We start from the raw sequence: 72,089 nt of genomic DNA, 5'->3' as shown, positions 1-72,089 counted from the left end.
TTTATGAAAAGGATACTATATATGCAATGACATCACTATTAAAATGGTCAAGTAAAGGTCAAAATTACAACAAACTTTTTTTAAAAATAAATAAATAAATAAAATTTCCTACTTTTATGGCATGTCATGAGACTATATTTCTTAGAGGTATTATTTCAAATATGGTATACATGCATACATATATGCATGTACATGTATTCATACATACATACACATATCTCATATATCATAAATTTTTTTCTTTACCATATATCATCTTTAGTTTCAATAATAAATGAAGATGCATATCTACCACATATATCATAGATCTTTCAAGAAATTCCATTGTCCAACTTTTGACACTAGCTTGTTGAAGAGGAAGATCAATGAATGAAGAAATGGATGAAAATGATTAACCTATAAGATAAGTAAAATATAAGGTGTACAAACATGTAAATAATCTATCAATGTTGAAAAGTACAACCTTCATTTGTAACATCAATATAATTCTTACCATCATCATCTTCCATGATAAGATCTAGTGCAAAGTATTCCATAAAGAACTGAGTGTTATGTTTCATTGCCTACCCATAAAGTGTGTGTAGAAAAGCAAGATCAATTCTGTCTACATGACACATATAGTGATATGTTTATCCACCTATGTCAAGATCCCTTTCATACAATTAATATAAAACATAAATGCATGCGAAGTTTCCATAAATGAAGAATTAAGGCAATAAGAAAAACCCTATCGGTTATCTACAATTAAACATGTTGAACAAAACTCCAAACAAACCTTTTCCCAAATATAGACTTTGACCACCAATTACACACTAGTAGATTCTTCCATCTTTATTTCTTGAATATAGTAATCCATAATTTTCCAGCTCAATAATAGTCTTTAGAGCTTCTTTGCTTATGTATTAAATAACATCTTGGTCACCTACATTCACAAGTGGTTATATATGATTGCAAAGATCATTTGAGTTAGAACATTGTTGTAAGAAGTGTTTCCAATCATTGTTTTGTCACTGATGTCAAACCTGTTATATGTTGGTAAGACAATTGCTTATATTTTTCAAGCACTATCACTTAGTTGATTGACGAAGAGGATTTGATCAACAAGATGTAACAAAAGTACCTAGAGGAAAGGTTGAGTTATGATTATGTATTGCAGTGCAAGAATCAGTTAAGACAGTGATAACATAATGTATTGATCATCTACTTGGGGTTCCAAAAATGTTTGGCTAACAATTAGAAAGTTTAGATGAAAAAGGTTGAACAAAGTTCATTTGCTAAGTTTGACCAAGTTGATAGAAGGTGCTGAGTAAAGTTAGTGCAAGCTGAGAAAAAAGTTGGTTGGAGCTGAGTGAAAGTATTTTCTAGTGGATGTCGAGCAAACTAACAGGTGTCAAGCAAGTTAGTAGATGCCGAGTGATTTTCAGTATGTGTTGAGCACCAGTAAAATGGAGTTGATCTTGAGTGATTTTATAGTAGATGTTGAGTAACACAGTATGCACCAAGCACCAGTAAATTGATAATGCCAAGCTACTGCATTATGAAAAATATCGAAGATTCACCAAATAAAAGCCGACAAGTTAGTTTTCTTGGAACTTGTGAATCAGGAGGAAGATAAGATTGATGAGTTGGAGGCATAGAATCTCATGTAAATTGTTTTGGAGGTGAATTCAAATGGATTTGAGGAGAAGTTTCTAGAAAAGGCAAGATATGGGGTAGATACATTGTATCCTACCTAATCCATTGAAAAACATAAATTTTAAGATGGATAATGAGCGGGAAAAAGAGTTCTAAATCCCTATATCTAGGGATGCCTCGTTATGAAGAAAAGTTAAAGAGAAAAAGGAGAGAGAGGTCAAAAAGTTGTTGGATACAAAAAATTTGACAAAGTGAAGAAAGAAGGGTTTTACTTCATCAAGTGATCTAAGTGAAGAATTCTACAATGGCAAACTAAGCAAGAAGGCTTAATGGAGATGAATGCTTGAAGGGTGAACAAGCTGTCAAAAATGCAAAGATTGGAAGCCAAGTAGAGTTGAGGACTGAATAGTGATCTGTAATGTACAAGTAAGGTTGTAAGTTGTATTAGATCAAACTCTACTGTTACTCTCTAACAATTGTATCAGATTAGAGTAAATCCTTTGGAGAAAGGTTGACTTAACAGTCATTGGAAATCCTTTAATAGGGTGGCATTCCAAGTGAATGACCTAAAGTCCTCTAACAAGGCTCACTTTTAACAAGGTGATTGAAATTCCTTAACCAAGTCACATTTAACAGTGTGTGTTGTAATCTTTAATAGGGTTGGCCTTAACAGGGCATCACTTCAGAAGAGTGAGAAAGGAGCAACATGTTATTGGTGGTTTTTCCCAAATTGGGTTTCCACATTAAATCATTGTGTCATGTGTACTAATGAATGTGTTGTGTTTTATGCTTTGCATTTCTGCATGATATTTTAACAATAGCATATCAGTTTTGGTTAACTCACAATGATTGCATGCATGGTTAAGAATGCTAAATGAGTTCACTGAATTGTAAAAAAAAAAATTTGGACATCTGGACCTTGACTAACTGATTCACCACCCCCCCCCCACTTCTTAGTTATTCTAAAAGAATTCCAACAATTGGTATCAGAGCATAGTTGCTTAAGAGGATTAGTTTCAAGGTACTAAAAGCATAAAGATCAAGATGTCAAAGAGAGAGGTACCCAAGCTAAATAGAGATAACTTTCCTACAATGGAAAATTTTAATGAAGCTTCACCTTGGAGGACTAGGAGACTATGCACAAACTTGCATTACAACATAACGTGTTAATCCAGCAGGAGCCCTAACTATTGAAGATTTGAAGAAAAAGAAAGAGCACAATCAGGCAATGTTGGAGATTGCCTCTACCTTGAGCTATGTTGAGTTTGATGATATCAAAGACCTTAAAAGTGTAAAGCAGATGTGAGATTCCTTGAACATCATCTATGGAAGACACACAAAAGGTTTAAAGAGCCAAGTCAGAGAGCCTCAGAGGTAAGTTTGATGACATGAGAATGGAAGAAGGTGAAAACATTGCTCAATATGTTGCTAGAACAAAAGAAGTTTCTAGTGCTATAAAAGGTGCAACTGGTAAAATAGATGATGAAACTGTGATGAGTAAAGTCTTGAGAACATTGTTACCTATATATCCCATTAGAGTGTTTGCAATTCAAGAGTTAAGATGTATGCCAAGAAATGATCTAACCCTTGAAGGTATAGTAGGTAGACTCACTGCATTTGAGTTGTCTAATTTTGAAAACTATAGATTAGAGAGTATTGAATTAGCTTTCAAAGGCAAATTGTTACCGAAGGACTTTGAGGAAGTAAAGCCCAAGAAGAAGAAAAGAAAGATAAGGTATGCATCTAGTGATAATAGTACAGATGAGCAAGACATTGAACAATCGGAAGCATTGCTGGCAAAAAGATTCCATAAAGGAAAAGGTAAATTCAAAGGTAAGATGCCTATCATTTGTTTTAATTGCAATAAAGTTGGTCATATTGCAACAAGATGTACACAAAAGAAGAACTTAGAGAAGGGAACAAGTACAAAAATAGAAGAGAAGATGATGGAAGAGACTACAGAGATAAAGGCAAGAAGTCATGCTACATTGCTGATGAAAACAATTCTGATGAAAATGATGATGAAGTGGTATATGTTTCAATGAAGGATGAATCAGGTGAGGATGAGGCTATTGAACTAATGACTTGTGGGAACAAGAATGACAAATGGATCATTGATAGTGGATGCTCACATCACATGACTAGAGATAAAAGTAAGTACATTACCTTAACTTGTTATGATGGAAATACTATAAGATTTGGTAATGATGCATCAAGTTCAATAAAAGGAAAGGGTCTATTAAACTTATAGACAAGATCTCATGTGACAATGCTTATTATGTTGAAGGATTGAATTATAATTCGTTAAGTGTGTCACAATTGAACATCTTGGGGTGCAAAGTTGAGTTTGAAAAAAAATTAGCCTATTATATGATACAAATAGAAATCTAATTGGAAAAGGTAACCAAACTAGGAGTAATCTATTCTATTTGGATATAGAAGATGCTACTTGTCTTATTGCAAAATTTGATGATATATGGCTTTGGTACAAGAGATTATGTCATGTCAACTTTGATAATCTGATTAGTATAAGTAACATGAAAAGAGTTAGAGGTTTGCTTAAGTTGAAGAAACCAAAAAACATAATGTGCAAACAATGTTAGCTAGGCAAGATGACAAAGTCAAGCCTTAAAAGTAAAGCTTATACCTCTAAGAAAATACTTGAAATTGTTCATACTGACTTGTGTAGACCTATTGAAGTGCAAAGCTACAAAGGAGATAGGTATATAATGTTGCTTGTGATGATTACTCTAGAATGATGATTGTCATGTTTTTAAAATAGAAATCATATGCTTTTCAAATGTTTAAATGGTACTTGGCAAGAGTTGAGAAAGAAATAGGTAAGAGCTTGAAATGCTTGAGATCAGACAGAGGAGGTGAATTCACTTCACATGAATTTGAAGTGTTCTGCAATGACAAAGGAATTAAAAGATAGACATCAACACCAAGGACTCCCCCACAAAATGAAACTGTTGAAAGAAGAAATATATCTATAATGGACTGTGCCAGAACACTAATGATGGAGAATTTTTTTGCCCTGAAATACTAGAGAGAAGCAGTAAGTACTACAGTATACACTCTAAACTATGTGCAAGTAAAGAAAGGTACTCACTTAACACCTTTTGAACTATGGTATGGTCATCCACCTAATGTGAAATATTTTAAGGTATTTGGAAGTAAATGCTATATTCTCAAAGATGTTAAAAGTGGAAAGTTTGATGCAAAGAGTGAAGAAGGTATATTCCTTGGTTTCTCCACAAGAAGTAAATCTTACAAGTGTTTAATTACTAACATTAACATTATTGTGGAAAGTGCAAATGTGAATTTTGATGAGTTTACGGAAGCACATGAAGCTGAATCTACAAAAGAACCAGAAGATTTCAAGACATTTGCATACTACTATGAAGGAATGCCTACTAAAGAAGATGTCATAGATCATGCAGCAAATCAATACCAAGTTTCAACAACTACCAAGTCACACCCTGTGAATGCCGAGTTGCATTCAGATACCGAGTTGTAGAATGACAAGAATGCACAATCTGACTCTAAGATTAGCACACATGAAAGAGATGTTAAAATACCTGGCAAAGATGCACATAGCGATACTGAAGCTGAGAGACAAAGTGCACTCACAAGAATTGAGCCTATACTATCCAAATATATCAAAAGACACCATCTTGTAGATCAAATCATTGGAGACAAAGATGCAAGGCCAATGAAAAGAAATAGATTGGGAGGTGAATCATGTTTGCTGAGCATGAAGGAACCTAGGATAGTAAAAGATGCATTGGAAGATGATGATTGGAACAAGGCTATGTAAGAAGAAATTCAACAGATAGAAAAGAACAAGACTTGGAGCCTAGTTCCTAGACTAGAGGAAAAGAATGTGATTGGCACAAAATGGGTATTCAGGAACAAGCTATACAAGAATGGTGAAGTAACAAGAAATAAAGTAAGACTAGTTTGCAAAGGGTATGCACAAGAAGAAGGAATTGACTATGGTGAAACTTTTGCCCCTGTTGTAAGAATGGAATGAGCAAGAATTTTGCTTGCTTATGCTTCTTACAAAGGTTTCAAAGTTTACCAGATGGATGTCAAGTCTAAATTTTTTAATGGAATATTAGAAGAAGAAGTCTACATAGAACAACTAGAAGGATTTGTGGATAAGAACAATAAGAACATGGTATGTAAACTACACAAAGCCCTGTACGGATTGAAACACACACCAAGAGCATGGTATGAGAGACTTCATACTTATCTTGTTAAGATTGGATTTGAAAGAACAAATGATAATAGCAATTTGTACATGAATAAAGATGAAGAAAAAGGTATATTGTTATCTAAAATTTTTGTTGATGACATTATATTTGTTGGACAAGATGCTTTGTGTAAAGATTTTGCAAATCAAATGAAGCAAGAGTTTGAGATGTTAATGTTTGGTGAGATCAAATTATTTGTGGGACTACAAGTATATCAAATGAAGTATGGTGTATATATTACTCAGTCAAAATATGTCAAGGAAATCTTGAAGAAATTTGGACTTGAGGACTCAAAACCAGTAAGTAAACCTATGGTAACAACACTCAAGCTATCAAAGAATGATGAATTAGCTAAGGTCAATCAAACATTGTACAGATCCATGATTGGAAAATTGCAATATGTAGTACACATCAGACCTGATATTACATTAGATGTGGGAATAGTTGCTAGATTCTTTGCTAAACCCAAGAGAAAATCATCTGATGGTAGTGAAAAGGATAATGAGATACCTGAAGGGAACATAAGAGTATGGCTTATACTATAAGAAGAATGAAAAGTTTGAACTAAAAGCCTACACTGATGCTGATTGGGCTAGAAATATTGATGATAGGAAGAGCACCAGTGGAGGAGCATTTTTCTTAGGAAGAAGACTTGTTACATGGACAAGCAAGAAGCAGAGCTGTACTTCATAATCTATTGTTAAAGCAGAGTATGTTGCTGTTGCTATCAATTGCACAAACATTGTATGGATCAAACAACTACTAAAAGGAATGAAGGAAGAAGTCATTGAACCAGTGACACTTTATTGTGATAATACAAGTGTTATAAATATATCAAAGAATCATGTTATGCATACAAAGACAAAGCATATTGCAATAAAGTATAATTATGTAAGGGAGTTGGTTCAAGACAAAGAGGTGAAGATGGAATATATCAACACAAAAGAGAAAATTACTAATATCTTCACCAAAGCATTACCTAAGGATGCTTATGAGTATCTAAGAGGTAAATTAGGGGTGATACCCCTATCAAAGGCTATGTAAAAGACAGAAGGAGTACCTTGCATTGAACAAGCTAACATGCATTTCATACAAATTGATGTAGTGGATCTTACTTTAGCAAGTTGCCTAAAGTAATCATAGAGCTAGAAATCATAGTTCTATTCATGCTAGCCCTCAAAGTGTGCCTTTCATATGCATAATTATGAATTGAAAAGAGCTTCGCATGACTTCTAATTACTCGCCTTCCAATGTGCGATTTGGCATATCCTTCCATTGTTAAAATGAGATTATATTTGTACCCTAGATTTAGTCCTGCTGAAGTAACTCATTCATCATTGCCAGGATTTCATCACCATTCTTCCATGTCACCATCGAGTTTTTGGTAACAGCATTGTTGGTGAACCAATCAGCAACTGAGTTGGATTCTCGATAAGCATGGCTGAAAAAAGTGTTTTTGAACTTACCCAAGTTAGATTTGAGGTCCTTGATGATGTTAGCAATCGTTTAGGAGGGCGTGGCATGTCCATTGATGCAATTGATAATATTTAGTGAGTCACCCTCAAGCCATAGGCACGATGCTAGAAGCCAGGGCCATCTTAACAATCTGTCTGGCCACACTGGCTTCAACAAAGTGATTAGTTTGGTGACCAAGAGGGAAAGAAACAACCATAATTCCTCCACCCAAAATATATCTAATGATGCCTCCACTACCGGATGGGCTAGGGTTCCCCTTTGCCACCCCATCAAGGTTGGCTTTGTGCCAATCCTCAGGGGGGAAGGACCATCTAGCTTCCTATCTTCTCTTGTCCCTATCTTTTTTCCTAACTTTACTATTCTCACCTTCCTTGATATTTCCTCCCTTTGTTATGGAAAAGTTCTCCATAATGAGTCCTTCAATTTTCTCTACAGTTATGAACTCTAGAGCCTCTCTGTCTCTGAATATTCTATTGTTGAGCTCTTTCTAGATTCCCCAGCAAAAGTGTGGGAGAGTCTAGGAGTTGAATAACTGAGTACTAAAACCAGAGTGGTTGCTTTTCCATTGGCAAAAGAAGTCTTAGATATTAATCGAGGGACACCAACTAAAACCAGATCCCTGGTTAGAAGGTTCCACACCTTGGATGAATAGGGACAATGGATGAATAAGTGATTGACCATTTCTAGGTTATGCTTGTAGAGGTTGCACCTATTGGGGATTATTTGTCATCTCTTGGCTAAATTATCCAAGGTAAGAATTTTGTCTTTCAAAAGGAGCCAGAAAAAGATATTAATTTTGGGAGTGAGACTAGAAATATAAGCTTTGGCCCAAATTGGGTTCTCCATCCTGTCCCATATAGAGAAATAGCCAGAGGCAACAGAGTATAGCCCATTCAAGTTATCTCCCCAAATGATAGTGTCCATGTTGTTGTTGATGGGGGTGGCATTCAGTGAAATCATCAGAGGGATAAGGTCCAAGGATAGCTTAGATAGGTCATGCCATCCTTGACCAGTTCTATAATCACTAACTTGCATGCCAAATCTTCCTCTACATTGTTCTACCCATCTTCCATAATTGGGGTGATTGATAAGAGGTCCCTGACTAGTCTAGTTATCCTACCAAAATAAGATATTATCCCCTTTGCCAACCTTCCATTTGGGCTTTGACTTGGCCAGGGGTCTAGTCTTCAAGATCCCATTCCAAATATAGGACCCCTGGGGAATCTTAGTCTCAATTAGCAAGAAGTTGAGAGACTATCTTCTCAGATATTTCTCAATCAGGATATCCCTCCAAATGCCTATGCTTTGAAAGATATGCCATAACTGTTTGGCTAAAAGGGCATTATTAAGATGTTTAATATTTCTGATACCTAGACCTCCATGGCATTTTGGGAGGCAAATGAGGTCCCAAGAAACAAGATGGTATCTCTTGTGGTCATCAACCCCTGTCCAGAGGAAGTCCCTCTGAATCTTATCCGTTCTATCTGCATGTTTGGCAGGGATACCAAAGAGGCTTAATGCATAAGTAGGGAGGTTCTAGAATATGGATTTCACCAAGGTACACTTGCCAGCCTGGCTAAGGGTGGCTCCTTTCCACCCAACAAGTTTCTTGTTGAATCTATCTATGATGCTATTCCAAAAGGAATCTGGGGATCTGGAACCCAAGGGCAAGCCAAGATAGATGGTGGGTAGGGATCCAATGCCGCTTCCCAAGATACGATCAATTTTCCTCTATCTCTCCAAAGGGGTGTTAATGAAGAAAACCAAACTCTTCTCCCAATTAATAGCCTGGCATGAACCCTTAGTATAGGTGTTTAGGAGGCCCTTGAAAACTCTAGCCTCGCAGATTGAAGCTTCTCCCCCCAAGATAGTGTCATCCACAAATTGCTGGTGAGTGAAGGTAGAGGGACCCAAAGAGGGCTTGAGACCTTGCTGACTCCTATCTTGAAATTTCCTTTGGATGAGTCTTCCCAGGCATTCAACTAGAATGATAAAGAGAATAGGGGAAGTGGGGTCACCCTGCCTCAGTTTGCTCAAGGGGAAGAAGAAATTAGAGGGGGAGCCATTAACCAAAATAGATAAAGAAGGTGAGGAGACAAGTTGAGAGATAATCTTACAAACCTAAGCATCAAAATTGAACACCTGAAGGACCACCATAAGAAAATTCCAATCCACCCTATCATAGGCTTTAGACATATCTAGTTTGAGCAGAAAATCTTCCTTCTTATCGGCCTCCAAAGAATGGATGACCTCATGAACCATGACAATAGAGTCAAGAATCTGCCTCCTATGGACAAAACTAGTCTATTGAGGGGAGATGATCAGGGGGATAATGCAAAGGAGTCTTGTGGTAAGAACCTTAGAGATGATTTTGTAAAAAGAAATGCAAAGACTAGTTGGCCTGAACTTGTCCATCATATCGGCCCTCGATATCTTATGAATGAGAACTAGGAAAGTGGCATTGAGTTCTTTCAAAATATTTTTGGCCCCAAAGAATTCTTGTAGAGCCTTAGTAACATCCCTTTTGACCACCTCCTAGTAGACCTGAAAAAAGAAGGTTGGGAAATTGTCCAAGCCTAGAGCTTTGTCCCTTGGAAGAGAGTTGAGAGCCTGGAAGATTTCCTCCAGGAAGAGGATAGCTTTCAACATAGAATTGTGATGCGATTGCAACAAGGAGGGGATTTTTGACAAAATGTCAGGTTGATCTGACACTGATAGAGAAGGATCCTTGGAAAGGAGGGATGAGAAGAATTGAACAGCTTCGTCTGCAATCTCATCATCCTTGCATAGATGAGCCTGGCCTTTCTTAATGTTTGAGATCCTGTTGCTTGCATGATGTTTGAGCATGGTCAAATGGAAGAAATGAGAGTTTTTGTCACCTTCTTTCAACCAATTTACTCTAGATATTTGTTTCCAGTAATGTTCTTCCTTAGTAATGATGTTGTGGAGGTTAGAGAGGATGGCCCTTTCTTCCAGCCTATTCTAGTCATTATATCCATTTTGCTAAATTTCTTCCTGGATGATACAGAGCTGATCAATCTTTTCATCTTTATCTTGGAAAATGTGGCCAAAGTTTAACTTGTTCCAAATTTTAATGTTTCTTTTCACATTCTTCAGTTTCTGGGCAACCCTATACATTGCAGTGCCTTCAACCTGAATATTCCACCAGGAATAAATCTTAGATTCCAAAGTCAGGTGGGTAATCCACATTTTCTCAAAGCAAAATGGGAAAGTCTTTTTGACAGCTAGAGGGCTATCAGAGAGAGAAATTGGAGAATGGTCGGAGCCCACTCTGGGGAGGAGGGAAAGTCTACAGGAGTGAGTCTGTAGCCACCTAGGAGAGATGAGGGCTCTGTCAAGACAAATCTAGATACATTCCCCACCAACTTTTCTAATAGACCAAGTGAATCTTCCCCCCAAGACATCCACATCCATGAAAGCCAGATTGTGGATGAAGTTGGAGAGGTCAAGCTTGCTATCCTGATCCGAAGCAAGACCTCCACATTTTTCATCGTTTGTGAGAGGAGAATTAAAATCTCCCATGATGATCCCTTTGTTAATATTGTTGTTGGTAATGACCCCTGAGATCTTATCCTAGAAAGATTTCCTTTCCCTTTTTGAATTTGGGGCATATAGGTTTAAGATGAACCAAGAGTCATCATTATGGATGTGGGAAACCTTGCATAGGAGAGCATTATCAACATTTAAGAAGGGGGACATCTTGAATGCCTTGTTGTTATAAAGAATCAACACCCCTCCCGAGGCTTCGTCCAAATCAGTGGCATCACTATTCATGGATTTATTGAAAGATAACTTGTTTACCAAATCCCTTTTCATCTTAGTCTCCTGGATCAGCAAAAAATTGGGTCTTTGATCTCTGATCAAATTTCTAACTAGTTCATGTTTATGAGCCCCATTGAGGCCCCTAATGTTCTAAGAAATGACCTTTATTTCTTACTTCCTAAGAATTCCTTGATGGTTCTCTGGCTCCCATCTGCCAGGTTTCTTTTGGTTTCTTCTTGCAATAGTTGGTTGGATTTCTTCCTTCTTGGTTGCTTGGGAGTTATCCCAACATCAGCCTTAACCTTGCTTCTGGTTGTCATTGTGGAAAAAGGGGGCTGGTCACGATGTTGGTTCTTCTTATAATTTTTTTCGTCATACACCAACCATTTAGACTATCTAGAGAATAGCTATCAATCCACCCTTCCCAATGAGAGACATGGTTAGGGGATGAGTTGTTGATGAGTTGAAGGAGCTTTGCCTCCAAACCCTTGGGAGCTGGCATAGCTTCCTCCTGACCAGAACCTATTCTAGGAGGATGATTCTGGGAGACCTTAGGCCTTGAGGAAATATTTTGAGGAGAGTCATGCCTTCCATTAGAATAGGGGGTCTCAGTCCTCTGACCAATATTCTCTTTAGAATAGGGGGGCTCCTACCTCTAGTCATTCTGTTCTAGCCCTACTAGCTTAGAAACTTCCTCTGCAATGGGGGCTTCCGCAAGGGGAGCAACATTAGAGGACTCGTTGTGGGCTTGATCACCCAAAATGGCATCATTCTGCCTAGGGGCATTCTGTTTAACTTCCTTGCTATCCCACAACTTTGAAGACTTGGAGTGTTTACACCTCCAGATTAGTTTCTTCTTCCCCTTGGCTATTGGGTGAGACAGAGGAGGTTTCTTCTTAGATTTTTCTAAGGTGTCAGGATCCTTGGTCTTCTGCTTATCCGCCCTCGGGCACTAGTTGGCCTTGTGACCTACCTTCAGGCAAAGAAAGTAGGCAAAAGGAATAGTTTCATAAATTAGTTTCTGAATATGCACTCCAAGTTTAGAATGAAAGGCCACAATCTCAGGCATGTTTGTGCCTTCCCTAACACCTATGCAGATGCAAGCATAGTTAAGGTAGCACTTGGAGGCAGTGATCAGGTCTGTAGTTAGGAGTTCACCCAAAGTCCTCACAAGCCCCACAAAAACATCTTCATTCCAAAATTCTAAAGGCAACTCAGGTAATCTAACCCAGACAGGGGCTTAAACAAAAAAAGAGTCATTTAAGTTCAATTTGGAAGACCACTTCTAGAGCACCAAGGTAGAGCGACCAATAGCCCACTGTCCCTCATAAAGAATAATGGACAAATCTTCCATGCATGAAAAATCAAATGACGTAAAATCTATGGCCATTGTCGTGACTGAGACTTGGCCTTTCAGAGCCCGTTTCTTCTTGATGAAGGTCTTGACATCATCTATGTTTGGTCTCAGCCCCAAAAATTTACCAACCAGAGTAGAAGCCATGGATTGAATGCTATGATCCATGATTTCATCTAGGATGGCAATGCCACAAGAACCTTTCTTAGTTTCAGGAAGAGTCTTAATAGGCAAGAAAGAGGACCTACCTGAGGGTTTGACCCCAAATAGAGAAGACCATTTTGTAGATCCTTGCTAATCTACTTTGGGAACTAAAGGAATCTTGACCACCTCCTTGGGGGGGACATTTGGGTCCCCATCCACGATCTTTGACTGGTCCCTAGTACCAGAAGATGCCTGACCATCCCTCGCCTACGACCCGTGTTCTAGACCAAGGATCTAATCTCGACATTCCAAAAGTATCTTGCCCTTTCCTAAATTCAAAATTTGAAAACCACCGCTCCTTTGCTCCCTCTGCTCGTGCTCGACATTTTTTTTGAAAAAACATGTGTTGAGTTAGAACATTGTTGTAAGAAGTGTTTTCAATCATTATTTTGTCACTGATGTCAAACCTCCTATATGTTGGTAAGACAATTGCTTATATGTTTCAAGCACTATCACTTAGTTGATCGATGAAGAGGATTTGATTAGCAAGATGTAACAAAATTACCTAAAGGAAATGTTGAGTTATGATTATGTATTGAAGTGCAAGAATCAGCTAAGACAATGATAACATAATGTATTGATGATCTACTTAGGGTTATAAAAATGTTTGGCTAACAATTATAAAGTTCAGTTGAAAAAGGTTGAACACAATTCATTTGCTAAGCTTGACCAAGCTGATAGAAGGTGTTGAGTAAAGTTAGTGCAAGCCGAGCAAAAAGTCAGTTGGAGCCGAGTGAAAGTATTTTCTAGTGGATGTCAAGAAAACTAACAGGTGCCGAGCAAGTTGGTAAATATCGAGTGATTTTCAATATGTGCCGAGCACTAGTAAAATGCAGTTGATGCTGAGTGATTTTATAGTAAATTTTGAGTAACACAGTATGTGTCGAGCATCAGTAAATTGATAATGTCAAGCTGTTACATTATGAAAAAGATCAAAGATTCACCAAATAAAAGTTGACAAGTTTGTTTTCTTGGAACTTGTGAATTAGGACGAAGATAAGATTGATGAGTTGGAAGCACATAATCTTATGTAAACCATTTTGGAGGTGAATTCAAATGGATTCTAGCAGAAGTTTCTAGAAAAGACAAGATATGGGGTAGATACATTGTATCCTACCTAATCCATCGAAAACCCTAATTTTTAAGATGGACAATGAGTGGGAAAAAAAGTTCTAATTCCCTATATCTAGGGATGCCTAGTTATGAAGAAAAGTTGGAGAGAAAAAGAAGAGAAAGGTAAAAAAGTTTTTGGATGCAAAAAATATGACAAAGTGAAGAAAGAAGGGTTTTGCTTCATCAATTTATCTAAGTGAAGAAGTCTGCAATGACAAACTAAGCAAGAAGGCTTAATGGAGATTAATGCTTGAAGGGTGAACAAGCTGTCAGAATTGTAAAGATTGGAAGCCAAGCAGAGTTGAGGATTGAATAGTGATCTATAATCTCCAAGGGTGTAAGTTGTATCAGATCAAACTCTACTATTACTCTCTAACAATTGTATTAGATTAGGGTAAATCCTTTGGAGAAAATTTGACTTAACAGTCATTGGAAAATCCTTTAACTAGGTGTTATTACAAGAGAATGACCAAAAGTCCTCTAATAAGGCTCACTTTTAATAGGGTGATTGAAATCCCTTAACCAGGTCACATTTAACAATGTGTGTTGTAATCTTTAACAGGGTTGGCCTTTAAGAGGGCATCACTTCAAAAGAGTGAGAAAGGAGTAGCATGTTACTAGTGGTTTTTCCCAAATTGGGTTTCCACATTAAATCATTGTGTCATGTATATTGATGAATTTGTTGTGTTTTATGCTTTGCATTTCTGCATGATAGTTTAATAGTAACATATCAGTTTTGGTTAACTCACAATGATTGCATGCGTGGTTAAGAATGCTAAATGGGTTCATTGAATTGTAAAAAGTTTTATTTGGACATCTGGACCTTGAATAATTGATCCACCCCCCCTAGTTATTCTAAAGGAATTCCAACAAGTGCAACATATTTCACTTTTAATCCCATGCATGGTTTTAACTATAAATTCTTGTAAGAAGATATTTTAGACCAAAGGAACACAAATTTGATGTCAAATAAAAAAAAGGTTTAATGTCATTCACAATAGATTGTATGAATACTATATAGATATGTGAATAGTTAACTATATCAAGGATGAATACCTTTTATTTTTACTTTCCTTTATTTCTTCACGACTATGTTCTCTAACCTCATCTTCAACCTCATCAAGAATAATAGAATATGAGCATGCCTTTATCTTCAACGTTAATTCTCTCAGAAGTTTCTTTTCAGTTTTCCCCAAAATTGATTCTTGAAAAAGTTAGTTATTAATATTTCACTCTACTTTATTCCAAGAGTCTTCCCGTACCTAATAGTGTTTCATTATTACTATGATATGAGGTTTACTTAAATAGTTTGCCCACACCCACAACATTATACTTTTGATTAATGACATTGCACAAAAATGTCAAGTAATTTTTATGAGATCACTACCAGCTGACTCTACACCTATCATCTAATTTTTGTCTCCCATATTACTTCAACCCATGCTTTTCATGTTTTTTCTTTTTTAACTTGGAGACTAAAATCGAGGCCATTTTATTCGTGAGAATCTCTAGTGTTTTCTATTATAATTTATCAAGTTGATGACCATATTTGATTTTCAAACAATTCACAATGTGTCTCTTTCCATCATGGTTGAGCTCGTGCTTGGGTTGAATTTATATAGACTTCATTGCATTAGACCATGGAACTTAACCATCTTTCATGTTGATACTTTCACATTCACTGTGATTTGATCATCATCTGAAATAGAAAAATATGTTTATGATGTCTTAACTACCTCATATCAAAATGGAAACCCATACGTTTGACCAGTCAAGCTTTTTGGGTAATTGGGTATACAATTATTACCACTGCCAAAGATAATTTATTCTCTATATTTACATTGGGTGGAATTTCTTCCATTGATGTGGATGTATAACACACATCTTTGTCTATCCTTACAATGGTTTCAAATGTTATGGCATGTTAGGCTAGGAATACGGAGGCCATTGGTGATCATTTCTCCTCAAGTCACCGCTAGTGGTCTCTACATTTTCCATGTGTCTATAAATCATGGTTATGATATGACTTCTTCATGTTCACAATATCCTTTGTTGAATCTTCAATGGGCTCTGAGATATAGTGAAGCTTATCTTTTATGGACTAGAAGATTGGCATCCTTCTGTATTAAACATTCTGTCAAACTGTTGACATGCAGTGTCTATTGATCCCTCTTGTGTTGGTCCATGGATTCCACACATTGACATCTCTCAACTATTATTGAGTCCCTTCCCACAAAATTTTGTCAAACAATTGATGTGCATATCCATGTCAAGGTTGCCACATCCCTATTGCTCTTGATAATTTTGGGTGATCTGACGTGTCTCTCGAATGGAGGTCCACAACTCACCCATGAAGTCGACACATGTATCCATAGCTACCATGGTCCCCAGATTGAACATGTTACAACCTTGAGTAACCGTCCACCTTTGATGTAAACATTTAGTCAAATGATTTGAGGGCAAGAAAGAAGTATGCCACAGTCTATTGATATGAGCATCAAACGGGCTACCATGATTTTTCTCTTCTCCTACCCATTGCATCCAAATTGGGATAAAAGATAAATCATTTATGTCTCCATTGTTCAGATACTTGGTCTTCCTCAAGCAAGTGTGCACTTGAGCCCCAGTACTAAATTGATAATTCATCAAATAGTTTGTAGAACCATTCAGATTCACATGCTACTGTGGCACAGTGATTTGGGCATAACACTATTTTCACATTTGTATGTTCATGGGAACCAATTGTAGTGATCCCATGTTCACTAAAGGACAAAATAATCAAGAGCTTGAACAATGAACTCGAGAGACCTAGACATCCCATTCATTCAAATGAGAGTTAGAGGACAATCCTAAGTAAAATTGTTCTTGTGTACTTTTAGAAATCCTCAACTATGGCCAAATTGGATTTGGAATTCATCAACCTTTCTACCAGTGGATTTTTGTTTTTCCTTCATTCTTTCAATTAAATAAAAGTCAACTATGTTTCAGATGAAGGTAGAATCCAAGCTCTCAAAGGGTCAAGGCTATACATGGGTCTCTTTTCCAATACCACCAGAGTTGCTTCTACATGTATCTATTTTTAGCTTTAATTGAGAAATTTTTGACTTATTTAACATTATTTTGAACCGTAATGAATCATTCTTAAACTTGCCTGAACTTGTGGACCTTTGAATCATATATGAACTAGGTGAATTGCATTATACCCATTGAATTTGTGAACTGAGAAACTACATTTCAAAACGGGAAAGGAATCACTAGACCCAAGCCAATGGATTCTACTTCTGAACTTCTCAAAATTAAACATTGAACCTGCACGAGCAAACCAAATCATTTTGAGCCTCTTTGAACCACTTTAAACCACTATTCAAAGGAGTTCAAGACCATAAATTGAAAATTTTAAATACTAGGTCTATATGGGTACCAACATAGCCCTTGGATTTAGAGGAATTGGTTGCAAAGTAGGAGGAGTCCCATCAATCATGTGTTCCCTTCGGTTTCACAAATTGTAAGTATTCTGATTGTCATTTAGAAAAGAAAGCATCTCTTCTGGTTGAGGACTTGATTCTTAACTGAATGAAAAAGTAAATTCTTCATTAACTTGTTCTTCCATCCCTAAATTCTATTGAGAATCATAAGATTCCAACAACATAGTATTGTACTATATAGGGGGCTCATTGTTATTTCCTTGTGAATTTTGGTTCACTTCTTGATTGAAATATGAGCCATCCCTATTAGGCACATTTTGATTAATGTCATATTGATTGATGTCCACAAACTGAGCATTGTTAGTGTTATTTGTAGGGATGATTCCATTATTTGGACAAATGTTTCATTGTTGATTCTATCTTTGGAAACCATTGTTGTGATCTTGAGGATTGAAATTGTTCCCTGTATTGTTATTTCTTGCATTGTTATTTCTATTGAAATTATTATTGTAATTTTGACCATAGTTGTTGTTGTAAGGCCTACATTCATTCTCTGAAAGTTATTGTTCTGCCCTTGTAACAACCTCAAATAGGTTAATTCATTGGTAATTTGAGACATGGTCATCTTCATTTGGCCAATCTCATATGGAACTTTATTTTCTGCTTTAGCAGATGTGGTAGCCTTCTGCTCAAAGAAAGTAGCTTTTGGAGGTTCATATCTTAGATAAGTTATGGTTGGAACTGGTAGAGCTAGTGCCTATTATAGCAAAATTGGATTCAATGGAATTAATTTACTAGGTACCACTTGTGCTCCAAAAGGATATGTCTGTACTATTGTAGTAGCTTGAGCTAGGACCATCAATCCTCCTCCATTAGGATTAGCTTGCTTAGTAAAGGTAATTGCTTCTAAAAAAACTCTGTCCAATGTGTCAATGTTTGCAGCAAACAGTCTTCTCGGGAAAATAGTGGTGAGATGGTCCATATCATTTAAATAAATCTAGATTGCAACTTCAACTGGTATGGTGTAGGGTGTTTCCAACTTGCGATAAACCAAGTGAAATTGATGATTGAAACATGAAATGGTTGCCGCTAGATCCCTCTTGATTGATATAAGCTGATGATGTATCACAACCAGGTTGACAAATGTTTTCAATTGCTCAAGGAACAAATTTTCAAAGGCGACCCAATTCTAGATACATCTTGGTAGCAAATTTACATACTAGTTAAAGAAAACTTCTCTCAAAGAGTATGATAATAAATGGAAAACTACATTATCTTCTTGAATAAATTTTTAATTGCATATTTCTTTAAATACCTTGATATGGTCCTTAGTTGTTCGTGTTTCTCCTAAATGAACCTTGAATAGAATTTCTTAGGATTCTTGTGAAGGTCATTAAGTACAGCTTGAAAGTTAATTAGTGAATCTACTATGTTAGAAAAGAAGACCATCGGTGGAGGATTTAGTGGAATGATAGGTGGAGATTGATTTGGAGGTGGAACTGAAGAAGATGATGAAATTTGAAATGGAAGTGGTAGAATTCTTAGTGATTATTTATCACTGCGAGGCTTGTAAAAATGGCTAAGTTATAGGAACTTGTGTGCCCTGTGTGAAGATCTTAAATCTTGCTAAAATGGAGATGGGGGACTAGGATCTTCCAGTTTGTGTCAATTGTGGAAAAGTGCACCTCTATAGAAGCACACTCTTTCAAAATAGTGCACCTGTACACCTTTTGATAGTATCAGACAATTTTTTTTGAACTTTTGAAAATTAAAGAATTCCCAAACAAGAAGTTGTTTTTCTTATCCAAATGGTTTGTAGGCCCTCCTTCTAGTGCCACTTTTGTTGAGCTGTTGTTTTGCACAATGATGAAAAATAGGAATCCTTTCAAACTCCTCTCTTGAAAAGCCAATCGAGGATCAACTCCAAGGTTTCAGGCAATCTTGCAACCTATTGAAATCTGCTCAATTGAAGATAAATGTGCATGCTCACAAGGAGGGATTTTCTAGTTTTGAACAATTTTGGATAATCTATTTGATCTATTTTTGTTTGAAAAAGTAACTACAAAAGAAATATATATTTTTTGGTATTCTCTGTTTTATGATGAATGCAATTTTATTGATGCAACTATACGAATTCCTATTTTAACCAATTGTTAGCAAAGGAAATAAGAAAGATAGGGTAATGGGAGATTAAAGAAAATAGCTTGAAAGATAAATTCCTAACAAACATAAACCATGATAACAACACATTTGTGAATTAAATTATTAAAAGGAATCAGGTAGGAAACCAATGAAATTAGGAGCAACACTTCCTTAACTCCATTGATGTAATCGTCGATGGGAACTCAATATAAACCAAAAGATGTTTCATGTCTCATCAAATTGAAAGGCCACAAAAAGTACGCTCATGTGAGACAATATTCTATGCAAGAACAAAGTGTTGGAAATATGGTTAGTTAGATGTCTAGAGTGTTGTCATTTATGGCAACATGTATTCAATATTTCATTTATGTCTTCAGAGTTAGAAAATTATCTAAGTGTTAGATGATTTGCAACATTATAGAGACAAATGTGATGTGTATGGATGGCACACTTTGAGTTATCTCATGCCCAGTTGAGGATAGCTATATGACAATGTCATGATGATGTAGGTCAATGCACAGATGTGTACAAATAGTAGAACACAAGTTATAGTCGATTTACTAGCCCAAGTAATTAAAAGAAAAAAACATAACATATCAGAGAATTGGATTGTATGACTTAAGGAATTATTTTGGTGACAAAATAATTACTAAGTCATGATGGACCAACATCCTAGATGTTTACCCTAAGTTAGTTTTATATTCAGTCAAGTGTGTGAAAGCACCTTAGGCTAACTGAGAAGAGTTTTATTAATTTGGGAGATATAAGTAAATATCTTATTTTGCACAAATAATGTGAAGTGTACGAGTGATACAAACTATTGTGAAGAAAGCTTATATGATATGCGAGCCTTATGTGATGCAAAATCTAATGTATGATTAGAGAAAATGCGAGATACAATAGTAAGACACTATTGTATGTATATTTATTCCTATGAAGAACTTAATTGTACAATTACATGTTAGGGTAGTGGGCTCTTCTTGCATACATTGTATTTGATCTACCAACTCCTAACAGGGTTGAAGCATCTCCTAACAGGGTTGAGGATTTTAATAGGGTCTAGTCCTCTAACAAGGACTTGAGACACTATATGTATTTCATAGACTCCTAACAGGGTCAATATCCTTAACATGATTCTTTTGTTTAGTGGATCATCTTATGGGTATCATCCCCACTGAGGTTTTTTCTTGGCCAACGTTTCCCTAGTTAAAAAATGATGGTATTATGAGTTCTCTTTGTATATGGTTATATTTCCTATTCAACATTGTTGGTTTACTTTCATATGCAAGTTATAAAGTAATTAAAAATATTCAGTTGTGGAAAAAAGTTTGTAGAATACTGATTTACACAACCCCCACCCTGCCAGCCTCCCTCCCTCTTAGTATTATCTATTTCTAAAAATTAGTATCAAAGCACAGTTACTCAGAGAGTCTTAATAGCTTGAGTAAGATCCCTATAGATATGGAACAGTTGAAGAGAAATCTTGAGGAATATCTTGAACAAATTGATCTTCTTACAAAAGAAAGAGACAACCTGAAAGATAGGTATGAGGATGCAAAAGTTGACATTGGTAAACTAAAAGATGAAATAGATGATCTAAAATCTAGTGATGGATCAAATGTGCAGACTAGTGACAATGATAAAGTAGGAAACCTCAAGAAAGAAAATGAGATCTTGAAGCATGAGTTGAAAATTGTGGAACTTAAGTTGAGTCTTAAGAAAGATGGTAGTAAGAATGAACCTAATATGAAATCTGAGAATACAGGCCTTAGATCCAAGTTAAGTCAAGTAACATCTAAATTAGATTCTATTAAGATTGAGCATGCATAATTAGAAAAGTACAATACTATTGTGAAAGGAGAATTGACACAAGCTAAGCAAAAGTTAGAGAAACTTTATTCCAATAGTGAGAAAATTGACGAACATATATTCCACCAAAGACCTTCTTATGATATGACAAACCTTGGTTCCTTTATTGGAGAGAAATCTACCAAGAAAGTTGAAATTAGAAAAGAACCGGATCTAGTTCTTGAATCCCCTAAAGAATCTAATCTGAGTACGATTGAATGAAGCATTACTACTAAAGTATCCAAAGAGATTGAACTAGTTGATTTGTTTGTGAAACATGATGACCCTAAGAAAATAGAGCAATTTGATAAACCTAAGCAAGATGAACCACCCAAGGAAGTGAGACGTGAATTCAAAGGTAGATGTTTCATATGCAATGAAGTTGGTCATATGAAAAGAGATTGTACAAGTAAGTCTTTTAAAAGTATTACTAATTTCTATTGTTATAATTGTCATGGTTATGGACATAAAGTAGTAGATTGTAAGAAACCTAAGTTTGATACTAATAATGAAAATAGTACAATGTTTAGGAACACTGACCCTACAAGTAATGAAAGAGGAAGATCACAAAGCAAATCTAATGATGGAGAAAACCCCAATGGAGAAAGGAAATGAATTGTATGATACAAGTGTAACAATCCTAGACATATTGCAAGGAATTGCAGAGCACTTGATAGTTAGAATGGAACCAATCAAAATGAGGAATGCACCTATGTGTTAGTTATGCAATAACTTTGGACACACATCAAGATTTTGTAGAATGGATAGAAGGAACCTCAACAAGAATCCTAATTATAGAAGTAACAAGAAAATACATGATAGAAGGAATGATAACAACAAAGATAACAATCAGAAAGAAGCAAAAAAGGAGCATGTTGATGAATTCAAAGAAGCAACCTAAGGATCCAAAGAGTTCTTATACAGTTTTGGAGGAACAATATTTTGATGCGCCTAATGAGAGATTGAAGTAAGAAATTGTTTTTGATTCATCCTATTTGAATTATGCATTTACAGTAGAGGCAGAGCATCAGTTAATTAGAACTAATGTTAAATAGTGAATTAGAAGTTGCCAATTAATAGAAGGTAGAAGACATAGAGAGGAATCTATGGTCAAGTGCACAGGCATAGATATGATCATAGGAAGCTATAACAAAAAAAATAAGTTTACTAGTGATCAGTGACAATTTTTGAAGTTTTTGGTAGATGTGCATTTAATGTGGAGTTTGATTTTAAGTGATTTAAAGATTGCAAACAAGATTGTGAGTACCATTTGATCATGTGAAGAGTTTAGAGCAATTTAAGAGAGATTTGATAATAATTTAAAATATCATGTTTATCATATTTTAAGGTATTTTATGAAGCTTGAATTAAAATTTCTAGTGTACACAATTAAGAATTATGGAAAGTTAGATAGTATATGATGTAAGTGATAGGTTGAGGTATAAGTTCAAGATACACCTATTTTTTTCTTTAGTGGATGATTTGTTAGGAGCATTTTTGCAAATTCTGTTTATTTCTCCTCATGTAGAAGATGTTCATCTAGTTATATTCATTGCAAGTTTGAAAGCAGTAGAGATGAGAACATACATGAGGATTTAAAAGTCATGTGCAATAGTTACCCAACCCTTAAATCCAAGTACACATACCTAAGTGAGCTAAATTTGGTCAAGTATATGTTCTACATGGAGTTTGACAATCATGAGTGGACTAGAATCATTCTAAGTAGAGTTCATGATGAGATGTTTTGGATAGGTGATGTACCAATCACAATTGATAATGACCTAATTCACAAGGTCAAAGGTCTGAGAAATGAATGATGCAACCCAATGAATGATAGAAACATGAGAAAGATAGTTGAGACTAACTTGTACAATAGATTTGGTGGAAGAAACATGAAAGTTGACATGATTCAAGATAAATGAGTTAAAGTATTGAGAAAAATTCTTGGATATAAATTGAATCATAGTTCTAGAGTGAACTCAATGCTAGTAGGATTTATGCATGCAACATATGTAATGATTGTAGAGAAAAGAAAGGTAAACGTGTGCAAGATTGTCAGAGCATAGATGTTGGACGACATTGCAAAGATAAAGAAGACCAAGAATGTAGTCTTTAGATTTGAGTCTTTGTTGACACATATATTCTTCTATGCAATCAAGAAATTCCCTGGAATAACAAGTTGGGATAATGATGGATGTACTATGAAGATGATAACACATTTTTATAGGGCGAGATTGGAAAATGTCAGAGATAGTGACATTGACAGAATGATGAAGAAATTTCAATCTAAGATGAAACAAAGATATAGAATCCCTCCCTCCATGGTGGAAAAGTATAAAGATTAGATATTATTCATGGTGGTAATTGATAATACTTGTATGGAAGTAGTAGAACCAAGGGTAAAATTTATTGAACCTATGGGTTATGAGATGAGTGAAGAACTCATAGAAGGGTATGCATAGATCATACTAAAGTTAGAGAAGGACACTGAATGCCCTAGATGGGGTACCTATGAGGAGAAGGTAAGGGAAGTTCATTATGAACTTCACAACAAGGAAATTAAGAGGAAAGTGGAGAAGAAGATAGATTTCATTCATAAGGAATCAAGTATGATTCAAGAGGAGTTTAATGAGATCAAAGGTATTGCCCTGGAAATGAAAAATAATGGACATACTAAGATGATAGAAGAAACACCAATTGCTATTGTTGCACCATCTGAAGGGGTAACAATTGCAAAACCTAGTGCACAAACATTCACACCCTATACAATAGTTGTGCAAGTGCAACCAATCAGAGTTCAATGTGATCAACCAAGGAGGCAATTAGAGGATGACACACCTATTGCATAGAGGAAATTTGAGAGATTAGTGAAGACAAAGTAGGAACCTACACCATTCTCTAAGATAAGGGTCAAGCAAACCACAAGTGGACCCAGGAAAAGAAGAAAGACACTGCAAATCAGTGATTCTAAGGAATTTGATGATGAAAGTGAGGAGAAACCAATTGAGTAAGCAACATAAGAAGGAAGAACACCAACATGCAAGAAGTCATGGAAACCAAATGTAGAAACTTTGAACATGTAGATTATTAATGATGATAATTTTTTACAGTTGAATAAGTAATGTAGCTTATATAATAATATAGATAGAAGGCAATTAGAGAATGTCATAGTAAGGAATATGATCTTGAGGAAAAAAATATTTGATAGTATACAAGGAAAGATCCCAAGAGATCTCTATAACAGGTTACTAAATTGAAAAAGGAGAGTAGTAGAAGAAGACACCAAGCTAAGAGATAGCATGGTTAAAAAATTGTGTGAAGTAAGCACCAAGTAAGACTTGGATAGAAACTTGAAAGGAATTGAACCCCTACTAAGAAAACTATGAGGAAGTAAGGAAAGAAATAGAGGAAGCCATTGTGAAACATAGGACTTCAGTACCTCTAGTCATGAAGGAGAGTGTGCAACCATGATCAGATAGTCCAGTCTATGTGGAAGCTAATACTCCCACTGATGGTAAAGAAGAAGCTAAAGAGACACATCAAACACCATAATCTCCTCACATAGTTATGGGTAATGAATTCATGTAAGTGGATAGTACACAAATAATAGTAGATGTAAAAGAAAACCCTTTTGTAGCTTATAGAACATCAATTATTAGCATAATTACTACCTATACCAGTTTTGATAAAGAAGATTAAGAAGAAGAAAGAAAGAGGAATACAGAGAGAAAAAAGATTAGAAGAAGAAGAAAGAAAGAAAATTGCAGAGAAGAAAATATTGGAAGAAGAAGAAAAGAAGAAATAGGATGAGAAGAGCAAGGAAGAGGAAAGAAAGAAAGAAGAAAAGAAAGAAGAAGAAGAAAAGAGAAAAGAAAAAGAAAGAAGAAGGAAAATCAAAGAAAGAAGAGGAGAAACAAAAAGAAGCTGAGAAAGAAAGAATAGAAAAAGAGAGGAAGAAGGTCAAGGAAGAGAAGAAGAATATAGAACTGAAACTAGTTACACTTATTCCAACAACATTTCTAGTAGCAACAATAGCAACAACAACAATAGTATTATCTAATGATGATGATGATCAGAAAGGACTAATGAGTTCTTTGAGAAAATTGTTCCAAAAGAATAAATCAATTAAGTCTTTAGAGAAGACAATATCAAAAGTCTTAGAGAGAATGCAGAAGATAGTTCACACAACTACCACAAATCTAGACTTGCAGACTAAGGCTAAAGAACTGGTTAAGTCTTTTGATGAAGAATTGACAACCTTGTTTGAAATTGCTTCAACACAAGCACAGGCCAAGAATGATGCATTATTGTTTGATACAGTATGCATGAATGTGAGAAATGACATAAAGTCATTAGAAGTATGCATTAAGGGATTAAGGAAGAACATTGATGAAGGTAACAAGTTGTATGGACAATGCACACTATCATACAATTACCTATCAAATTTTGAGAATCAGACCAAGGGTCAAAAGATTGAGCTTCATACACTCACCACTAGGTTATAATTACCAGAGGCCAACATTGAAGATTTTGGAACTAAAGTAGAGAAGATTCACAATGCAATCAGAGGAATTGAGATTGATAGGGAAAAGGTAATCAAAAGGTTCTCTACTCTTAGAGAAATTTTGTCACCTATGATCAACATTTTGCAAAGGCAATTGGAGGAGTGTCTTGTAGCCAAGGCATCCTATGAAATTTTTTCTTATACTAACTTGAGCGCAGTAGAAGTGGCATCCTATGCACTTTCCACACTCCTCAGTCTCTCTGACATAGTTAAGGAGAATTGGAAGAAAGAAGTTGAGAGATTGAAACTTGTTTATGCAGACTACTTTTCCATAATAACAAATTGATTAGCAAAAGGTAACAGAGTTTTGTATACAATTTTTGACACCTTTACCATTGATGTCAAAGGGGGAGAAGTATATGTAAGGAATATTATATATGCTTATGATGTTTAAGGGAGAAGTATATGTAAGAAAAGTATATGTAAGGGGGAGTACACCTATATGCCATTGTAAGGAGTGATAAGGAATGTAATGATCCATCAAAATGTGAATAAAATATTTTATATTTTGAAGGCAATTTTTGTATAGTTAAATTTTGTATTCATTTTTGTATGACATCATTTTGGGACTTAACCAATTTTGCCAAATGTTTCCATCAATTCCAAAGGGGGAGATTGTTGGAAATATGGTTAGTTAGATGTCTAGAGTATTTTCATTTATTGCAACATGTATTTAGTATCTCATTTATGTATTCAGAGTTAGAAAATTGTCTAAGTGTTAGACAATTTGCAACAGTACAAAGAAATATGTGATGTGTATGGATGACACACTTTGAGTTAGCTCATATGTACTTGAGGATAGCTATATTACAATGTCATGATGATGTTGGTCAATGTGCAGATGTGTACAGACAATATTATGCAAGTTACAATTGATTTACCAGCCCAAGTAATTAACATATCAAAATAAAGCATATCAGATAATTGGATTGTACAACTTAAGAAATTATTTTGGTGACAAAATCATTATGAAGTCATGATGGGCTGACATTGTAGATGTTTACCCTAAGTTAGTTTTATATTTAGTCAAGCGTGTGATAGTACTTTATGCTGACTAAGAAGAGTTTTATTAATTTGTGATATATAAGTAAAGATCTTATCTTGCACAAATTATGTGAAGTGTATAAGTGATGTGAACTATTGTGATATGTGAGCCTTATGTGATGTGAAATCTGATGTATGATCAGAGCAAGTGCAAGATACAACAATAAGATGATACTGTATGTATACTTATTCTTGTGAAGAACTTAATTGTATAATTTCATGTTAGGGCAGTGGGCTCTTCTTGCATACATTGTATTTGATCTACCAACTCCTAGCAGGGTTGAAGCAACTCCTAACAAGGTTGAGGCTTTTAACAGGTTTTATTCCTCTAACAAGGACTCGAGACACTATATCTATTTTATAGACTCCTAATAGGGTCAATATCCTTAACAAGATTCTTTTATTTAGTGGATCATCTTGTTGGTGTCATCTCCATTGGGTTTTTCCCTTGGCCAATGTTTCCCTAGTTAACAAATAATGGTGTTATGAGTTCTCTTTGTGCATGGTTATATTTACTATTCAACATTGTTGGTTTATGTACATATGCAAGTTAAAAAGTAATTAACAATATTTAGTTGTGGGAAAAAGTTTGTAGAATATTGATTCACCCCCCTCTTAGTATTATTTATTTCTAACACAAAGATGAACCTTTCTCCATTTCATTACATGAGAAAAATTTATTAACATGAGGCTAAAATTAGAACTAAAAGGTCACATAATCATAACAACACAATATAACCATTGGCTCCATTATTATTCACGAACATGCATTCACAAAAATAACACACTCTAGCAAGAATAACTACAATCAGAATGAGAGCACCAATAACATATGTTATTACATCAAAATGACATCCAGGAATACATATTACATGCATGTATCTATAAGAAAACATCTCCTCCTTTTGTGTTAGGAGTGAGAGCTCTTTAAATGCAAACTCATGCTAAAAACTAATAAAACAAATATAATCAGATACAAGCTGACTCGCTAAATGATGCTAAGTAGGTCTCCACCCTTGTTTATATCAATTAATGGGTGCATGAGCCTTCACATGACTTAAAATAATAAAAGAGTGAGAAGATAAGAAGAATGAAGTTGCAAGATGATCTAGAAGCTCTAAAAATGGAAGCTCAGTCATTTCTAAGAATTTTTAGAAGTTGAACTGCCATCAAAATGTGTTTCCAATGCATGGAAGGCTCTAAATTAAGAATTGATAGTTAACTGTCAGTGCACTGCTTCTTCTTCAAAAATATCGGTGCAACTCTATGAAAAGTGCACCTGCGCACCTTGGTGACGTGTTCCAAAAATCAAAAATTTTCCTAAGTGTCAAAACTTGATTTCTAGCATCTAGGTTTTTTCTCTCTTTACATCAAAATGATGTATGGATGTTTTCTCTTGAACTTCTCTATTATCTCAACTACTTGAGTAGCTTCTAATAAATCTAAATGAACATAACTATCCTTTACTAGCTATTGGTAATTTCTTACTTTGATCCTTGTTTCCACAAAATCCTCAAGCTTGGTGTCAAGTTCCAACAATGCTTCTTCGGTTTTGAAGGCTTTTCTAATGTCATATTCTAATGAAGCTTCTTCAAATGTAGCTTTGAACTATTGGAAAATTGATTGCACCACAAAAGGCTTGATCTTTGACTCATCCTCAAAAATATCAAGGCTAGTGGCATTGTAGTACCTCCCCACTTCTAAAAATTACTCTTGAGCCTCATCTTTTATCCGTTGAATCTCATCGTGCAATCCTTCCATAACCTTATTACATATCGATATTTTCTCTATACAATTATCAAGCTTATCAAGTTCCCCAACTGCATATATCTTCATTAGCATATGATACCTTTGACCTTTTATTTCTCTCAAAGCCTGTAGGTCTTTAGCCCAGGTATGTACTTCATCCATTAGCCCAAAATCTTGGCTCATGATGGAAACCATCTTGTTGGGACTTGACTAGATGTGGTGCAATAGCCCCAAATTTCCCTGTGTGATTTGTACACCTTTCTCCTCAAAATTGTCATGCCATTTCTCACCCCTTCTTTTTGGCTCACAGAAGCTTGTTCATCAAAAGGTGGCTCAAGGAGTAGAGTTTTTGAAGTTTGGGTTTAGGAGTCTGGTCAGCTAGCATCATTTTTTAAAACCCCTAACACTAGTATATTGATGTTTATTTTTTGTGTAGGTCATCATGGAATCCTCATCCATAACAAAAAATAATTACCATGGTATTGCATGTGCACTTTCAAAATAGGTGCCTTGGGATTTCATATAGAAGAAGCAGAAGGAGTTCAAATCTATGATAATGTTGGGCTATAAAGAGGGTATAAATCATAAAAAAGGGTAAAATAAGTACACTAGAGTTCTCCTAAACATAATTTGAGAAAAATCTAGAAACCATTTTCAAAATTGAGAACTTTGATTTTTTGGTGAATTAAGCACCTTGCACAAATTCCCTGAAGGTGCGCAGGTGCGCATTGGAAGTTTGAGATATGCATAAGTTGAAGGACTCTAGAAGGTGCACATATGTGAAGGTGCACAATTTTACAATTTTTGAAGAGAAAAGTACATAAGTGTGAAAATAGACCTAAATCATCAAAAAGATAAAAATATGTACACTAGAGTGCTCCCAAACCTAGTTTGAGAAAAACCCAAAAACCATTTTCAAAATTGAGAACTTTGATTATTTGGTGAATTGAGCACCTTGCACAAATTCTATGGAAGGTGCGCAAGTGTTCATGTGTGCAATTTGAATATTTGGTGATTGAATTATCTCCACAAGATGCACAGGTGCGCAGGTGCCCATTGAAATTTTGAGATATGCATAAGTTGAAGGACTCTAGGAGGTGCACATGTGTGAAGGTGCACAATTTTACAAGTTTTGAAGAGAAAAGTACATAGGTGCACAAGGTGCAAAAATAGACCCAAATCATCAAAAAGATAAAAATAAGTACACGAGAGTGCTCCTAGACCTCATTTCAGAAAATCCCAAAAATTATTTTCAAAATTGAGAACTTTGAGTTTTTGGTGAATTGAGCACCTTGCACAAATTCCTTGAAGGTGTTCAAGTGCGTAGGTGCACAATTTTAACATTTTGTGATTAAATTATCTCCATAAGGTGCACAGGTGCGCGTTATAATTTTGAGATATGCATAAGTTGAAGGACTCTAGAAGGTGTGCATGTGCGAAGATGCACAATTTTACAAGTTTTGAAGAGAAAAGTACATAGGTGTGTAAGTTGTGCAAATAGACCTAAATCATCAAAAAGATAAAAATAAGTACACAAAATTGATCTAAAACGCCATTTGAGAAAAACCTAGAAATCATTTTCAAAACTGAGAACTTTTATTTTTTGGTGAATTAAGCACCTTGCACAATTCCCTGAAGGTGCGCAGGTGCATAATTTAAAGATTTTGTGAATGAATTGTTTCTTAAGGTGCACAAGTACACATAACTAAAACATATAGAGGATCCCCAAGGTCTCAATCATTACCATGGCTTCCTTATCTTTTGTAGCACCTAAGATCACACTCAAACCCATGACTTTCAAGTTCTAAGGAATGCCCAAGAAGTTACACTTCATGATTTCCACAGGGAAGTGAGAGTAAAGTATGAAGCTTTAGACTTATTAGCTCCTCAATAAATCACCTCTACTATATAAAAGTTCAAATGGAAACATCCACACATCATTTTTGTATAAAGGAGAAGAAAACCCAGATGCTAGAAATCAAGTTTTGACACTCAGAAGATTTTGTGATTTTTGGGTCCTATCACCAAGGTGCGTAGGTATGTAGGTGCATTTTTCTTAGAGATGTGTTGACAATTTTCAAGAAGAAGCAATGCACCAACACTTAACTATCAATTTCTATTTTAGAGCATTCCATTCATCGAAACACATTTTGATGCATGCTCAACTCCTAGAAATGCCTAGAGAAGGTCGAGCTTCCAATTTTAGAGCTCCTAGAGACTCCCAAATCATCACAAAGTTTCTATCTTCTTATCTGCTCATTTTTTTAATATTGTTTTAAGTCATGTAAAGGCTCATTTACTCATTAATTGATATAAACAAGGTGAAGACCTACTTAACACCATTTAGAGAATCATTTTGTATGTAATTAGCTTTATTTTATTAGTTTTTTAGCATGAGTTTGCATTAGAAGATATCTCACTCCTAAAATAAAAGGAGGAGAGGATTTCTTATAAATACATGGATGCAATATGTACTCCAGGTCATTATTTTGATGTGTAATATTTTTTCTACCAACAAATGGGGCCGAAACCAAGGTGAAACATGTAACCAGAAGTAGACTTGTGAGAATCAAGATCCCCTACATTGTATGAGTCTGTATAACCAACCAACTAAAGTCTAGTACCTACTACATAGTGTATCCCATGTGTATGTGTACCCTATATGTACTAAAAGATGCATTTGGCAGCCTTCCAATAAAGCTCATGTGGCTCTTGCATGAAGCAAGAAACCATGCCAACTATAAAAGCTATGTCAGGGTGTGTATGTGTCAAGTAGATGAGACTCCCAACCAACTAGCTATACAATGTAGCATCAACAAGTGGAGTGGAACACTTGGCCTCTAACTTAACACTTGAAAGAAAGGGAGTAGGAGTAGGCTTGCAGTCACTCATGTGAAATCGAGCAAGTAAATCAAGAGCATACTTGGGTTGAGAAAGTGTGATCCCTACTGAAGACTGTGTGATCTCAATACCAAGGAAATAATGAAGTAAACCCAAGTCTATCATAGAAAATCTATCTTGCAAAGAAGTCTTTACACTAGAAATGATGGATGAAGTACTTCCTATAATGATCAAGTCATCTACATAAAGCATGAGTATCAAGTGTGAGTCATTCCTTCGAAGAATGTAGACATTCAAATTTGAATGACACCTAGTGAATCCTGCTGAGAGTAGGAAGGAATCCATCTTGGCATACCAAGCCCAAGGAGCCTACTTAAGACCATAGATATATTTTTTCAACTTGCAAACCAAATTAGAATCCTAAATGAAACCCTATGGCTGCTCCATATAAATCCCCTCAAAAAGATCACCATTCAAGAATGCACTCTTCACATCCATCTGATGAACAACCCAACCATGAGCTGCAACAATAGCTAGTGTCAAATGAATGGAGTTCATCTTAGCTACCTATGCAAAGGTCTTAGTATAGTCAATACTAGGAACCTATGAGAAACCTTTGGCAACAAGTCTAGCCTTATACTTATCCACACTTCCATCCACTGTAAACTTGGTCCAATAGATCCACTTACACTAAACCAACTTTCTTCCCTTAGGAAGAGGAACTAAGTCCTCAGTGTTTTTTTTCATTAAAGAGTTATATTCTTCCTCCATGGCCTTGTCCCATTTAGGAATCCTAATGCTTCCTTAAATGACTGTGAATCAAAAGCAATGGCTATATATGCATGTGGAAATGATTTGTGTTGTGACCTTGTCCTCCTAGTATCTGAAGGATTCCCCACCAATGAACCTCTTGAATCAAGTGTTTTTTGTGCCCAATGAGGTCTAGTGGAAGAAGAAGGAACATCCTCGAATATTTGTGGACCTTGTAAAGTTGGTGTCCTATGAGTCAAAGTTGAAGGAATATCATCTTCCAAGTCACTATCATCACTGTCATCACTTTCCATGAAGGAGGAAGAAGGAGTTGAAGGAGCCAAACTTGGATAAGTTTCTTCAAAGTGAACACTCCTCTCAAAGAAGATTTCATGTGTCTCTAGATCCATGAGCTTGTATGCCTTAATGTGGTTAGGATATCCAACAAATATACAAGGTTTTCTTTGAGGTTCCAATACCTTCCATCTTTGTGGAGGTATCCTTGCCCATGTTGGATAACCACATTTTTTAAAGTGTTTTACACTTGGTTTTCTACTACACCAAGCCTCAAAAGGTGTAATTCTATCTAAGGCCTTATGGAGACTTCTATTTTGGATGTAATTGGCACAACACATAGCTTCTATCCAAAAAACTTAATCTAGAGAATTATGTTGTAGCATACTAGTGGTCATCTCCTTAAGGGTTCTATTCTTCCATTTAGCAACACCATTTTGCTGTGGAGGGTACGCAACTGAATGTTGAAGATCAATATCCTCATGAGTATAAAAGTCTAAAAGCCTTGAGTTAACATATTCCCTTCCATTATCTATTCATATAATCTTGATGGCTTTCCTTGATTGGTTCTCAAATTGAGCTTTAAAGGTGATAAACTTATCAAACACTTCACTCTTATGAGCAAGAAAGAAGACCCAAGTGTAGCATGAAAAGTCATCAATGAAGGTGAGAGCATAGCAACCCTTTCCAAATGATGGTACTAGAAATGAGCCAACTACATCACTATGAACCAATTCAAGAACAACAGTAGCTCTCCAAGACTTCCCCTTGTCAAGCTTCTCTTCAAGATGCTTGCCTGCTTCACAACATGTACGTACACCCTCTAAATACTTGGCTTGAGGTAGACCTATGACCATATCCTTGTTGCTAAGTTGTTTAAGGTAGCGGTAATTGAGATCTCCAAACCTCTCATGCCATAATTTACTTTGTGAATTTGAGTGGGTCAACAAGGCAAGGGAAGTGGACTTAGGCACAAAATGAGAAAAGCAATAAAGTTTTGTCTCATGATAAGCCTTTCCAATTGCCACCATAGAATCATCCTTTAGATTTTTCACCACAACTAAATCAGGAAGGAACTCCACTTTGTAGCCACATTCATAGTGAGTTATTTGGTAGATTGAAAGAAGGTTGGTGCTAAGATTGGGAACATGAAGAACATCCTTGAAGACTCCATTGTCCAACTCAACATTCCCTTTTCCATCAACTTCCACTTGTGTGTCATTTCCCACATAGATGTAAGGTACATGTGATAGTTTTAAAGAGGAAAAATGCTCCCTTGGAGCACCCATATGATGTGTAGCTCCTGAATCAAGAACCCATTCCTTAGAATTGTTTGTACTTGCTACTAAAGCTTGTCCCTTATATTTTGAAGTGGTTGAAGACCCTTATCCTTATAGGCATTTGGTACATCAATTTTATGTTTCCTCATTAGGTTTAGCAACTCATCAATCTGATTATCCTTGCACTCATGTTCATCATGACCATTCATCTTACAATAGGCACAAGTTTTATTCTCCCTTTTGTTGAAGTTTTTCCCCTCATTATTTTTGGAAAAAGACTTGCCTTGTTGTGAAGAAGATTGTTCTATGTCATCTTATGGCTTAGCCTTCCACTTCTTTTGCTTCTTGTTGGAATTTTTACCACCTTGATTCCCTTGATTAGCTACCAAGGCTTTGGTTTTGGAAGATTGGAGAATTCCCATACTCACTAACTTTTCATGTTCTAAGACCAACATTCTTGAAAATGACTCGAATGAAGGCTTAGTGAAGGCACTACCCATTGTTAACTTGTGAGTATTATAACTGGAAAAAAAAAAGCTACATATTCATGAGGGAGATGAGTCATCACATGTTTGATCAACTTTCCATCCTTAATGGGTTCACCACAATCCTTAAGTTGTGCCCTATACATGTCTACTTGGGTAAGATAATCTTTGATGGTGTCAAAATTCCTAGGATCCAATTTGAGAAGATTGTCCTCAATGGTGTAGGCCATATCTTCATCTACTATCCCATACAATGTTTCAAGTTTATCCCAAACTTCTATTGGATTGTTAAAGTTCCTGATGTGATATTTGATAGGATTTGAGATATTTTTTAACAAGGTTCCTAGGGCCATTTCTTGTTTTGATGCCCAATCTTCTTTACGAGACTCATCAGCATCATCATCAAGTTTCTTTGCTGCACCAGTCACATAATGCAATAAACCTTTTTCAATTAATGGTTCCTTTATCTTTTCTTTCCAAGTAGCATAGTTATGTGGTGTGAACTTAGAGAAAGAACCCATAATGCAAAAGAAAGAGCACAATATCAAGGAGACAGAAGAACACAAGACACACACCCCCTTTTCACTCAATCGAAGAACCACACTGCCCCCCCCCCCCCCCAAATGAATGCTTTAGGCACTTTATATGTAGTACATTTACAATAGGTCACTTTTCAAAATGGACAAAAGTGGACTTCTAATTTTGCTGTGTACAACCTCCTCTTGGAGTTCAAATCTGGTACTTAGCAATGTAGCTCAGATATACAACAAATTTGAAGTTTAATCAAAGCAATACAATGCAAAAAAGGACCTATTTCTAAAAGTGGTATTTCTATCCACACAAGCCTATAATCTGATTGCAGATCTAGAAAGTAGAAAAAAATTATGCACTTTCAAAGAAATGGAACCTGAATATGTGTCCAAATGAGCCCAAACTAAGCCTTTGAAGTTGCAAAAATTGGGATTTGCGATTTGTAGAAAAATTTAGGGATTGGGATCTCAAACATCCTGCACTAATGTATAGATCATGAAATTCTACCCCAAAACAAAAAAAATAAATGCTTAAAAAAAGGAGTCAATATGAGGGAGATATCACTATTTGAAAATCACCTCTACAATTATTTTTCCTGAATCGCCATCGTCACACCTCCAAAAATCAATTAACTCTAGATTTCACCTCAAATGTCCAATTTTGATGAAACAAAAGTCAATTAGGGGGTTTTTTGACCTTTTAAATATGATGCCAATATTTGATTTGCACCAGCAAGCTCCAACCTTGTCCTACAAAAAAAATCTCTCCTACTGGCCTAAAAGGCCAATTTTTTCGCAGAATTTTGGAAATAAAATGCAAATTTGAAAAGAAAAAATACAGAGGCTCAAAAATATTCAAATCTAAAAAATTAATTACATAGATCTAAAGAGATCATACTAATTTCGCAAATTAGGCCTTCATGTTCTTGTTTGAAAAAAAAAATTTCCTCAGATTTGACTATGGCCTAAGGTAGGCAAATTTATAGTCAAAATTTACTGAATCAATCCTCTGGATACAATGGTGAGGTCCACTTTGGCTCTAGACACTCCCAATAATTGTAGATACTCTAGATCTAAATCGTGGTCCTTCAAGAGGTGAAGCAAAAATGGCCTCCAATGGCTATGTGAAGAGAAGCTCCCCCAGCTCTGATACCATGTAAGAATTTTCCTTAGGAAAAAATAACACCAAGATCAAGAAGCTCAAACACTAGCACAATATAGACCAATAATGGATGATCAGAATAACAATAATGATAATATTATATGTGTGTATACACACTAGAAGTGTTTGTATATAAATGCCTTTAGAATGACTAGGAGTTAGCAAAGTGATAAGCCTCACAACTAAGCACATGTCCACCAAGAGTGGATAATCTTCCATTGAGCATAGAAGTTAGTGCGACGATGAAAGGATAAGAATATCAAGGTGTCTCTCATAAAGAGATGTTGTAGACACCATGTGCTTAATTAGAGTGCGAATAACTATGTTGTCTACATGACAAAGACAGATGATTATGCAAACTCTTTTGTTGTCAACAAGGCAACTCATCAAACTATGCATACTCCTAGGTGTCTATATGATAAATAATAAAATAATGCATTTAACCTAAGTAAACTTAAGTAAGGTGTAATAATAATTAATTATTTACACTAACATGATGCAATAATATATGTTATTGGTGCTCTCACTCTAAGTGTACTTATTTTTACTGAAGCGTGTTATTTTTGTGAATGCATGAGCGCACTTTCCATGGCCTTGCAATTTGATGAGAAGTGAAATATCTTTCGATAATTATTGAGTTCTCATTGATGATTGCATCAATGGTGTTGAGGAAGCACTGCTCCTAATTTCATTGGTTTCCTACCTGATCTTTTCAACGATTTAACTCATAGACGTGTTGTTACCGTGGTTTATGTCCGTAAGGAATATACTATTCAAATTATTTTCTTTAATCTCTCATTACCTTATCTTTGTTATTTTCTTCACTAACACTTGGTTAAAATGGGAATTCATATAGTTGCATCGATAAATTGCATTCATCATAAAATAGAAAATACCAAAAATATATCTCTTTTCTAATTACTTTTCAAAATAGTAGATCAAGCATCTTATCCAAAATTGGTTGAAATTATTAATCTCAGATTGGTTTTGACAAGGAAATGAAAAACACTTAGTCAATATCTATCAATATTTCAATACATGCCAAGTGATCAAAGCATGCCAAGCATCAATGGTTAGGCAATACCTAGTCTTTGCTTCGTCATAGGTGCCAAAGTGAGTTTCCTTAGGGTCAACAAGCTCATTAAGAAGAGATTCTATGATATCCCTTGTGTCATCAATATTAACCCCATATCCCTAGGGCTTTATCCATGAAGTCCTAGGGATGACTACCTAGATGTGAGTGTTATCACAGTCAACCAAGAAACAAATATTTTGAGCATACTACTCAACCAACTATTGAGGTATCCTATACCTGCTCTACATATTCTCCTTGAAGTTTTCAAAGCATGCTTCCATTATCGCATCAAAATTCTCTTCCAATTCTTGAATGAAATCATTGATTTAATAAATTACTAGTCCATCCTTACTTCAAACCACACTACCTTTGGATGGAAAGAATTTTTGAACATAAACAAATAAGCACGTGAGTAGGGATCCAAAATTACATATGTTTTTCTTTGAATCTTGGATGCTCTCCATGTTCTTGCTAAGTTGATTAAGCTATAACTTAGCAAGGTCAAATGATAGATTATTGTTCACCACCTTGTAAGCCAAGTCAACAACTTCACATGGGAAACTGCTTTGTCTACTCAAGCTATAGATCTTATGTGAAATGACATGGAACTAGAATTTGATTTCCATGTCAATGAAATTGTTGAGCTTCATTCCCCTGCCATTCCATTTTGCTAGGGTCTTCTTTGTTAATTCACCTCAAGCTAGGGTTTTCATTGTTTTGGGTCTATCTGACAAGGGTAACCCATTACTTGATGAATCATATGCTTCGTAATCTTCACAAGTTGCTTGAGCCAGAAAGACATGTCATGTACTCTACTCAGAATGAACCCGATCCACTTGATTTTGAAGTCCTTTGGCTTGTATAGGGCATGAGTTAAACCCTTGATCTCCAAGTATCTATGTTTAGGTTTGAGTACTCCACTATTGTACAGGGTTTTGTATGCTTCATTCATCTCAACTGATCCTAATTCTTGAATAGTGTAGTGGTAGAATAACCTGATATCATTAATCAATAGTACCTTAGGTGGTATGGGCAAATGCACAGCCACTGGATCCTTTTTCTCAGCAATTGTTGGATGTATTTTGAAATTTGGTGCCTTGCAAGCCACATTATTTACTAACATTTCTAAACCCTTCTTCACCTTTGTGTTGGAGCTAGATGCCATGATTTCTCAGTGAACAATGGAATTCACAACAACTGATATTCTTACTTCAACTTTTTTCTCCAACACTAATTTTCCTAAAGATTTCTTTGGTGCTCGAAATTGCTCTAAAAACTAAATGAAAAGTAACAATAAAACCGTTGATTTTTCCTTTTATCAAATATTTTCAAATTTTAGGGCCTCTTAAATATATCGTACAATGGTAGGTGAGACAACTTAGTTAAGCCATATGAACTCGGCATAAGTTGACCCTTCCATAACTCAACTAGAACTAGATTCTAACTTTACTTAGTGACAACAAACAATTTGGTTACAACTATGTTGTAACTTGGTTAAAACATAACTCTAATACTATGTCTTGAGTATCTTTCTATGTTTATTTGAGTTGCTTTTTGCTCGTGTATCTGGAACTGATGTGAGATGTTCTTGATTTCCTAATTCCATTTATCTCCATGAATGCCTAGTTGGATGTGGATACTTCACCCAACTCATTATATTGGAAGATGATAGCTTCTTGACTTGGGCTTTCCTCTATTTTCCTTACCTATTGTTGATTTCTTTGATTTCTGATTTCTTCAATTTTTGGCTTCCCTTTGTTTCTTTTATCATTAATTGATGTATCTCTATTCATGCAATTTCTTTCCAAGTGACCTATCTTCTTGCATACATAACATCTTATATTGCTATTTCTTTTTCTAATGTGGGTTTCTACACAATTTGCTCCAATGTGCCCATATTCTCCACAATAATGACATCTTCCTCATGTATTGTAGTCCCAACCAATAAATTCTCTTTGTTTGGTTCCATTGTGCTAAGTGTTTGGATTTGATCTATACTCTGAATATTTGTGACCTTTCTTGTGACATGTAAAATAATTCCCTTCAAATTTTGATTTGGTTCTACATTCATTTTCCTTGTGACCATACTTGCTACAATTGTAGCATTGACCTTTGAACTTAGGTTGCATGGTATTGTTCCAACAAACATTTGAAGTATGACCTGGTTTTCCATGAGTGTTGCATGTAGTCCTTTTTTTCTTCTATGCTCCTTGTTTAGATGACTCTCCTTGATTAGTGTACCCTAAGCCAGTAGTGCCTTTGGGTTTGTTGAAGGTTTTATCATATAATTGGTTTACACTTTCTTGTGATCTCAATCTTCTCTCATTTAGTTCCTTTTTAGCTCTTACCTCATTTTGGAGTCTCTCATTTTCTTCTCTTAGATTGGTGAGTCCTTGTTTTGCATCATCTAGTTGATTGATCATGTCTGCTTGATTTAGAGACAACTGCAGAACTTCATTAGACTTTTCCTCTAGTCTTGTACCAAGTAGTCTTATGTCTTCATCTATCATTTCTTTATCATTTATAGTTTTGTCCTTTTTCTTCATGACTTCACATAATCTAACTGAGTGACTTTCTTGTTCTCTTTTTAGTTTTCTCACTTCTTCTTGTAAAGTAGCATTTCTCTCAAGTAGATCTTCTATAGCTACACATGCTTCTTCTAAACTTCTTTCTTTTTATAGGTCTTTTATAGTTTCTTCTATGTAGAGGTTGTCATTCATTTGTATAGCTAATTAATCATTTCTTCTTTTAAGAGATTGAGTGAGTTATTTCTTGAGTATCTTGACTTGCTCTATAGCCAAGTGTAGATCTAGTTTTTCATTCTCAATAGCTTTCTCCAATTTGTACACTTCCATTTCCTCAGATCTTTACTCTCTAGTTGTTAAGCCTATGATAGGAGAACCTTTCTCTCTTACCAATTGTTGGAAATAGAATGACAAGCAAGTGACTGAGAGGGGTGGGGGAGTGAATCAGGAACCAAGAAACCTTCTTCTATTTAGATTACTGTTTTAGATTATCTAATCTACTTTCATGCATGAACATAAAGTAATGAACACCATAACACGTTGACATAAAATATGGTAACCCAATAACCCTCCAAGTAGAAGGTAAAACAAGGGTGAGGATGACACCCATAAGCTTCACTATTGTAGTAATAAATTTTGCATGTTAAGGCTTACAATTGATCACTTCTAGTGATCTACTTTATTAGGAGTATGAAGGACTACTAGGTCCACCTTGTGAAAGGATTTTACAATACAATGAAGTATTTTCTTTGTTAAGAGACTTAGCATAAGACTATTAATTCCACCCGGTTAAAGGATTTGACTAATGCACTTGTTAGGATGAATCAACAAGATGATCTTTGCAATGCAACTTGATTTCCTGAATAAGATCCTTTTAATAATTTGATCACTTGATTGTGATGGACGAGTCTCTGCTTTCCTCTCTATACTACCTTGTAGCCTGATTACATATTCTACTCCATATTCGATTCTTGTATCCATGATAAAACATATATCTTCTTTTCTTACAATATTACACACTTAGACACATGAATTTGTCTTTCCCATATATCCTCAAAAAAATAACTCTATATCAAGTCGGCTCCCATAATAGATATCTCAACAATGACCAAATATACCTTTAGGTCAGCTCAAGTATTGATACTCGGGCCATGTAGTACATTTGATCTTCTGTTGTCACTCAGGAAATATAGAGAGCTCGGGTGATGTTGAACCTTGGTTAGCATTGGATGCTTGGGTAACACTATAGAGATCAAGTGATATAGCTAGCTTGGTTAACATAGAGAGCTCAGTTAACTCTTTGAACTTGGTTCACACATGAAGCTTGTTTCCACTAAAAATATTGAATAGCCTAGCTTATACTGTGAGTGCGGTTAGCATAGTAAACCTTCATATGCTTGAGATACATTGTAATATGTTCCTTGATGGAAAGATCAGTTGTAGTATTAACCGACCTTTCTAGATAGCTTAGGTGATTTCTTACTAATTGACAATATGTCTTGTCATATGGTCAACACATTCTCCTATAGTATCTTATGCATGTGCTAATGAATGTAGGAACATCAACATTTCAATGCAAGATCTTGAAAGATGAGAGGGAAATGAATTCAAGTGTCTTGAGTGTATTTGGTAATATTATTTTGTTTTATTTCTTTTGTTTATGCATTCTAGAGGAAGATCTCTATTGGATAATGTTGGATTCATTTTCTCACCTAGGGTTTATGGTTGGGCTTAGTGGGTATTCAAGATAGGTTTCTAGTTCCCTTGCCATTAATTGATTAAAACAATTCTTTGTACTATTTTATCTATTCAAAAATATTTATGAGAATATTATCTTATTCAAGAAATTTCCTTTAACATTAATATATCATTTATCCTACAATATATAAAGCTTGGAAAAGGGTAGAATCTCCATCTATATAATAACAAATGATATATATCATTTTACTAAAGTGACCAACCCTCTATTATGCACACTCTACCTCCTAATACATTTTACATGTTCACCCCACCAATTATGTACTAATGTTTCTCAATTACAACAAGTTAAGGAAAAAATAGTGATAAGACAATGTTTCATTCAAATAAATATATATGTATATATGTAAAAATACATTAACATGTCATGTATTTTACAATTTCATATCTTTAAAAGACTAGCAAGATCCCCAACTTTATTATCTCCCATTTTTCCACATTCTATTGAGTGATTGTAACTGGGGCATTTCTATTCCATTGAGTGACTTCAACTGGAGGGTTATATTCTATGCTTTGAATTTTAAGGTCCTTAGACCACCATTGACTAATACCATGGTGGTTGTGGAACAAATGCCTATCTACAATAACTACATTTGCCGAGGGAACTAGATGCCAAGGGGTTTTCTTTTTTGCGACTTCAAAACAGAAAAGGTACTTCATGCTTTCATGAACCAAATTACTTTTCTTCCCATAAATACCCTTCCATACCTCAAAATAATGAATGTATGGGCAACAAATGGAATCTTTTTGACTCACATATATGTTGGGAGTCCAATTGCTAACATCAAGGAAGTCACCATATAATTCAAGCAATTTTTTCTCATCTTTCAACCCCATGCTAGCTGCCAAAGCCTCAGAAGTACCTTGAATGCATTTGAAAATTTTATCCAATTGAAATCTGAAGTGAAGAGGAGGGGAAGCTTTACAAGTGCCCATTAAACTCTTTCCAATCTTTTCAAAGAATTTTAACTAAGAAAGAGTGGGAGAATAAAATGGAGGATTGAAAATATGTGCTTCAAGATTATGGTGTTCTTCCCTTCCTAGCTTTCTTCCCACGGCTAGTGCAATGGCAGCTCCTAGTGAATGTCCTGCAATCCAAATATTGTGAGATCCATTCCTTTGAATGCTCCTTCGTACACATTGTAAGCCCTTATCAACCCTACATACAGAGTCCAGGTGGGCAAATGCAACCTTCACATCTAGGGCCAAGTCTTCTAAAATAGTTTTGGGTCGAAAAATTGTACCTCTAAATGCAACCACTTCTAAGGGGGGCCCACCCAATCCTCCTTTCATTGTTCCCTTCCATTGAAAAATAGCCCCAAATATTGACTTGTCATGGTCATCTATAGCAATTTCCACTACATTGAATTGAAGTAACTCACACCACTGTTTAGCTTGGTCCTTGTTGGTTTGGAGTAGGTATACAACATTCACTAGGCTAGCAGCAATACATCTCCTTTGTGCAACATCTCCCCTGCCATTAATCCAATACACCATACCATTGAATATAAAAATCATTGCATGAAAAATTTAAAGTAATACTTTCGTTTTAACTTTACATTAATATAGTTTGTAACATGAGGTTAAATGGTTGGGTTGTTGCTTGTACATTTGTTCAAGGTTTGGGTTGAATGTAATGACATAAATTTGTTTGAAAACAAATCTTACCTTTTACTTTAAATTTAGTAGCATATAAAATCAAAGACATTTCCTTATAATGCTACCCATCTTTCCATTATCTTGGAACAAATTGTTGAGAGGATTTTGATTTGTTAATTTGAGATAGAAAATTTTGAAGCAAAATTTAGAATCAATACAAAATTTGGAAAAATATTTTGACTAAATAATTTCAAATTAATTTTTAAAATTGTTAACTCTAATTGAAAATCAAAATTAAATAATAATATAGAATCTTATAAATAATAAACCAAATTAAAACCAGACGACCACCCTTAAACATCACACACTAAGGAATAAATTAAGTTTGAAAAAAATAAGTCAACTTTGACTATTTAACACTTTTACTCTACGAATGAAGTCCTAGTGTGTGATGTTTAAGCCGTACCTAGACAAACTCTAAATGAAACATAGATTTAAAAATATTATTTATTACTGAAAATCAAATGTTGAAGGTGCGAACTTGAAAAAAAAGTAATCAACCAAAATATAGAAAAATAATAACTAAAAATAAATTATTTTATAAACAAAATTAAAAAACTAAATGAAAATAATAATTAATTTTTTAATTTAGAATTATGAAAATAAATAAATATAATTTTTTTTTTCAAAATAGGTACATTACTCTCTCCAATAGTACGGAGCCCCCCAACCCATATCTATTCTAATTTTAAATGAACATATGATAATTTTACAATACAAAAAGATTATATAAATATTGCTAATTTCTAATTTTAAATATAATCAATAAATTGTTTACAATCATCTTTGCAGGCTGCTGAATATCCATTATCACCGTTTGTTTTCCCCGTGGCAGGTTAACAATATGAAGGCAGTTCAAACAAAAATTTAAGGATATGTAGCTGTAAATGATAATAAATCATAGTAATATATAGTGAAAACTAAAAGAATTAAAACTAACTATTTAGAGGCTAAGTGAAGGCATGGCTTCAATCTAATTACAATCAGAAATTTGATATATTGCCATCTCATTAGAATGAATCAGAATAATAAAACTTAGTATATTATGACAATATTATAATGACTATTAAATAAAATTAGAAATCTAATATATCACAACATTATTATAGTGACTATAAATTAAAATTAGATATCCATGTATATTAGAACAATATTGTAACAGTACTATTAACTATAATGAAAAATCTAATATTTAGGTCTTAAGCCTTCTCAACTCATCTTTAGTCGACTCCTTCTCTGTAAGGGGCGTACTTAGATCATTTGATTGGGAATGATCTTTATTATACTCAATGTGTGAACAACAACTCACTATCATATTAGAGGAATTTTTTTCTTCAGGTCTGACTTCTTGAGAATCCTCATCATCATATTTGACATGCAGGTGATATGATCCCATTGTATGGTGAGGATTGCTTTTAAATAAAGGAGGCATTACCAAATCCTTTGCACCAAAGACTAATGTAATTTGACAATAAAAAATAGATGATGTTGGTCTTGCTATTTTGAGGACAAGCCTTTTCATTCTTGGTTTTACCTCTGAATGATATTGTTGTTCGTAGAGATAAACTCTTTTTTGTGAAGGTTTATCACTTATATGCTCATCTTTTAATTTAAAATTTAGACCTGAGACTTTTGCAATATTGTCTTGTTGAAACCAACTAGATAGAAATAAATCATCTTCAATTTTAACAACCTCTTGCTTGGCAATCTCAAAGTCACATACCTTACTTGTTTTGAGATGAAATCAGACTTCTAGATGTAATGCTGCAATAAAGATTGACAACAGATTATCTTGGTTGGGATGGTCAACTTGTGGAATCTTTGTCAAGGTTTGTGTGAATTGATCCACAAAGCTTCTTATCTCTTCATTTTCTCCTTTTTGAATCTTAAAGAGTTGGCATAATAGGTTGCCCACATTAACTTTTGGTTTGAATCTCGCAAGGAATTTATTTTCTAGCACACTCCAGCCAGTGATGGACCCATCTTCCAAATGTTGAAACCAAACAATGACATCATCAACAGGGGATTTAATAAGTAGACGAACAAACACATCTTCTTCCAACACACCAAGAATCCCATAGGCTATTTTGAATGCTCGAATGTGGCTGTCTAGATCTTGATCGCTTCTTCCAGCATAATTAGGAAAATATTTCTTTGATCCAACAGGAATGAGTGTGAAATGAGGGAGACCAAAAGGACCAAAATATGGTTGCCATGATTGAGTCGCAACCAAGGCCATGTTTATAATGGATTTATTTTACCAAAATGATCAGAGTCACCAACTTCCGTCCTCGAGGAGGTAACCTTCAGATATCCAAGGAAAGAAAGCTCTGAAACTTCACTTTATTCCCTAGAAGAGTTGCCAAAAACTATTAATAAATAGTTTTTTCCTTCAAATAGAAATGTAAACAATGACTCAATATGTTTCAAAAGAAGAACAAAATGCACTAACAATTGGATAGATTATAATTTTATTGATAATCTTCCTCTGAATTGAGAGGTATAGCTCTCCCATAGAAGATATTCAATGAATGTGATATCTGGTTATGTCTTTAACCTGAAGACATGAAGGGTTTTTCAGACATTCATCCATCAATATGGAATAGATATGATTAACAGATTGCTAAACTGGAAATGAATGAAAAACTAGTAAACAACCATAGGACTATCTACCATGTTTTCATATTATAGAGAAAATTGAGGAAGCTGTAAACATCTTTATGCAAAAACATGAATACATAACCACAAGACTACATATATCACATCTGACATAGTAAAAAAGAACTGCATCTAAAACAAAAATAAAAGGACTTAGAATCCTTCCAGATCAGAAACACAAATGTATATGACTATAAAATCAAACACACTAATGTTCCTCTTTATTTCAAAAACATGATAAAACAATAATAGTATTGTTCAATCCCCTTATCATAGTCGATCTGCATAAAGAAAAATTGCTTCCTCTGTTACAAAATAGAACTATCTTCTCCCTGTAGAAGCAACTGTAGAACTCCCACCTCCCAAAAAAGAAGAACCCCTTCTTGTGTAGAAATTTTCACAATAAATAATAACTTCCACTTGCATTTCAGTTTTGGTAACTGCTTCTTGAAAATCATTTTAATCATTCTCGGGAATAATATTCTTCTTATCACTTTAGAATATTTAATAGTTGATCCATTTTAAATTTTCATAGATTATAACAAATATATTTACCAAAATTAAAATGAATCCCATGTGCATTCTTGGACAGGTGGCATATGCTGGTAACAAATTGTTGTCATGATCTTGTAAGTGTCATTGATATACTGCTGCACTTAAACAATCATAACTTTTGATCTGTTATGAATTTTACAAAATGGCTTAGAGAGAATTTAGATAATTAGGTTTCCTCAAACATATCCAAAATTCAGCTCAATCTAATGGTATGATTAAAAGACATGGGCCCCACAACATGACTATTTTTTTGATAGCAGCACATTTGTATTTACTGGTATGTTGATAGACCAATATACAGTCCATTATAACTTTTGACTTTGGCCAAATTTTGAAGATCTCTTTGATGCACATCTAGAAAACTTGATTTTGGAAAACATATTCAAAATTCAATCAGATCCAATGGTGGAGCTAAAAGTTATGCCCCTTGCATTGTGATTGTTATTTTAATGCTGACAAAAGTCTATGGTTACTAGCTATATTAAAACTTATAACAATATATACACCAATACCTGCACATGAATCCCATGTTGGAATTTACTTGTTGTACATTTCATTATCCACCACCCTCTTCTAGCCTTGGATCTTGGGCTTGGAACCTTGAAACAGGATGTGAGCTTGATTTTGAACTTAAGCCACAAATTCAAACTGATGAATCCAGGCCTTTGATCTATGAACTACATACTTGAAACTTCCTGTGAGCTTTGAACTTAAGAATAGTGAATTCTTGTCAGGCTTCAGCATTTCAAATACAAGTCTGAAGATCCCAATCTTGATTGAATCATAATGATTCTCAAGCTTTTGATTGCTAGGGCTAAAACTAAAACTTTGAATCTACATCTTCAAATATGAACTTATTGAAACTTTATATCTCTGAACCACTGAACCACGCCTATAATAATTTGTTTGAAAATAACTTTGAATTAGAAGTTGAACTTTAGTTGAAGTTGGACTCGAGCTAGAACTTTGACTTTGCAGACTCCAACATAAACTTGAAGTTGAAGTTGAACTGACCTGAAACTTCAACTTTCCCATATGCGAATAGGAATGCTGACGTATAGGAGAAGGACTGGCCTATTTTTAACATTTTGTGCTAGAGATAGAACTTGAAGTTGAACTTGAACTGGCTGAAGGTTCAACTTCAATTTCAACTTAGGCACTCCCATGACTTAAACAATTGACTTTAAGGCTAAAGAAAAATACAAGTGTAACACTCGACTTCTACTGAAAATTTTCTTGAGCTCAACTAACTTGCTCGACACCCACTAATGATCTTAGTTTAAGCTTTGAAATCAACCTTGTTACAACTTCTTCCTCCAATAAGTTTAAGTGTGACCATCTTTTGTATCTTTGAGTACATCATTGATACATTACTTAACCATTGTCTTTACTGATCCTTGCACTTCATTACAACATCATAACTCAACCTTTTCTTTTAGGTGCTCTTGTTACATCTTGTTGATCAAATCCTCTTCATCAATGAACTAAGTGATAGTACTTAGATCTTATAAGTAAATATCATCCCTACAAATAGTAAGTTTAACATCAATGACAAAACAATGATTGAAAACATTCTTTTACAACAATCTCCCTCTTTGATCTTCAACAAAAATGAGCTTTTCAATCAAATTTCCAACAATCTCCCTCTTTGGCATTGATGGCAAACCAAATTGATCAACCATCAGCCTAAACTATTCAACCACAAGCTAACTAGGTTAGAACAATAAGTCAAATGCCAAAAAGTAAATTGTAAGATCACATCTTCTTCTACTATTCTGATTGCTTCATTTCAGCTTCTCCCTCTTTGATGTTGTATCCTTGTTCTTTGTCTTTTTCCCTCTGTATTGCTTATCTTTTGCTATTCTAATCAACCTCTAATTATTCTTGTCAACTTCTCCCTCTATCTTGTTTGATTAGTTTTAAACATCTTCAACAGTTGTTGATCAGTTGTCTACTTCTCCCTCTTTGACAACAACGCCAAAGACATATTAGTATCTTTAATATGCAAGTGTAGCTTTTACAAGTTTATTCAATGTCTCCCTCTATCACCTTGCTTGTGACTGATTTGAATTTTCAGCACTTCTACCTCTTTAGGCATAGATCCCAAAGTAAACATCCTCTGCATCAATGTATAAAATCTTCAACATTCAGCTTATTTGATGTAGGGCATACTTGCTTTTGCTTCAAGTAGCCTTAGCTAGGGGTATCACCCCTAACTTACCTCTAAGATACTCAAAAGAATCTTTCGGTAGTGCTTTGGTGAAGATATTAGCAATCTATTCCTTTGAGCTAACATATTCCATCTTCACTTGTTTGTCTTCCCCTAGCTCTCTTACATAGTAATACTTGATTGCAATATGGTTAGTTTTAGCATGTATTATTGGATTCTTTGATATGCTAATAGCTCTTGTATTATCACAATAAAGTAACACAGGCTCAATTACCTCTTCCTTCATACCTTGTAGCAAATGTTTGATCCATACAATATTGGTGCAATTTTATAGTAGCTGCCATATATTTAGCTTCAACAGTAGACTGTGAGGTGCAGTTTTACTTTTTGTTATTATAAGTAATCAACCTTTTTCCTAAGAAAAGTGCTCCTCCACTGGTGCTTTTTCTATCATCAATGTTGCCTTCCCAATCTGCATCAGTGTAAGCTTTTAGTTCAAACTTCTCATTTCTCTTGTAGTATAAACCAAAGTCATCAGTTCCTTTCGGGTATCTTAATATTCTCTTCACTTCCATTAAGTGATTTTCTCTTGGATTTGTAAAAAATCTTGCTACTATTCCAACAGCTAATGCAATGTCTAGTCTACTATTTACAACATATCGTAGCTTTCCAATCATAGACCTATACAATGTTTGATTTGCTTTAGCAGACTCATCATTCTTGGATAGTATATGGCCCATTGCCATTGGTGTGCTGACTGGTTTTGAGTCTTCTAGCCCAAATGTTTTGAGTACTTCCTTAATTTATTTGGATTGAGTTACAAATATGTCATGCTTTAACTGATGTACTTGTAATCCAACAAAGAATTTGATTTCTCCAAACATTGACATCTCAAATTCATGCTTCATTTGATTAGCAAAATCTTTGCATAAAATTTTTTTTCCTCTAAATATTATATCATCAACAAATATTTCTGATATCAAAATGTCTTTACCTTCTTCAGCTTTGATATACAAGTTGTTTTTGTCATCTGTTCTTTCAAATCCTATCTTCACAAGATATTTGTGCAACCTCTCATACCATGCTTTAGGTGCTTGCTTCAATCCATAAAGTGCTTTGTGTAGCTTACAGACCATGTCCTTGTTCTTCTCATCAACAAATCCCTTTGGTTGTTCTATGTAAACTTCCTCTTCTAGTATACCATTTAGAAAAATAGACTTCAGATCCACCTGGTAGACTTTGAAACCTTTATGGGCAACATATGCAAGTAATGTTCTTACTCCTTCCATTCTTACAATAGGGGAAAAAGTCTCTCTATAATCTAGTCCTTCTTCTTGTGCATAGCTTTTGCAAACTAATCTGGCTTTGTTTCTTGTTATCCCACCATTCTCATCAAGTTTGTTTCTAAACACCCATTTGGTACCAATCACATTCTTATCAGTTAGTCTAGGAACTAGAGACCATGTTTTGTTCTTCTCAATTTGATCTATTTCTTCTTTCATGGCTTTATACTAGTCATCATCTTGTAGTGCATCTTTTATTATTTTAGGTTCAACCTTGCTTAGCAGACATGATTTATTCCTGAGCCTATTCCTTGTCATTGGTCTTGCATCCTTGTCACCAATGATTTGATCTATAGGGTGATGTCTTCTTACATACTTGGCTAATCTCGGTTCAGTCCTCCTTTCCATATTTGATCCTTCAGCTTTAGAGTCATTTCATTCTTCTTCATCTGGCATTTCATCATTCCTTTCTTGCATACTATTTTCAGAATTAGAATGTGCATTTTCTACATTCTACAGCTCAGCTTCTTAATGCAGCTTGGCATTCATAGACTAAGACTCGACAGATACTAAAGTTTGTTGTTGATTCCCAACTTGATTTACAACATTGTCTTCAACTGTCATTCCTTCATAGAAGTATACAAAGGATCTATAATCCTCTATTTTCTTTGACTCATCAACATGAACTTCTACATGCTCATCAAAATTTAAATTTTCACTCTCCACAACTTTGTTAGTGACTAATTCAAACACTTATATGCCTTACTTCTAGTGGAGTATCCAAGAAATATGCCTTCATCACTTTTTGCATCAAACTTGTCATTTCTAGTATCTTTTAAAATATAGCATTTACAACCAAATACTTTGAAATGTTTAACATTAGGTGAATGACCATATCATAATTCAAAAGGTGTTGCATTTGTAACTTTCTTGACTTGAACTATATTCAGTGTGTAGACTGCAGTACTTATAGCTTCTCTCTAGTATTTTAGTGCAACATTTTTCTCTATCATCAAGGTTCGAACATAGTCAATTACTGACCTATTCCTCCTTTCAGCAATACCATTCTGTGGTGGAGTTCTTGGTGCTGATGTTTACCAAAGTCTCTTGATGTGAACTCACCTCCTCTGTCTGACCTTAGGCATTTTAGGTAAGTTCCTATTTCTTTCTCAATTCTAGCCAAATACCACTTAAACATTTGGAATGCATCAAATTTTTGCTTTAAGAACATAGCAGTCATCATTCTGGAATAATAATCTACAAGTAGCATTATGTATCTATCTCCTAAGTAGCTTTGCACTTCTATTGGGCCACATAAGTCTATATGGACTAACTCTACTACTTCATTGGAAGTGTATGTTTTGATTTTGAAACTAGACTTAGTCATCTTCCCTAGTTGACATTTTTTGCACATTGTGTTTTTAGATTTCTTCAACTTGGGCAATCCTCTGACTTTCTTTTTCTTGCTGATGCTAATCATATTATCAAAGTTAACATGACATAGCCTTTTATTCCATAACCACACATCATCAAGTCCAACAACAAGACATGTTGTATCTTCCATATCTAGGTAAAATAAATTACTCCTCGTTTGTTCACCCTTTCCTATCAATCAGTATTATAGATCTTCACAGTTTTGTTTCCAAATTCAACTTTGCAACCTACATTGCCTAACTGTGATACACTCAACAAGTTGTAGTTCAATCCTTCAACATAGTATCCATTACCACATGAAATTTTCTCTATAAGTTTGATAGAGCCTTTTCTTTTGATTTGACATGGGTCATCATTACCAAATCTAACACTATTTCCATCATACTGAATAAAAGTAATGAACTTACTTTTGTCTCCTATCATGTGATGTGAGCATCCACTATCTATGATCCACTTGTCATTCTTGTTCACATAGGTAACCAATGATGTTTCTTCATCTTCATCTTTGTTTGATTCATTCTTCATGGCTACATAGACTACTTCATCAGGTTCTTCTTCAACAATGTAGCATCTCTTGCCTTTCTCTTTGTAATCTTTGTTGTCATCTTCTCTTTTTTTCCTGTACTTGTTTCCTTCTTTGTAGTTCTTCTTCTATGGACATCTTGCAGCTATATGACCTACTTCATTGTAATTGAAACATATGATAGGGAGCTTACATTTGAATTTTCCTTTACCTCTATAGAATCTCCTAGCCAGTAATGCTTCTAACTGTTCGACATCTTCCTCATCTATGCTACTATCATTGGATGCATGTTTACCTTTTCTTATTTTCTTGCTTGATGTGTCCTCCTTAGTCTCTTTTATTTTCATCTTGGCCTTGAAAGTAGATTCAAAGTTCTTAGGTCTATAGTTGTCAAAATTGGATAGCTTAAATACAATAAGTCTTCCCACTATTCCTTCAAAGGTTAGTGTGTTCCCTTGTACACACCTCAGCTCTTGGATGGCTAAAACACTAATAACATATATATGAAGCAGAGTTCTTAAGTATTTGCTAATAGTTGTTTTTTCTTTCAATTATCCACCTAGACTTCTTATTGCATTCACCACTTCTTTCATTCTTGCAACACACTGAGCAACATTTTAACTTTCTTCCATCTTCATGTCATCAAACTTTCTTCTTAAGATTTCTCTATTTTCTCTCTAAATATTCTGATCTCCTCCATAGATTTCTAACAAGGTTTTCCACATTTTGAATGTAGTGTCACGGTCTTTGATGTCATCATATTCTACATAGTTAAGTGTAGAGGCAATCTCCAACATTGCTTGGTTATGCTCCTTCTTGTTATTCAAATCATCTGTAGTGAGAGGTCCTATTGGAGTTACATGTTCTATTCCAATTGAGGTTTGTGCATAGTCACCTATTGATCCAAGGTGCAATTTCATTAGAGAAAAGTTGTCTTTGTTGAGCTTGGGAACTTCTCTCTTGGACATCTTGATCTTTCTGCTTCTAGTAGCTTGAGACTAAATCAGTAGATGGCTTTGATACCAATTGTTAGAAATGCTTTAGAATAACTGAGAGGAGGAGGTGGGGGGGTGAATCAGTTATTCAAGGTCTAGATGTCCTATTCAAAATTTCCATTAAGTATAGTGAACTCATTCAACCATTCCTTCATCCATGCTTTAACTTATCTAATCAACAAGTTACTGTAAATCAACATGCAAACATAACACATAAAAAATCAACACATGACACAATGATTTACATGGAAACCCAATTTGGAAAAAACCACCAGTAACATACTACTCAATTCTCACTCTTTTGAAGTGATGCCCTATGAAAGGCCTGCCCTAGTAAAGGCTTACAACACATTGTTAAGTATGACCTTGTTAGAGGATTTAACCACCCTATTAGAACTGGGCCTAGTTAAAGGAATTTAGAACATTCACTTGGAATGAAACCCTGTTAAAGGATTTACAAATGGTTGTTAGGCCAACCTAAGTCCATAGGATTTTTAGATCTAATACAATTGCTACAGAGTATTATAAAATCTTGACCTGACTACAACATATAACTTATTTTGCAGATCTTAGATCACTTCTTAGCTCATACCTTTTCCTAGCCTTCAATCTCTGCAACTCTTGATAGCTTGCCCTTCTTTCAAGCTTTGTCTCCTTGAGTCTCCACCCTTAATGTACCAGTGCAATCATCTCTTAATGACCACTCGTAGAAGTAGAGCCTCTCTACTCTTCCTTCTCCTAGATGTCTCCTCTTTGACACCCTTCTAATCAATTCATAGATTTGGCTCTTCTATAGCAACAGTATCAACAGATCTTTACTTCTTAAATAAAAGTCTTGGAGTACCTTTTCCCACTCAATTCTTCCATTTTTCAATTTTAATTCACATGGATTAGTTAGGATTCATTGCATCTAACCCATATTCTTTTTCCTCTAGAGACTTCTTGAATAATCCTTTAGAATTCACCCAAAAATGGTTTACATAGGATTCTATGCCACCAACTTATCATCCTTATCTTCCAACTCGTTTACAAAATTCAATCTAACCACTATGCCGGCTTTGATTTTGCAAATCTTCATCATTTGAAATAATGCAACAGTTCAACACTATTGAAATATTGGTGCTCAACACATACTGTGTTACTCGACATCAACTGTGTTTTTCTTGATGCTCGGCACCTAAAGATCACTCGGCACCAACTAAAAATTTTCTGATGCTCAACACCTGATCTTCACTCGGCACAAGAAGATCACTCGGCACACACTAGAAATTTTTGTTACTCGGCTTCTACTAAAAAATTTCTCGGCCTTAACTAACTTGCTTGGCACCCACTAATGATCTTAGTTTAAGCTTTGCAGTCAACCTTGTTACAACTTCTTCCTCAAATAATTCTAAGTGTGACCATCTTTTTTATCTTTGAGTATGTCATTGATACATTACTTAACCATTGTTTTAACTGATCCTTGCACTTCATTACAACATCATAACTCAACCTTTTCTTTTAGGTGCTCTTGTTACATCTTGTTGATCAAATCCTCTTCATCAATCAACTAAGTGATAGTACTTGGATCTTATAAGAAAATATCATCCCTACAAATAGCAGGTTTGACATCAATGAAAAAACAATGATTGAAAACATTCTTTTACAACAATTTCCCTCTTTGATCTTCAACAACAATGAGCTTTTCAATTAGATTTACAACATAAACTAGTATGGATGCAAGAGTGCAAAGTGTGCTCGAATGTTCAAATGAAAGTGTAGCAACATAACAATAGCATAAAAGCCTAGGATATGATGTTAGCCCCAATTGATAATAATGAATTATTGTATGTAAAGAGTCATCAATTGTTATGTTGGGCACTGATGTAAAGCCTTAGTTGGTTAGACATTATGCTAATTTAGTTGAGTACCATATCATTTGATTGATAAAGAGGATTTGATTGATGAAGAGGATTTAAAGAAAGTATGATGATGAAAAAGTTGATAAGTATTGGTATTCAATAGGTATATACCTGAATGAATTGGAAATATACTATAATGTTGGTTTGATTGTTCTAGAATCATGTTATGATGTGACTAAGTTCATAACTAGTGAGTCGGTGAAAGAAGGACCACAATATTAGCCGAGTGACTACAATTGTCACCGAACACTTGGAAAAGTAGAGTCAGTTCAGTGTTAATTGAGTGATGTATTACTAAAGTCAAGTTACAATGTTCACAGAGTGAAGAACAAAAGAAAAGATTAATCTGAGGCCAACAAATGATGAAAGTTGACAATATTCTTGAGAAGAATAAAGGATAAGGATGAAGTTTCTTATGAGATCAATGACTAAAATAATTCAAAGATGATTGTATGGAGAAGATTTTTTATTTTCAGACTAAGCATAAACTTTGAGGTGAACTAGTATTGATTGAATGATTACATGCAATTAATATGAGATCTACGATTAATTAAGTGGCAAGATCTAGAAGGCGAAAGTTAGCTATTTAAGGAGATGAATGAAACTATTTTTTATTGTTGGTTATTTTTTGATATTGCTGATGAAGTGATTGAATTAAAGAAGAAGAAAAAGACAAGGTGAGTCAAGCATAACAACGATGCATAGATCAAGCAAGGGAACTTGTGCTATAGTGAAAGTGAAAGAGTGTGAATCAACCATAAAGATATTAGAATGTAGAAACCAAGCGAAGCAGAGATTTAAACAAGAAAATTAGTGCTAAACCTAGCATATCATTTGACTTTAAATTTCTTACCATTGTAGTAGATAAAATATCTTACCGAGTGGACCTAAAAAGTCTATGAAATCCTATATGGTAACATCGATTAGTAATGTTTGTAAGTCCTTTAGAGAAAGCCACTCTTTAGTAATAACAAGAAGTGATAAGGTCTAGATGATTTTTGGTTAAAATCCTCTAACCAACTCACACTAAAAATGTGCATGTAAACCTTTAACAAGGTTGGCTCCTAGCAAAGCTCACTTCAAAAGATTAATTTTTTTGGGTTGTCGGTTCCCAGGTGGTTTTTCCCTTTATAGGGTTTCCATGTTAAATATTTGTGTCAAAATGTGTGAATTCTCATGTCTTACAAAGTTAATTTTTATAAATGTTGCAACTATGTATAACCTAAGCTAATACTTTGTTACTCGTAAAGTAAAGAACAATGAGATAGAAGTTTGAAGTAAAGTTGACTTAAGTTTGATACATGAGATATTAAATGTGGTTACCGAATTATTGTTGTGAAAGGTTGTGAAGTTTAAATTTATACTAAATTATTTTAAAGGCCTATAGGATAAATGGTGATACTTGATTCACCTCCCTTCCCTCTTAGTTATATAACAATTGGTATCAAAGCCAAGTGCTTGAAGAATTTTTTAAAAGAAACTTAAGCTAAAGATCTGAAGATGTATAAGAAAGAGGTACCAAAGTTGAACAAGGAGAACTTCTCCTCATGGAAAAAAAATGGGGCTACAAGTATCTGGTATTGGAGACAATAATCTTGTTAGAAAGGCCATAGTTGTCGGTGCACCAAAAGATTGACCTATCAATGCCTGATACAACCAATAGACTTATAGAACCACAAGAGGTGGTTAAGCTATGCCACAAATCTTGTGAGGAATGCTAGCCCACTACCAACAATTCCCCTCATAGCATCACTCACCATGGCCTACAAGATTCAAACCTATGACCAAGCTCTAATACCAATTTTTAGAAAAGCCAAAGTTGTCATTGAACCAAAATATCGAACTATCAATGCCTAATACAACCAATAGTCTTATAGAACCACAAAAGGCGACAAAGACATGTCATAAATTGTGTGAGGGATATTGGCCAACTGCCAACAAATCTACACTAGCTAGAAAATGTATATGTTGTTCCTACCCCTCTTATGACTATGGAAGAGATGACACAAAAGAAAGAGCATAATATGAGTTCTAGTTTCTGGATTCGATTGTGTGTAGTTTTTTTATCATCAACGTTTCAGATCAAACTACATGATCCATCATTAGGATGCTAGAGAACATGAAGAACAAAAAATGATAAGATGCAGATCTAGCAAACCTTAAAAAGGAACAGGAGAGAGGGGGGGGGGTAGCTAGGCTGAAGAGAGAGAAAATACAGTACCAAGGGTGACAAGACACAAATCTATTGAATGAGAGCTACTCCTCCCAAAAAGAAAATTAAAAAGTCAAAACTAATAAGAAGAACAAATAAATAAGATGAAAAAATAAATAAATGTCTAAATAATATCATGATATATATATATATATATAAATGCATGAGTGAGACCTAATAGCAATAATAAAGGAAGAAAATAACACAAATAGCCAGATAACCCGAATAATAATAGAGAAAATTGAAAAGGAACTCAGTACACAAATAAGGAAAAGAACCTAGAAGGAAAAATTAAAAATAATAATAATAATAATAATAATAATAAATAAATTAATAAATTAAAAGGGCATAAGCAAACTACAAGAAATGTAAATAGGTATAAGCATTGCTAAGATATATATATATATATATATATATATATATATCTATATATATATATATATATATATATATATATATATATATATATATATATATATATATATATATATATATATATATATATATATATATCAACGTAAAATAGGTGACCTCAAAAAATGAAAAAGAGAAGAAAATTAATAAGGGAATAAAGAGCAAGATAATAAACACCCCAATCTACAAAAATGTAGATGGGTAAAAGAAAAGACTAAAAAATAAATCATAAATTATATATATATATATATATATATGCAGGCACTAGACCTAAAAACAAAAAACAACAATGAAAAATAAAAAATAAAATAAAACGCATATATAAATAAAAGAGTACAAAAAATGACCTTAATAATAACGGTGAAAAATAATAATAAAAATAAGGGAATAAATACAAAAGGAGAAAACTAGAAAAAAAAAAAAAAAATTTAAAAAATTAAAAGAAAAAAAAAATATATATATATATATATATATATGAGTGAGACCTAATATAAAATATTCAGAAAATAAAAAGGGAGCAACGACCTAACCTCGGGATAAGAAGACGAGGTTTCCTTTATTATTGCTATTAGGTCTCACTCATGCATATATTGCTATTAGGAAAGAGAGCAATGACCTAAACTCGGGATAAGAAGACGAGGTTTCCTTCATTATTGCTATTAGGTCTCACTCATGCATATATATATATATATATATATATATATATATATCATGATATTATTTAGACATTTATTTTTTTTTTCATCTTATTTATTTGTTCTTCTTATTAGTTTTGACATTTTAATTTTCTTTTTGGGAGGAGTAGCTCTCATTCAGTAGATTTGTGTCTTGTCACCCTTGGTACTCTATTTTCTCTCTCTTCAGCCTAGCTACCCCCCCCCCCTTTCCTATTCCTTTTTAAGGTTTGCTAGATCTGCATCTTATCATTTTTTGTTCTTCATGTTCTCTAGCATCCTGATGATGGATCATGTAGTTTGATCTGAAACGTTGATGATAAAAAAACTACACACAATCGAATCCAGAAACTAGAACTCATATTCATGGATTGTGGCTAAACAATTAGAGAATTTAAGAACTAGATTGGCAAAGAAGATTGCAGATTTAGCATTCCTAAAAAGATGTCGTGACTTCCAGCTTGTTCCCACATTTGTCAAGATCTCCCACCACCTTTGGAATGCTCAAACCAAACATATCTTTGTGCAAGCTTCTCTATCCCTCCTCAGATCAGTTATCAAATCCACTAGGAGAGCGATCAATTTGTTGAACACTAAGCTGTTGTCTGTTCACTTAGAGCTTGCGGCCACCTTAAGACCAGACCTTTGGGCTCGATTGGACCTCACCTCATTCGCTAAAGCTGTGGGACATAAAGAAGATGTTGTTAGAAGACAGAGGTGTAAATTTGATGCTTTGTTACGCAAACAGTTGGGATCTGTGGCTCTCCACCAGTCGGCTACTCATGCTTGGACCTTAGAATTGGGTGCTCTTCATCCCCAATCTCATATGAACCACCCTACACGTCAAACCTGCGGGCATAGTAGCATGGAGGATGCCCAGTCGTGCTTGCCACTTTTTGATACCTCTGCAGTCAATGATCGTTGTGGTAGCCACCCTGCACGTCAGACCAGCGGACTTAGCATCATGCAGGTTGCCCAGCCCTTTATTCCTCCTCATGGTGCCTCTGCAATCAATGTTCTCTGTGCGCTCTCTCCTATCCGCTCTCCCACTCCAGTCCACTCTCCAATCCTTGTTCATTCCAGTAGCACCTCTGCGCAGACCTCTCTCTTTTACCCTCCTCTCGACCTGCTCCTGCCTTCCACTCGGTTTCAAGTGCTCCGTCGGCTGCGCCTGCCCTCCACACGGTTTCTAGGGCTCCCTGACCTACTTCTACCCTCCACACGGTTTCTTTTGATTCAATGGATAGTGCCCATTGGCATTTGGATATCCCTGGTGACCTACCCCCCTCGGTGGAACAACAACGGTCAAGTCTCAACAGATACCACACTCTGCCAGGTACGAGATCTCTTCCTTCCTTGGTTGATGACTTTTCTCATTATGAGTCTGCATTTTGTTCATCTTCCAGCGCCGCCCTCTGTCTTGTCTCTGACCATGGTGTCTCGCCCCCATTAATGGTGGTTCGGACAGCTCAGACAGCTACCCATTGGCTTGCATGCCTAACCTACCACCTCCCACCAATAGCATGACCTCCATCAGGAGTACCAACCTGCTCTTTTTGCCTCATTCTCCTTCTCGGCTCAAGCACCCTCCCTCCTCTTGCTCAACTTCTACCTTACCTTCTCTTTCTCGTTCCCCTTGTCTTCACCCTCTTTCCTCAACCATTGGGAGAACCTTGGCATGTCCCCCTCCTGCTAGCAAGGCCAATTTAATTAAAGATTGGGAGGCAAAATTAGTGGTCAACTTATCTAGTGCCACCATTGACCCTCTCACCTTTAACTTTCTTAAGCGTGGCCTTAATTTTTCCCTTTCTCTGCACCCCATCCCCCATGTTAACTTTCTTGCTAACATTGAGGCTTCTCTTCACTCTCTCCTTGCCAACATTTCTGAAGAAGTGAGACAGGATTGTGCAGTGGCTCTCCGGAAGGCTAAGCCTCCTAAGTGTAACATCCCCAAAGCGGAGATTAAAGCTTTCAAAAAACTTCTCTACAACCATGATTTAGTTATCTCTAAGGCTGATAAAGGAAATACCACAGTGATTATGAACAAACTTGACTACACTTCTAAGATGGTCGACCTTCTGTCAGACACCAGCAGCTACAGGGTTGTTCCCCACAACCCTTGTACCAAAATCATAAAGAAGGTCAAAAAAGCTATTAGCAATTCCTCTCTTGATGATGCCACTAAAAGTCGTCTTCTTCCCTCCAAGGAGCTTACCCCCCAAATTTATGGGGTACCTAAAATCCACAAAGCTAACATTCCGTTGAGACCTATAGTAGATACTATTGGTTCCCCGACCTACAAGTTAGCTGCCTATCTCGCCAAATTGCTTGCCACACACATTGGCAACTCTGACTCCTTTGTCAAAGACTCCAAACATTTTGTCCAATTCATTAAGAATACTAGATGTGATAATAATGACATCTTGGTTAGCTTTGACATCATTTCCCTCTTCACCAAGTTCCCCATCCCTGAATCCATAGAGATTGTCAAGCGCAAGGTGAATGGTGAGGTGGCCTCTTTGGTTGAGTTGCGCTTACGATCCACTTTCTTCTCCTTCCTTAGTGTCATTTATGAACAAGTGGATGGTGTGGCAATGGGTTCACCACTCTCCCCAGCTATCACGAACATCTACATGGAAGTCTTTGAGGAAAGTGCATTACACTCTTTTCCCCTCAAGCCCAAGTGGTGGAAACGATATGTAGATGACACCAACATATGTTGGCCACATGGTCTAGAAAAGTTGGAAGAGTTTCATGCACACCTCAACAATTTAGTTCCCTCCATTTCTTTCACCAAGGAGATCGAATCAGACAACTGCTTACCTTTCTTAGATGTTTTAATCAAAAAAAAACCTGACGGGTCGCTTGGCCGGCGAGTGTTTTGCAAAGCTACCCACACTAACCTTTATCTTAATGCTTCCTCGCACCACCACCCTAAGAAAAAGCTTGGTATCCTTAAAACCTTGGCCCTGAGAGTGCATAGGATCTGTGACAGTGATAACCTTGATCAAGAACTTCAACATCTCCGTCAAGTTTTCAAGTGGAATGGATATTCGAGTAGACAAATCACTAAAGCCTTCCACTTGGCCAAATCTCTTCATCTTTCACCACCCAACATTTCTCCCTCTATCCCTGAGACCTCCCCATTTTTTGCTATCCCCTATGTTGCGGGAATCTCCCACAAGATCTCTAAACTTCTTAACAAAAAGGGCATCAGAGTGGCATTCAAGCCCATATCCACTCTGAGACACTGCATCCCTCTCGCTAAGGACCACAGAGATGTCCTTACTGAGGCTGGGGTCTACAAAGTCCTGTGCTCTTGTGGAACCCCTTACATTGGAGAAACTAGCTGCTCTTTCAACACTAGAATCAAAGAGGATGTCGCTGACATCAAACATGAACGAATTCTTAAGTCAGCACTTGCTGAGCATTCTTCCTCGACCAAGCATCACATATGCTTAGAGGATGCCCAAATCGTGTATAGAGAGGACAATTTCTTCAAGCGCAAGCTCAAAGAGGCCATTGAAATCAATAACCACCCCTCTAACCTCAATCGAGATGAAGGTTGGAGCTTGAGCACATCTTGGCATCCTTTATTATCTTCCCTTCGCAACAACAATCTTGGGTCTTGACCTTTGTTCTGTCCTTTCTCCTTCTCTCTGGTCTCTTTTATCCCCTTTTCCTTGTCTCCTTGGTTCTCCTTTCCCCTCCTTCCCCCCCGCCCCCCCCTCTTCCTCGTGCCTTGACCCTTCCCCCCCCCCCCCCGCCCCCCCCCCCCTCCCCTTTCTTTTTAAAATTTTATCTTCTCTCTTTATGTTGTTGCAGGTCACCTCTCTGCGCTTTATTTTCTTGTCTTGGTTGGTAGGGTTCATCTCAGTCTCCTATCTTCTCCCCCTTGTCTCTCCCTGTGCTATTTTTTATTTCTTTTTTATTTTTTCCCTCATAGATTTATTTCCTTATTATTTTAGTTTCTATTATTAGTGAGTTTATCCTTTTTATTTTCTCAATATTTTCTATTAGGTCTCACTCATATATATATATATATATATATATATATATATATATATATATATATATATATATATATATATATTTTAATTTTTAATTTTTTTTTTCTAGTTTTCTCCTTTTGTATTTATTCCCTTATTTTTATTATTATTTTTCACCGTTATTATTAAGGTCATCTTTTCTCCTCTTTTATTTATATATGCGTTTTATTTTATTTTTTATTTTTCATTGTTGTTTTTTGTTTTTAGGTCTAGTGCCTGCATATATATATATATATATATATATATATATATATATATATATATATATATATATATATATATATATATATATATATATATATATATATATATATATATATATATATATATATATATATATATATATATATATATATATATATATATATATATAATTTATGATTTATTTTTTAGTCTTTTCTTTTACCCATCTACATTTTTGTAGATTGGGGTGTTTATTCTCTTGCTCTTTATTCCCTTATTAATTTTCTTCTCTTTTTTCATTTTTTGAGGTCACCTATTTTACGTTGATATATATATATATATATATATATCTTAGCAATGCTTATACCTATTTACATTTCTTGTAGTTTGCTTATGCCCTTTTTATTTATTTATTTATTATTATTATTATTATTATTATTCCTTCTAGGTTCTTTTCCTTATTTGTATACTGAGTTCCTTTTCAATTTTCTCTATTATTATTCGGGTTATCTGACTATTTGTGTTATTTTCTTCCTTTATTATTGCTATTAGGTCCCACTCATGCATTTATATATATATATATATATATATATATATATATATATATATATATATATATATCATGATATTATTTAGACATTTATTTATTTTTTCATCTTATTTATTTGTTCTTCTTATTAGTTTTGACTTTTTAATTTTCTTTTTGGGAGGAGTAGCTCTCATTCAGTAGATTTGTGTCTTGTCACCCTTGGTACTCTATTTTCTCTCTCTTCAGCCTAACTAACCCCCCCCCCCCCCCCCTCTCTCCTATTCCTTTTTAAGGTTTTCTAGATCTGCATCTTATCATTTTTTGTTCTTCATACTCTCTAGCATCCTGATAATGGATCATGTAGTTTGATCCAAAACGTTGATGATAAAAAAACTACACACAATCGAATCCAGAAACTAGAACTCATATTCATGGATTGTGGAAATCTCATAGATCTGAAGAGCATAATAGTTTGATGATTGATATTACATCTTTCTTGAATGATGCTAAGTTTGATGATATCAGAAATTTTACTAATGAAAAATAAATGTGGGACACATTAACACTTGTGCATGGTGGTGATGAGAATGTGTTTAGGGAAAGAGCATAAAGTTTGAGAGGCACGTATGATGACATGAGAATCAAGGAAGGTCAAAATGTTGTGCAATATGTGTGCTGAATAAAGGAAGTTGTGAGTGGAATCCAAGTTTCTGGAGGAGTCATCAATGATATTGAAGTTGTATGTAAGGTTCTCATAACTCTCTTACTTGTCTATGGTATAATTTTTTTTTACAATTTAGCATGATATTTTGCGATTTAGAAAAATCTTACTCTTGATGGTTTAGTTGGTTGGTTGACTACATTTGAGTTGAATTATTTTGATAATAGTGTGGTTATAATTGGGAATGCTTTCAAGACTTCACTAACCATTGGTAGTTCAAAGAAAGAAAAGAGCAGTAAAGATGAAAGTGAGTCAGAATCGGAAGATGAAATGGAAGACATTGAGGCATTGCTTGCAAGGAGGTTACCAAAAGGTAAAGGTAAATTACCTCTAACAGTTTTCAAATGTAATGAAGTTGGTCACTTTTCTCCAAAATGTCCTAAGATGTATGAGGATATAAGAAAGATAAAAATGGTAAGAAGGATCATTAGTATAGAAAAAAAAAAGAATACAAGGACAAAGGGAAGTATCATGCTACATTGTTGAGGAAGAACAGATTGAGTCAAGAAAGATGGAGTAGAAGTGATGTATGTCATTGTTAAAGAAGAACCTAATGATGAAAGGTATGAGGATGATAAAGCTCTTATTTCACATATCAGTAAGAATGATAAATGGATCATTGATAGTGGATGCTAACATCATATGAATGGAGATCTTAGTAAGTTTCATAAATTTGAGGAATGTGATGGTGGAACTGTTAAATTAGGGAATGACATTCCATGTCTAGTAAAAGGTAAAGGTTCATTGATGTTGAATGACAAGATCATATGTGATGATGGATATTGGGTGCAAGGACCAAGGTATAATCTGTTGAGTGTTGCTCAGTTGACTAATATAGGTTACAAGCCAGGATTTCAGAATATGAAGGTAAATATTTATGATGACAACGGAAATTTGATTAGCACTGGAGAACAAAATAAAAGTAATCTATTTTATCTTGATGCTATAGTTGATACATGCTTGTTTGAAAAAGTTGAAAATGTATGGTTGTGGCACAAAAGGTTATGTCATGTTAATTTTGAGAATATGGTTAAGGTCAGTAGAAAGAGAAGAGTTAGAAGCTTAGCAATTTCACATAAACTTGAGAACGTTATGTACAAGCAACGTTAGCTCGGTAAGATGACCAAGTCAAGTTTTTCAAGTAAGAAACATACTTGTAATGATATTCTTGAATTAGTGCACATTGATTTGTGTGGACCAGTGAGAGTAGAAAATTACTATGGTGACATATATTCCATACTGTTTGTCGATGATTATTCTAGGATGATGACTATAATGTTTATGAAGTTGAAGTCGCGTGCTTTTGATATATTCAAATGACATAAAGTGAGAGTTTAAAAAGGTACTAGTAAAAAATTAAAATGTTTAAGATATGATAGAGGTGGTGAGTTTATGTTTGTTGAATTTAATAAATTTTGTGTTGAGCATGGTATTAAGTGACACTTTTTAGCATCGAGGACACCAAAACAAAGTGGGATTGTTGAAAGAAGGATCATATCAATTTTTGATTGTGCAAGAACACTATTGATTGAAAAATGGATTTCTCAAATGTTTTGGAGAGAAATCATTAGCATTGCAGTTTACACTTTCAACCAAGTTCAACTAAAGAATGGAACAAACAAGACACCGTATGAACTCTGGTATGTTCATACACCTAATGTGAGTTATTTCAAGATATTTAGAAGTAGACGCTACATTCCTAAAGATGAAAGGATTGGTAAATTCGATTCAAAAGGTGATAAAGGTATTATCCTTGGTTATTCTTCTATAGGCAAGGCTTGAAAATGTTTGAATAAGGTTACTAACACAATGTTTGAAAGTGCAAATGTAAGAATTGATGACTTTACATATAAGAATGATGATGAAAGAAAAAAGGAACTAGATGATAACAAGAAGTTTGTCTATTTTTATGAATATTTTCCTATCATAATGACTGAACAATAATAAAGAGCCATCGAGCATCAAGTTTGTTGGAAATAAAAATAAAAAAGTAAGTTCTGAATATAATGACTAAAAAAAAACAAAGAGCCACCCATAAACCCTCCAATGAGAAGGTAAAACTGGGGTGGGGATGACACCCAAAAAATTCACTAATGCAGTTGTAAAGTGTGGCCTATTATGGCTACAATGTGTTTGATCATAATCTATGATCTACCTTGTGAAATGTCTGCCCTATTAAAGACCTACAAAGAGTGTTATGTCTCACCTTGTTAGAGGATTCAAACTTACAATAAAGAAAGCACTCAGTTAAGAGATTTACAATAGCTTGTTATGACTACTCGGTTAAGAGATTTTCTCTTTATCACTTGTTAGAATGATTCAACACTGTGATCCTTCGGTTAGCACCTTTGTGCTTGATGTCAGATCTTCTCCTTACTGATTAAACCTTGATCCTCCTGATAAGATATGTATCCTCTATCCTTTCACTTCTATACTTTGTTCTTCTCAAACTAATTTTGCAATGCATAGCTCTATCATAGCCATCTCAACCACCATGAATGCTCTCTCAACTTTTAGCATTCATCTCCTCACACACATACAAACTCTCTAGGGTTTTCCTTGTTAAATAAGCATTGGTGGGGATGGATTATGTAAGAATCAATGGTTTTGGTTGATCCATATTGCCAACTTAAGCTTCCCTTTTTTTGATTGGTTGCATGTATTGCATAGGGATTCACAATATACCTCCATACTTATCTCTTAGAATCATCAAATATGATTACGTCGGCCCAAAAATGGTTTACATAGAAGTTTGGGCCATTACAAACATCTATATCATAAATTTTTCACTCGACATCCAAAGGTTTTGATGCTCAGCCTTCATTGTGCTCTTAATGTTATAACTCAGCTTCTGAATAGCTTGACACTCTCTGTTTACTCAACACTTGAATCACTTGACATGTATATATTGCTTGACACTTGAGTGACTCGACACTAACTATTTGCTTAACACATACTGGTGCTTAGCACTAACTAACCATATTGCTTGGCATGTATTGGCTAGCAACTTATGCTCGACATGCTTTAATCACTCAACCCACATTAATTGCTTGATTTGCTTCGATCACTCAACATACACTATAATTCTGCAAGATTATGACTAAGTTTTTTGTCACTGCCTTGTCAAAACCAACACAAATATATCTTTGTGGAGTTGATGCAAGAGTTCACTCCTTAGGGATATTTCCTAAAGATGTGTAAGTGATTGTAATAAAAATGATGTAAATAGTATATGAAAGGTGCAAGGTTTTATAAGTCTCACAATGGAATGTATATATACCTTTTCCATTGTTGTCAAAGGGTGATAGAATGACTAAAAATGGAGAAAATTATTGATTGATTTGTTGTTGAAGAATGAAGTATACCCAAAAGGGGAGAAAATGTTGAAGTTGTTGAAGATATAGACTGAGTAATCCTAACATTGAAATCTATTGAAGAGAACCAAAACAAAGTCAGAGAGATAAAAATTTGTATTGTTGTCAATGTATAAATTTTATTATCTTATGTGTAATATTTATAATGTAAAATCTTATGTTATTATGTTCTCATCAATGCCAAAGGGGGAGATTATTAGCCACAATTGATAATGTAACTGAGAATATTGTTAATGTATGTAAAAAAGTTGAATATCAGTTGTTATGTTGCCATTGATGTCAAGCCTTATTTGGTTAGGCATTATGCTAGTTCAATAAAGTACCATATCATTTGATTGATGAAGAGGATTTGAAGAAAGTATGATGATGACAGATTTGATAAGTATTGGTATTCAATGGCTACTTGAATGAATCTGACTATGACAATATAATGTTGATTTGATTGTTTTGCAATCGTGTTATCTTATGATTAAGTTCATAATTGGTAAGTCTATGAAAGAAGGACCATAGTATTAACCGAGTGATTATAATTGTCATTCAGTGCCTGGAAAAGTAGAGTTAAAGTTCAGTTTTAACCAAGTAATTCTAGTGATAATTGAGTGATGTATTACCCGAGTCAAGTTGCAATGTTCACCAAGTGAAGAATAAAATAAGAGATTAATCCGAGGTCAAAAAATGATGAATGCTGAGAACTTTTTAGAAGAATAAAGGATAAGGATGAAGTTTTTTATGAGATCAATGGATAGAATAATTCAAAGATGATCATATGGAGAAGATTTTCTATTTTTAGAATGAGCACAAAATTTGAGGTGAACTAGTATTGACCAAATGACTATATACAATGAATTTGAGATCTACAATTGTAATTAAGAAAAAAAATATAGAGGGTTGTAGAAGGCCAAAGTTAGCTTTTTAAGGAGATGAACGAGACTATTTTTTGTTGTTGACTATTCACTGATATTGCTAATGAAGTGCAAGAATTGAAGAAGAAGAAAATGACAAGGTGAATCAAGCAAAATAATGGTGGATATATCAAGCAAGGGAAGTGCTAAAGTGAAAGTTAAAGAGTGTGAATAAGCTAGAAAGAGATCAAAATGTAGAAACTGAGCGAAGCATATATTTGAACAAACAAGGTAGTGTTGAACCTAGCAGATCATTTGACTGTTACTTTCTTACCATTGTAGTAGATAAAATCTCTTGACCAAGTGGACCTAACAAAGACATGAAATCCTATATGATAACATCTATTACTAATGTTTGTAAGTCCTTTAGAGTAGGTCACTCTTTAGTAATGACAAGGAGTCATAAGGTCCAGATGATCTTTGGTTAAAATCCTCTCACTAGGTCACACTAAACATGTGTATGCAAACCTTTAACAAGGTTGGTTCCTAGCATAACTCACTTTAGAAGAGTGATTTTTTTGGATAGCCAATTCCCAGATGGTTTTTCCCTTAATAAAGTTTCCATGTTAAATATTTATGTCTAAATGTGTGAATGCTTATGTGATGCAAAGTTAATTTTTATATTATTTACTTAATGTTGCAACTCGGTATAAGCTAACTTAATACTTTGATACTTAGTAAAGTAAATAATAGTGACATAGTAGTTTGAAGTAAAGTTGGCATAAGTTTGATATGAGATGTTGAATGTAGTTGCCAAGTAATTGATGTGAAAGGTCATAGAGTTTAAATTGGCACTAAATAATTTTAAGGGTCTATAGAATAACTGGTGATAATTGATTCACTCCCCCCCCCTCCAAAGTTATCTAACATATGAGAGAGTGAGGAGAGAGCCTCCTTTTGAAGAGTAATAAACAACTAGAGATTAAGAGGCAAAATCTACGATGGAGAATAATCCCCAAGTTGACTTTGGTGCACAAGATTCTCAAGAGGAAAAATCAATGGATATGCTTAAGGAAAAAGATATTTGGAAGAGATTAAGAGGGAAAATAGATTCGACTCACCTTGGAAAGTGTGCATTCAATATGTAGACAAAAAGTCTTTTTCTTTTATTTTTAAATTAGGAAATTTATTTTTCATGTGCATGTTGGTGTTTTGAAACAATACGGTTTCAAATTTCTCTGATGAGAATGAGATACATCTAGGGGTAGCTACTTCTCATCTTTAACATACCCTTTCAAACACTGGGCCAACTATAAGGCTAAACCCTTCTTCTACTTTAGGCTCTGCAAAACCTAGGCGGTTGTACCTGAAATTCATTTATATGGTACCGATGCTAAAACATTCACTTGAATTTGAGGTACACCCACCAAGGTTTTGTAGAGTTTGAAGTAGAAGATGGAACTAGCCTTATAGTTGGCTCAGTGTCTGAAAGGGTATGTTAAAGATGGGAAGTAGCTGCCCCTAGATTTATCTCATTCTCATCAGGGTAATTTGAAACCATGTTGTTCCAAAACACCAACAAAATGGTGACTCTACTGAGGATGCATGTCCCTTGCAGGCATGGCAAGGATTTAGATCTCTAGAAGAAGTAGACCACACACTTGACAGCAAGAAACTTCTCTCAAACAACTTTATTGAAAACACGAATAACTACTCCTAAACTATACAAACAATGGCCCCGGGACACCAAACTTCAACAAGAGCTTTTACCTCTATCATAAATCTGATTCTCATCTAAACTTTCATGAGGTAAGCTAGAAATATTTCTTTTATCAGTTTCACCAATCAGATTAGAATTATGAATCAACTCACTTGGCAAAACTGAATCTACACCTTCACTTTCATAATGCATATAAAAATTGGATTCACTTTCAACAACTTGCTCATTATGAAAGTAATGATCATCATGCTCAAACATATTAGACTCAAACTGAAAATTCTCCTCATCAAATGAATCATGCATGCTATCAATCTTGAATATGAAGGCTTCATATTCAACTTGGGGAAAAAGGTCAAACATACCTTGAAATTGTGTATCTTTATGTATGACCGGATGGTATCGAATGAGCCATCAAACTTATTCTCACAAATGTCATCAATGTCAATATCTAAAACTAATCCAGAATCCTCCAATGACTATTTGAAATCAGCAAATGGATTAGTCATCACATTAGAGTATCAATCATAAAACTCATTACAAGGTGCATGTTGATTTTCAATAACAACTTTGTCAAACACCTTGTTATCAATCTAATGAGATGCAACATCATTATCATAATCATTGTTACATCTCAAAGAAGAACAATTTGTCCTCTTACAATAGTAGGATAATGTATCAGCCTTAAGATCATCCTCAACTAAATTTGAATATTCCATGTGTTCTTCAAAAAGCAGGTTGATAACTCCATGCAAAGCTCCCTTGTAGATGTTATAACAAGTGATGTGGTGATCAACATCAAATCCTTCACCATATAATGGATTTGTGAAAACCCTAAAACTATTTCTAACATCACTATCATGAACACTTTCAACATATGAAGAAGAAGAATTAGAATCATCACATGAAGATACACCATCCACTCTTTCAATGAAGCATGCAAAATATAAATCAGTGTTACTTGCATTGTCTTCATTAAGGTGATTCAAATGTCTTGTAAGCCAATCATCTTTCATTTTATCAATAAGTGTTGATGCACTAATCTTAGGATCACTCATGTGTTGATGATTACTACTACATGTAACCTTACAACATTCCTCTACACAACTAAGCAATTCATCCTTATAAACAATCTCTTTATCCTCATATTGTGTAGACAACTCTTCTTCACAACTTTCAACCTCAAGATAATTTTTATAATTCTAGAATGGAACTTCACTTCCAGATCTAGAAAAAAAACTCATACCTTTACTCACATAAGAGTACTCACTTCCGTCATTGCTTTCTTGTTTCCAATTCACATTAGATTCATATGAAGATGAACATGCTTTATCATTGTGCCCCTCTTGACTTAAGTAACCACTCTCATCATTGTCTTCACATGATGCTTCTTCATAACATATCGGATCAACAACTTTGCCTTCATCACTTGAATGATCACTTTTAGCTTCTTCATCCTCATACTGAGATGAACATCCTTCAACTTCAAGGTTAACAACATTCTCAATACAATGCAATCCATCAATAGGAGAAGGAATGACTAAATTTATATCTTGCATGTATAACTTATCAAGTGAACTAACTTTGTCATCTACTACTATAATATTATAAACATGTGCATTCAATTTAGCAAGAACAAAATTATCTCTCCTTTGAAAATAAGAGACTTCATCTTCAACTTTACAAGTTTGTGATTCTAAATTTTTAACAAAATTGTTTACAACAATAGTAGTACCTACTTGCTGATATGAAATTGAACACTCTTTATGACATTGATTTTTCCTTTGAACCTCATCTTGCCAGCAAACATTTCTAGAGAAAAGACTCTTAGTTAATTCGTACTTTATATTATTTTCAATCTCTATTGTTGTCATGAATGCCTGATGCAAAGTCTTAGGCTCTTTATCTCTTAATAGATAACTCATCTTTTTATCAAATGCATCTAGATAAACCACTAAACAAACTTGATCATCCAACTTACAATTTTTAGGAATCTCATTTAGAACTTTTACAAACCTAATATTAAAGTTAGGAACTAATTCATCATTCCTGATTTGGATCTTCAAGAACTTCTCAAAATAATTAGAGATGCTTGCTCTTTCACCAAACTGCTTCTTGAAGGTTAAATGTAATTCATCCCAAGACGAAATAGAATGTGCCAATAGAAAGGAAAACCAATCTCTAGCATCACCTTCTAAAGTTTGAACAAACAACTTCATATGTACGTCTTCATGAGCAATCTCAAAATTACCAATCAAATCACTGAACATCTGAACATGATGACTAGCAACATTTTCATGATTCCCACCGAACTTAGGAAAATATTTTCTAAGATTATATGGAATAGTATTCGGGAAACCATGAATGCCATTGAAAATTAATGGCACGTATCTCTTGGTAGAAATAGATCTATAATTCTTATCCATGGACTGCATGCTAGGTGAAAAGAAATTTTCCATTTCTAACAAACTTTAAACTCATTCATCACAATTACTTTCAAAATTGATTGCTTGCAACAGATTTGAAAACTTTTCTACTAATTGAAACTTCAAACATGCTTCAAAATATAAAAACATTTGACATTAGATTTCCACAATCCATTGATAATATTCTGGAGTTTTTCTGGAATTTCATTGTGTAGCATTTTTTAGCATCAATGTTTCGGATCACACACAGTGATCCATCATCAGGATGAACAGGTGGCTCCACTTGTTCATCCTGATGATGGATCACTGTGTGTGATCCAAAACGTTGATGCTAAAAAATGCTACACAATGAAATTCCAGAAAAACTCCAGAATATAAAAACATTTGCTGAATTTATCCTCCACAAAGTATGTTGAGATGTATCAAACCATTCTCTTATTTAGTGTTGAAAATACCACTTGATGGAGAAACTTT

General features: G+C 34.8%; 1 pseudogene; it reads right to left on the bottom strand.

The window, feature by feature from the left end:
- Positions 1–41,737: 41,737 nt before the first annotated feature.
- On the bottom strand, positions 41,738–45,194 carry LOC149564695 (GDSL esterase/lipase At4g10955-like; annotated as a pseudogene).
- Between the last annotated feature and the right edge of the window lie 26,895 nt (positions 45,195–72,089).

The sequence above is a fragment of the Cupressus sempervirens genome, chromosome 3 (assembly GCF_028749045.1).
Source record: "Cupressus sempervirens isolate cs-2001-9-10 chromosome 3, ASM2874904v1, whole genome shotgun sequence".
NCBI classification, from domain to species: Eukaryota; Viridiplantae; Streptophyta; class Pinopsida; order Cupressales; family Cupressaceae; genus Cupressus; species Cupressus sempervirens.
Note: the sequence above shows the minus strand (reverse complement) of the source record. Positions and strands in the feature narration are given on the sequence as shown.